The sequence below is a fragment of the Carassius gibelio genome, chromosome B8, assembly GCF_023724105.1.
Source record: "Carassius gibelio isolate Cgi1373 ecotype wild population from Czech Republic chromosome B8, carGib1.2-hapl.c, whole genome shotgun sequence".
NCBI lineage: Eukaryota > Metazoa > Chordata > Actinopteri > Cypriniformes > Cyprinidae > Carassius > Carassius gibelio.
The window spans coordinates 27,638,958-27,711,046 of record NC_068403.1 but is presented as its reverse complement, the minus strand read 5'-3'; the positions used below and the strand labels follow the sequence as shown (position 1 = coordinate 27,711,046).

At 39.9% G+C, this 72,089-nt stretch overlaps 1 long non-coding RNA gene across 2 annotated transcripts; it reads right to left on the bottom strand.

Moving 5' to 3' along the window:
* Nucleotides 1-39,392: 39,392 nt before the first annotated feature.
* LOC127963216 (uncharacterized) lies at nt 39,393-47,250 on the bottom strand. Of its 2 annotated transcripts, XR_008154754.1 has the most exons (6): nt 41,773-47,250; nt 41,170-41,233; nt 40,973-41,076; nt 40,737-40,860; nt 39,963-40,019; nt 39,393-39,827 (listed from the first exon to the last, which is right to left on the bottom strand). It is a non-coding gene; the product is annotated as an uncharacterized LOC127963216 (long non-coding RNA). The 2 variants fall into 2 exon arrangements; XR_008154753.1 differs by having other exon boundaries at nt 40,973-41,233.
* Between the last annotated feature and the right edge of the window lie 24,839 nt (nt 47,251-72,089).

Sequence of the window (72,089 nt, the reverse complement as noted above, 5' to 3'; positions counted from 1 at the left end):
CTAATAGAGAGAAAAGCTTTTGAGCAGATTTGGGCTTGATTTCACTTCATTTCAACAGAAACACTATTTCAGCATTACTGGACTCAGAAAGCTGTAAACTGACAATCTTGATCATTGAAGTCCTAACATTAGTTTTTGTGCATATAACTTCTAACACATTAAAAACTGTCTTACAGCATTGCAAAAAACATTGTACTTCATAAGACATAAGCTTGTTTCAGTTTGGCAAGATTTGCACTGAATACTGAATGAAACAGCTTTATCTAATAGAGAGAAAAGCTTTTGAGCAGATTTGGGCTTGATTTCACTTCATTTCAACAGAAACACTATTTCAGCATTACTGGACTCAGAAAGCTGTAAACTGACAATCTTGATCATTGAAGTCCTAACATTAGTTTTTGTGCATATAACTTCTAACACAATAAAATCTGTCTTACAGCATTGCAGAAAACATTGTACTTCATAAGGCATAAGCTTGTTTCAGTTTGGCAAGATTTGCACTGAATACTGAATGAAACAGCTTTATCTAATAGAGAGAAAAGCTTTTGAGCAGATTTGGGCTTGATTTCACTTCATTTCAACAGAAACACTATTTCAGCATTACTGGACTCAGAAAGCTGTAAACTGACAATCTTGATCATTGAAGTCCTAACATAAGTTTTTGTGCATATAACTTCTAACACATTAAAAACTGTCTTACAGCATTGCAGAAAACATTGTACTTCATAAGACATAAGCTTGTTTCAGTTTGGCAAGATTTGCACTGAATACTGAATGAAACAGCTTTATCTAATAGAGAGAAAAGCTTTTGAGCAGATTTGGGCTTGATGTCACTTCATTTCAACAGAAACACTATTTCAGCATTACTGGACTCAGAAAGCTGTAAACTGACAATCTTGATCATTGAAGTCCTAACATTAGTTTTTGTGCATATAACTTCTAACACATTAAAAACTGTCTTACAGCATTGCAGAAAACATTGTACTTCATAAGACATAAGCTTGTTTCAGTTTGGCAAGATTTGCACTGAATACTGAATGAAACAGCTTTATCTAATAGAGAGAAAAGCTTTTGAGCAGATTTGGGCTTGATTTCACTTCATTTCAACAGAAACACTATTTTCAGCATTACTGGACTCAGAAAGCTGTAAACTGACAATCTTGATCATTGAAGTCCTAACATAAGTTTTTGTGAATATAACTTCTAACACATTAAAAACTGTCTTACAGCATTGCAGAAAACATTGTACTTCATAAGGCATAAGCTTGTTTCAGTTTGGCAAGATTTGCACTGAATATTGAATGAAACAGCTTTCTCTAATAGAGAGAAAAGCTTTTGAGCAGATTTGGGCTTGATTTCACTTCATTTCAACAGAAACACTATTTCAGCATTACTGGACTCAGAAAGCTGTAAACTGACAATCTTGATCATTGAAGTCCTAACATAAGATTTTGTGCATATAACTTCTAACACATTAAAAACTGTCTTACAGCATTGCAGAAAACATTGTACTTCATAAGACATAAGCTTGTTTCAGTTTGGCAAGATTTGCACTGAATATTGAATGAAACAGCTTTCTCTAATAGAGAGAAAAGCTTTTGAGCAGATTTGGGCTTGATTTCACTTCATTTGAACAGAAACACTATTTCAACATTACTGGACTCAGAAAGCTGTAAACTGACAATCTTGATCATTGCAGTCCTAACATTAGTTTTTGTGCATATAACTTCTAACACATTAAAAACTGTCTTATAGCATTGCAGAAAACATTGTACTTCATAAGGCATAAGCTTGTTTCAGTTTGGCAAGATTTGCACTGAATATTGAATGAAACAGCTTTCTCTAATAGAGAGAAAAGCTTTTGAGCAGATTTGGGCTTGATTTCACTTCATTTGAACAGAAACACTATTTCAACATTACTGGACTCAGAAAGCTGTAAACTGCCAATCTTGATCATTGAAGTTCTAACATTAGTTTTTGTGTATATAACTTCTAACACATTAAAAACTGTCTTACAGCATTGCAAAAAACATTTCATTTCATAAGACATAAGCTTGTTTCAGTTTGGCAAGATTTGCACTGAATACTCAATGAAACCGCATTCTCTATTAGAGAGAAAAGCTTTTGAGCAGATTTGGGCTTGATTTCACTTCATTTGAACAGAAACACTATTTCAGCATTACTGGACTCAGAAAGCTGTAAACTGACAATCTTGATCATTGAAGTCCTAACATAAGTTTTTGTGCATATAACTTCTAACACATTAAAAACTGTCTTACAGCATTGCAGAAAACATTGTACTTCATAAGGCATAAGCTTGTTTCAGTTTGGCAAGATTTGCACTGAATACTGAATGAAACAGCTTTATCTAATAGAGAGAAAAGCTTTTGAGCAGATTTGGGCTTGATTTCACTTCATTTCAACAGAAACACTATTTCAGCATTACTGGACTCAGAAAGCTGTAAACTGACAATTTTGATCATTGAAGTCCTAACATTAGTTTTTGTGCATATAACTTCTAACACATCGGGGAAGTTGTGGCCTAATGGTTAGAGAGTCGGACTCCCAATCGAAGGGTTGTGGGTTCTAGTCTCGGGCCGGATGGAATTGTGGGTGGGGGTAGTGCATGTACAGTTCTCTCTCCACATTCAATACCACGACTTAGGTGCCCTTGAGCAAGGCATCGAACCCCTAACTGCTCCCCGGGCGCCGCAGCATAAATGGCTGCCCACTGCTCCGGGTGTGTGCTCACAGTGTGTGTGTGTTCACTGCTCTGTGTGTGTGCATTTCGGATGGGTTAAATGCAGAGCACAAATTCTGAGTATGGGTCACCATACTTGGCTGAATGTCACTTCACTTTCACTTTCACTTTCATTAAAAACTGTCTTACAGCATTGCAAAAAACATTGTACTTCATAAGACATAAGCTTGTTTCAGTTTGGCAAGATTTGCACTGAATACTGAATGAAACAGCTTTATCTAATAGAGAGAAAAGCTTTTGAGCAGATTTGGGCTTGATTTCACTTCATTTCAACAGAAACACTATTTCAGCATTACTGGACTCAGAAAGCTGTAAACTGACAATCTTGATCATTGAAGTCCTAACATAAGTTTTTGTGCATATAACTTCTAACACATTAAAAACTGTCTTACAGCATTGCAGAAAACATTGTACTTCATAAGACATAAGCTTGTTTCAGTTTGGCAAGATTTGCACTGAATACTGAATGAAACAGCTTTATCTAATAGAGAGAAAAGCTTTTGAGCAGATTTGGGCTTGATTTCACTTCATTTGAACAGAAACACTATTTCAGCATTACTGGACTCAGAAAGCTGTAAACTGACAATCTTGATCATTGAAGTCCTAACATTAGTTTTTGTGCATATAACTTCTAACACATTAAAAACTGTCTTACAGCATTGCAGAAAACATTGTACTTCATAAGACATAAGCTTGTTTCAGTTTGGCAAGATTTGCACTGAATATTGAATGAAACAGCTTTCTCTAATAGAGAGAAAAGCTTTTGAGCAGATTTGGGCTTGATTTCACTTCATTTGAACAGAAACACTATTTCAACATTACTGGACTCAGAAAGCTGTAAACTGACAATCTTGATCATTGAAGTCCTAACATAAGTTTTTGTGCATATAACTTCTAACACATTAAAAGCTGTCTTACAGCATTGCAGAAAACATTGTACTTCATAAGACATAAGCTTGTTTCAGTTTGGCAAGATTTGCACTGAATACTGAATGAAACAGCTTTATCTAATAGAGAGAAAAGCTTTTGAGCAGATTTGGGCTTGATTTCACTTCATTTCAACAGAAACACTATTTCAGCATTACTGGACTCAGAAAGCTGTAAACTGACAATCTTGATCATTGAAGTCCTAACATAAGTTTTTGTGCATATAACTTCTAACACATTAAAAACTGTCTTACAGCATTGCAGAAAACACTGTACTTCATAAGACATAAGCTTGTTTCAGTTTGGCAAGATTTGCTCTGAATACTGAATGAAACAGCTTTATCTAATAGTGAGAAAAGCTTTTGAGCAGATTTGGGCTTGATTTCACTTCATTTGAACAGAAACACTATTTCAGCATTACTGGACTCAGAAAGCTGTAAACTGACAATCTTGATCATTGAAGTCCTAACATTAGTTTTTGTGCATATAACTTCTAACACATTAAAAACTGTCTTACAGCATTGCAGAAAACATTGTACTTCATAAGACATAAGCTTGTTTCAGTTTGGCAAGATTTGCACTGAATACTGAATGAAACAGCTTTATCTAATAGAGAGAAAAGCTTTTGAGCAGATTTGGGCTTGATTTCACTTCATTTCAACAGAAACACTATTTTCAGCATTACTGGACTCAGAAAGCTGTAAACTGACAATCTTGATCATTGAAGTCCTAACATAAGTTTTTGTGAATATAACTTCTAACACATTAAAAACTGTCTTACAGCATTGCAGAAAACATTGTACTTCATAAGGCATAAGCTTGTTTCAGTTTGGCAAGATTTGCACTGAATATTGAATGAAACAGCTTTCTCTAATAGAGAGAAAAGCTTTTGAGCAGATTTGGGCTTGATTTCACTTCATTTCAACAGAAACACTATTTCAGCATTACTGGACTCAGAAAGCTGTAAACTGACAATCTTGATCATTGAAGTCCTAACATAAGATTTTGTGCATATAACTTCTAACACATTAAAAACTGTCTTACAGCATTGCAGAAAACATTGTACTTCATAAGACATAAGCTTGTTTCAGTTTGGCAAGATTTGCACTGAATATTGAATGAAACAGCTTTCTCTAATAGAGAGAAAAGCTTTTGAGCAGATTTGGGCTTGATTTCACTTCATTTGAACAGAAACACTATTTCAACATTACTGGACTCAGAAAGCTGTAAACTGACAATCTTGATCATTGCAGTCCTAACATTAGTTTTTGTGCATATAACTTCTAACACATTAAAAACTGTCTTATAGCATTGCAGAAAACATTGTACTTCATAAGGCATAAGCTTGTTTCAGTTTGGCAAGATTTGCACTGAATATTGAATGAAACAGCTTTCTCTAATAGAGAGAAAAGCTTTTGAGCAGATTTGGGCTTGATTTCACTTCATTTGAACAGAAACACTATTTCAACATTACTGGACTCAGAAAGCTGTAAACTGCCAATCTTGATCATTGAAGTTCTAACATTAGTTTTTGTGTATATAACTTCTAACACATTAAAAACTGTCTTACAGCATTGCAAAAAACATTTCATTTCATAAGACATAAGCTTGTTTCAGTTTGGCAAGATTTGCACTGAATACTCAATGAAACCGCATTCTCTATTAGAGAGAAAAGCTTTTGAGCAGATTTGGGCTTGATTTCACTTCATTTGAACAGAAACACTATTTCAGCATTACTGGACTCAGAAAGCTGTAAACTGACAATCTTGATCATTGAAGTCCTAACATAAGTTTTTGTGCATATAACTTCTAACACATTAAAAACTGTCTTACAGCATTGCAGAAAACATTGTACTTCATAAGACATAAGCTTGTTTCAGTTTGGCAAGATTTGCACTGAATACTGAATGAAACAGCTTTATCTAATAGAGAGAAAAGCTTTTGAGCAGATTTGGGCTTGATTTCACTTCATTTCAACAGAAACACTATTTCAGCATTACTGGACTCAGAAAGCTGTAAACTGACAATCTTGATCATTGAAGTCCTAACATTAGTTTTTGTGCATATAACTTCTAACACATTAAAAACTGTCTTACAGCATTGCAGAAAACATTGTACTTCATAAGACATAAGCTTGTTTCAGTTTGGCAAGATTTGCACTGAATATTGAATGAAACAGCTTTCTCTAATAGAGAGAAAAGCTTTTGAGCAGATTTGGGCTTGATTTCACTTCATTTGAACAGAAACACTATTTCAACATTACTGGACTCAGAAAGCTGTAAACTGACAATCTTGATCATTGAAGTCCTAACATAAGTTTTTGTGCATATAACTTCTAACACATTAAAAGCTGTCTTACAGCATTGCAGAAAACATTGTACTTCATAAGACATAAGCTTGTTTCAGTTTGGCAAGATTTGCACTGAATACTGAATGAAACAGCTTTATCTAATAGAGAGAAAAGCTTTTGAGCAGATTTGGGCTTGATTTCACTTCATTTCAACAGAAACACTATTTCAGCATTACTGGACTCAGAAAGCTGTAAACTGACAATCTTGATCATTGAAGTCCTAACATAAGTTTTTGTGCATATAACTTCTAACACATTAAAAACTGTCTTACAGCATTGAAGAAAACACTGTACTTCATAAGACATAAGCTTGTTTCAGTTTGGCAAGATTTGCTCTGAATACTGAATGAAACAGCTTTATCTTATAGTGAGAAAAGCTTTTGAGCAGATTTGGGCTTGATTTCACTTCATTTGAACAGAAACACTATTTCAACATTACTGGACTCAGAAAGCTGTAAACTGACAATCTTGATCATTGCAGTCCTAACATTAGTTTTTGTGCATATAACTTCTAACACATTAAAAACTGTCTTATAGCATTGCAGAAAACATTGTACTTCATAAGGCATAAGCTTGTTTCAGTTTGGCAAGATTTGCACTGAATATTGAATGAAACAGCTTTCTCTAATAGAGAGAAAAGCTTTTGAGCAGATTTGGGCTTGATTTCACTTCATTTCAACAGAAACACTATTTCAGCATTACTGGACTCAGAAAGCTGTAAACTGACAATCTTGATCATTGAAGTCCTAACATAAGTTTTTGTGCATATAACTTCTAACACATTAAAAACTGTCTTACAGCATTGCAGAAAACACTGTACTTCATAAGACATAAGCTTGTTTCAGTTTGGCAAGATTTGCACTGAATACTGAATGAAACAGCTTTATCTAATAGTGAGAAAAGCTTTTGAGCAGATTTGGGCTTGATTTCACTTCATTTGAACAGAAACACTATTTCAACATTACTGGACTCAGAAAGCTGTAAACTGACAATCTTGATCATTGCAGTCCTAACATTAGTTTTTGTGCATATAACTTCTAACACATTAAAAACTGTCTTATAGCATTGCAGAAAACATTGTACTTCATAAGGCATAAGCTTGTTTCAGTTTGGCAAGATTTGCACTGAATATTGAATGAAACAGCTTTCTCTAATAGAGAGAAAAGCTTTTGAGCAGATTTGGGCTTGATTTCACTTCATTTGAACAGAAACACTATTTCAGCATTACTGGACTCAGAAAGCTGTAAACTGACAATCTTGATCATTGAAGTCCTAACATAAGTTTTTGTGCATATAACTTCTAACACATTAAAAACTGTCTTACAGCATTGCAGAAAACATTGTACTTCATAAGGCATAAGCTTGTTTCAGTTTGGCAAGATTTGCACTGAATACTGAATGAAACAGCTTTATCTAATAGAGAGAAAAGCTTTTGAGCAGATTTGGGCTTGATTTCACTTCATTTCAACAGAAACACTATTTCAGCATTACTGGACTCAGAAAGCTGTAAACTGACAATCTTGATCATTGAAGTCCTAACATTAGTTTTTGTGCATATAACTTCTAACACATTAAAAACTGTCTTACAGCATTGCAGAAAACATTGTACTTCATAAGACATAAGCTTGTTTCAGTTTGGCCAGATTTGCACTGAATACTGAATGAAACAGCTTTATCTAATAGTGAGAAAAGCTTTTGAGCAGATTTGGGCTTGATTTCACTTCATTTGAACAGAAACACTATTTCAACATTACTGGACTCAGAAAGCTGTAAACTGACAATCTTGATCATTGCAGTCCTAACATTAGTTTTTGTGCATATAACTTCTAACACATTAAAAACTGTCTTACAGCATTGCAGAAAACATTGTACTTCATAAGGCATAAGCTTGTTTCAGTTTGGCAAGATTTGCACTGAATATTGAATGAAACAGCATTCTCTAATAGAGAGAAAAGCTTTTGAGCAGATTTGGGCTTGATTTCACTTCATTTGAACAGAAACACTATTTCAACATTACTGGACTCAGAAAGCTGTAAACTGACAATCTTGATCATTGCAGTCCTAACATTAGTTTTTGTGTATATAACTTCTAACACATTAAAAACTGTCTTACAGCATTGCAGAAAACATTTTATTTCATAAGACATAAGCATGTTTCAGTTTGGCAAGATTTGCACTGAATACTGAATGAAACAGCTTTCTCTAATAGAGAGAAAAGCTTTTGAGCAGATTTGGGCTTGATTTCACTTCATTTGAACAGAAACACTATTTCAGCATTACTGGACTCAGAAAGCTGTAAACTGACAATCTTGATAATTGAAGTCCTAACATAAGTTTTTGTGCATATAACTTCTAACACATTAAAAACTGTCTTACAGCATTGCAGAAAACATTGTACTTCATAAGACATAAGCTTGTTTCAGTTTGGCAAGATTTGCACTGAATACTGAATGAAACAGCTTTATCTAATAGAGAGAAAAGCTTTTGAGCAGATTTGGGCTTGATTTCACTTCATTTGAACAGAAACACTATTTCAGCATTACTGGACTCAGAAAGCTGTAAACTGACAATCTTGATCATTGAAGTCCTAACATAAGTTTTTGTGCATATAACTTCTAACACATTAAAAGCTGTCTTACAGCATTGCAGAAAACATTGTACTTCATAAGGCATAAGCTTGTTTCAGTTTGGCAAGATTTGCACTGAATATTGAATGAAACAGCTTTCTCTAATAGAGAGAAAAGCTTTTGAGCAGATTTGGGCTTGATTTCACTTCATTTGAACAGAAACACTATTTCAACATTACTGGACTCAGAAAGCTGTAAACTGACAATCTTGATCATTGCACTCCTAACATTAGTTTTTGTGCATATAACTTCTAACACATTAAAAACTGTCTTACAGCATTGCAGAAAACATTGTACTTCATAAGGCATACGCTTGTTTCAGTTTGGCAAGATTTGCACTGAATATTGAATGAAACAGCTTTCTCTAATAGAGAGAAAAGCTTTTGAGCAGATTTGGGCTTGATTTCACTTCATTTGAACAGAAACACTATTTCAGCATTACTGGACTCAGAAAGCTGTAAACTGACAATCTTGATCATTGAAGTCCTAACATTAGTTTTTGTGCATATAACTTCTAACACATTAAAAACTGTCTTACAGCATTGCAGAAAACATTGTACTTCATAAGGCATAAGCTTGTTTCAGTTTGGCAAGATTTGCACTGAATACTGAATGAAACAGCTTTATCTAATAGAGAGAAAAGCTTTTGAGCAGATTTGGGCTTGATTTCACTTCATTTCAACAGAAACACTATTTCAGCATTACTGGACTCAGAAAGCTGTAAACTGACAATCTTGATCATTAAAGTCCTAACATAAGTTTTTGTGCATATAACTTCTAACACATTAAAAGCTGTCTTACAGCATTGCAGAAAACATTGTACTTCATAAGACATAAGCTTGTTTCAGTTTGGCAAGATTTGCACTGAATACTGAATGAAACAGCTTTATCTAATAGAGAGAAAAGCTTTTGAGCAGATTTGGGCTTGATTTCACTTCATTTCAACAGAAACACTATTTCAGCATTACTGGACTCAGAAAGCTGTAAACTGACAATCTTGATCATTGAAGTCCTAACATTAGTTTTTGTGCATATAACTTCTAACACATTAAAAACTGTCTTACAGCATTGCAGAAAACATTGTACTTCATAAGACATAAGCTTGTTTCAGTTTGGCAAGATTTGCACTGAATACTGAATGAAACAGCTTTATCTAATAGAGAGAAAAGCTTTTGAGCAGATTTGGGCTTGATTTCACTTCATTTCAACAGAAACACTATTTCAGCATTACTGGACTCAGAAAGCTGTAAACTGACAATCTTGATCACTGAAGTCCTAACATAAGTTTTTGTGCATATAACTTCTAACACATTAAAAACTGTCTTACAGCATTGCAGAAAACATTGTACTTCATAAGGCATAAGCTTGTTTCAGTTTGGCAAGATTTGCACTGAATATTGAATGAAACAGCTTTCTCTAATAGAGAGAAAAGCTTTTGAGCAGATTTGGGCTTGATTTCACTTCATTTCAACAGAAACACTATTTCAGCATTACTGGACTCAGAAAGCTGTAAACTGACAATCTTGATCATTGAAGTCCTAACATAAGATTTTGTGCATATAACTTCTAACACATTAAAAATTGTCTTACAGCATTGCAGAAAACATTGTACTTCATAAGACATAAGCTTGTTTCAGTTTGGCAAGATTTGCACTGAATATTGAATGAAACAGCTTTCTCTAATAGAGAGAAAAGCTTTTGAGCAGATTTGGGCTTGATTTCACTTTATTTGAACAGAAACACTATTTCAACATTACTGGACTCAGAAAGCTGTAAACTGACAATCTTGATCATTGCAGTCCTAACATTAGTTTTTGTGCATATAACTTCTAACACATTAAAAACTGTCTTATAGCATTGCAGAAAACATTGTACTTCATAAGGCATAAGCTTGTTTCAGTTTGGCAAGATTTGCACTGAATATTGAATGAAACAGCTTTCTCTAATAGAGAGAAAAGCTTTTGAGCAGATTTGGGCTTGATTTCACTTCATTTGAACAGAAACACTATTTCAGCATTACTGGACTCAGAAAGCTGTAAACTGACAATCTTGATCATTGAAGTCCTAACATAAGTTTTTGTGCATATAACTTCTAACACATTAAAAACTGTCTTACAGCATTGCAGAAAACATTGTACTTCATAAGGCATAAGCTTGTTTCAGTTTGGCAAGATTTGCACTGAATACTGAATGAAACAGCTTTATCTAATAGAGAGAAAAGCTTTTGAGCAGATTTGGGCTTGATTTCACTTCATTTCAACAGAAACACTATTTCAGCATTACTGGACTCAGAAAGCTGTAAACTGACAATCTTGATCATTGAAGTCCTAACATAAGTTTTTGTGCATATAACTTCTAACACATTAAAAACTGTCTTACAGCATTGCAGAAAACATTGTACTTCATAAGACATAAGCTTGTTTCAGTTTGGCAAGATTTGCACTGAATACTGAATGAAACAGCTTTATCTAATAGAGAGAAAAGCTTTTGAGCAGATTTGGGCTTGATTTCACTTCATTTCAACAGAAACACTATTTCAACATTACTGGACTCAGAAAGCTGTAAACTGACAATCTTGATCATTGCAGTCCTAACATTAGTTTTTGTGTATATAACTTCTAACACATTAAAAACTGTCTTACAGCATTGCAGAAAACATTTTATTTCATAAGACATAAGCATGTTTCAGTTTGGCAAGATTTGAACTGAATACTGAATGAAACAGCTTTCTCTAATAGAGAGAAAAGCTTTTGAGCAGATTTGGGCTTGATTTCACTTCATTTGAACAGAAACACTATTTCAGCATTACTGGACTCAGAAAGCTGTAAACTGACAATCTTGATCATTGAAGTCCTAACATAAGTTTTTGTGCATATAACTTCTAACACATTAAAAACTGTCTTACAGCATTGCAGAAAACACTGTACTTCATAAGACATAAGCTTGTTTCAGTTTGGCAAGATTTGCACTGAATACTGAATGAAACAGCTTTATCTAATAGTGAGAAAAGCTTTTGAGCAGATTTGGGCTTGATTTCACTTCATTTCAACAGAAACACTATTTCAGCATTACTGGACTCAGAAAGCTGTAAACTGACAATCTTGATCATTGCAGTCCTAACATTAGTTTTTGTGCATATAACTTCTAACACATTAAAAACTGTCTTACAGCATTGCAGAAAACATTGTACTTCATAAGACATAAGCTTGTTTCAGTTTGGCAAGATTTGCACTGAATACTGAATGAAACAGCTTTATCTAATAGAGAGAAAAGCTTTTGAGCAGATTTGGGCTTGATTTCACTTCATTTCAACAGAAACACTATTTCAGCATTACTGGACTCAGAAAGCTGTAAACTGACAATCTTGATCATTGAAGTCCTAACATAAGTTTTTGTGCATATAACTTCTAACACATTAAAAACTGTCTTACAGCATTGCAGAAAACATTGTACTTCATAAGACATAAGCTTGTTTCAGTTTGGCAAGATTTGCACTGAATATTGAATGAAACAGCTTTCTCTAATAGAGAGAAAAGCTTTTGAGCAGATTTGGGCTTGATTTCACTTCATTTCAACAGAAACACTATTTCAGCATTACTGGACTCAGAAAGCTGTAAACTGACAATCTTGATCATTGAAGTCCTAACATAAGATTTTGTGCATATAACTTCTAACACATTAAAAACTGTCTTACAGCATTGCAGAAAACATTGTACTTCATAAGACATAAGCTTGTTTCAGTTTGGCAAGATTTGCACTGAATATTGAATGAAACAGCTTTCTCTAATAGAGAGAAAAGCTTTTGAGCAGATTTGGGCTTGATTTCACTTCATTTGAACAGAAACACTATTTCAACATTACTGGACTCAGAAAGCTGTAAACTGACAATCTTGATCATTGCAGTCCTAACATTAGTTTTTGTGCATATAACTTCTAACACATTAAAAACTGTCTTATAGCATTGCAGAAAACATTGTACTTCATAAGGCATAAGCTTGTTTCAGTTTAGCAAGATTTGCACTGAATATTGAATGAAACAGCTTTCTCTAATAGAGAGAAAAGCTTTTGAGCAGATTTGGGCTTGATTTCACTTCATTTGAACAGAAACACTATTTCAGCATTACTGGACTCAGAAAGCTGTAAACTGACAATCTTGATCATTGAAGTCCTAACATAAGATTTTGTGCATATAACTTCTAACACATTAAAAACTGTCTTACAGCATTGCAGAAAACATTGTACTTCATAAGACATAAGCTTGTTTCAGTTTGGCAAGATTTGCACTGAATATTGAATGAAACAGCTTTCTCTAATAGAGAGAAAAGCTTTTGAGCAGATTTGGGCTTGATTTCACTTCATTTGAACAGAAACACTATTTCAATATTACTGGACTCAGAAAGCTGTAAACTGACAATCTTGATCATTGCAGTCCTAACATTAGTTTTTGTGCATATAACTTCTAACACATTAAAAACTGTCTTATAGCATTGCAGAAAACATTGTACTTCATAAGGCATAAGCTTGTTTCAGTTTAGCAAGATTTGCACTGAATATTGAATGAAACAGCTTTCTCTAATAGAGAGAAAAGCTTTTGAGCAGATTTGGGCTTGATTTCACTTCATTTGAACAGAAACACTATTTCAGCATTACTGGACTCAGAAAGCTGTAAACTGACAATCTTGATAATTGAAGTCCTAACATAAGTTTTTGTGCATATAACTTCTAACACATTAAAAACTGTCTTACAGCATTGCAGAAAACATTGTACTTCATAAGGCATAAGCTTGTTTCAGTTTGGCAAGATTTGCACTGAATACTCAATGAAACCGCATTCTCTATTAGAGAGAAAAGCTTTTGAGCAGATTTGGGCTTGATTTCACTTCATTTGAACAGAAACACTATTTCAGCATTACTGGACTCAGAAAGCTGTAAATTGACAATCTTGATCATTGAAGTCCTAACATAAGTTTTTGTGCATATAACTTCTAACACATTAAAAACTGTCTTACAGCATTGCAGAAAACATTGTACTTCATAAGGGATAAGCTTGTTTCAGTTTGGCAAGATTTGCACTGAATACTGAATGAAACAGCTTTATCTAATAGAGAGAAAAGCTTTTGAGCAGATTTGGGCTTGATTTCACTTCATTTCAACAGAAACACTATTTCAGCATTACTGGACTCAGAAAGCTGTAAACTGACAATCTTGATCATTAAAGTCCTAACATAAGTTTTTGTGCATATAACTTCTAACACATTAAAAGCTGTCTTACAGCATTGCAGAAAACATTGTACTTCATAAGGCATAAGCTTGTTTCAGTTTAGCAAGATTTGCACTGAATATTGAATGAAACAGCTTTCTCTAATAGAGAGAAAAGCTTTTGAGCAGATTTGGGCTTGATTTCACTTCATTTGAACAGAAACACTATTTCAGCATTACTGGACTCAGAAAGCTGTAAACTGACAATCTTGATCATTGAAGTCCTAACATAAGATTTTGTGCATATAACTTCTAACACATTAAAAACTGTCTTACAGCATTGCAGAAAACATTGTACTTCATAAGACATAAGCTTGTTTCAGTTTGGCAAGATTTGCACTGAATATTGAATGAAACAGCTTTCTCTAATAGAGAGAAAAGCTTTTGAGCAGATTTGGGCTTGATTTCACTTCATTTGAACAGAAACACTATTTCAACATTACTGGACTCAGAAAGCTGTAAACTGACAATCTTGATCATTGCAGTCCTAACATTAGTTTTTGTGCATATAACTTCTAACACATTAAAAACTGTCTTATAGCATTGCAGAAAACATTGTACTTCATAAGGCATAAGCTTGTTTCAGTTTAGCAAGATTTGCACTGAATATTGAATGAAACAGCTTTCTCTAATAGAGAGAAAAGCTTTTGAGCAGATTTGGGCTTGATTTCACTTCATTTGAACAGAAACACTATTTCAGCATTACTGGACTCAGAAAGCTGTAAACTGACAATCTTGATAATTGAAGTCCTAACATAAGTTTTTGTGCATATAACTTCTAACACATTAAAAACTGTCTTACAGCATTGCAGAAAACATTGTACTTCATAAGGCATAAGCTTGTTTCAGTTTGGCAAGATTTGCACTGAATACTCAATGAAACCGCATTCTCTATTAGAGAGAAAAGCTTTTGAGCAGATTTGGGCTTGATTTCACTTCATTTGAACAGAAACACTATTTCAGCATTACTGGACTCAGAAAGCTGTAAATTGACAATCTTGATCATTGAAGTCCTAACATAAGTTTTTGTGCATATAACTTCTAACACATTAAAAACTGTCTTACAGCATTGCAGAAAACATTGTACTTCATAAGGGATAAGCTTGTTTCAGTTTGGCAAGATTTGCACTGAATACTGAATGAAACAGCTTTATCTAATAGAGAGAAAAGCTTTTGAGCAGATTTGGGCTTGATTTCACTTCATTTCAACAGAAACACTATTTCAGCATTACTGGACTCAGAAAGCTGTAAACTGACAATCTTGATCATTAAAGTCCTAACATAAGTTTTTGTGCATATAACTTCTAACACATTAAAAGCTGTCTTACAGCATTGCAGAAAACATTGTACTTCATAAGACATAAGCTTGTTTCAGTTTGGCAAGATTTGCACTGAATACTGAATGAAACAGCTTTATCTAATAGAGAGAAAAGCTTTTGAGCAGATTTGGGCTTGATTTCACTTCATTTCAACAGAAACACTATTTCAGCATTACTGGACTCAGAAAGCTGTAAACTGACAATCTTGATCATTGAAGTCCTAACATTAGTTTTTGTGCATATAACTTCTAACACATTAAAAACTGTCTTACAGCATTGCAGAAAACATTGTACTTCATAAGACATAAGCTTGTTTCAGTTTGGCAAGATTTGCACTGAATACTGAATGAAACAGCTTTATCTAATAGAGAGAAAAGCTTTTGAGCAGATTTGGGCTTGATTTCACTTCATTTCAACAGAAACACTATTTCAGCATTACTGGACTCAGAAAGCTGTAAACTGACAATCTTGATCATTGAAGTCCTAACATTAGTTTTTGTGCATGTAACTTCTAACACATTAAAAACTGTCTTACAGCATTGCAGAAAACATTGTACTTCATAAGACATAAGCTTGTTTCAGTTTGGCAAGATTTGCACTGAATACTGAATGAAACAGCTTTATCTAATAGAGAGAAAAGCTTTTGAGCAGATTTGGGCTTGATTTCACTTCATTTCAACAGAAACACTATTTCAGCATTACTGGACTCAGAAAGCTGTAAACTGACAATCTTGATCATTGAAGTCCTAACATAAGTTTTTGTGCATATAACTTCTAACACATTAAAAACTGTCTTACAGCATTGCAGAAAACATTGTACTTCATAAGGCATAAGCTTGTTTCAGTTTGGCAAGATTTGCACTGAATATTGAATGAAACAGCTTTCTCTAATAGAGAGAAAAGCTTTTGAGCAGATTTGGGCTTGATTTCACTTCATTTCAACAGAAACACTATTTCAGCATTACTGGACTCAGAAAGCTGTAAACTGACAATCTTGATCATTGAAGTCCTAACATAAGATTTTGTGCATATAACTTCTAACACATTAAAAACTGTCTTACAGCATTGCAGAAAACATTGTACTTCATAAGACATAGGCTTGTTTCAGTTTGGCAAGATTTGCACTGAATATTGAATGAAACAGCTTTCTCTAATAGAGAGAAAAGCTTTTGAGCAGATTTGGGCTTGATTTCACTTCATTTGAACAGAAACACTATTTCAACATTACTGGACTCAGAAAGCTGTAAACTGACAATCTTGATCATTGCAGTCCTAACATTAGTTCCTTTTCGGGAACTCGAGCTGCGTCGAAAAACGCTTTGGGGAACGTCCCTGACGAGACCGACTCTGAATATCGTGTGCAATCTGTCCAATGGACGAGCGTGACGTCACGGAGCGGGGTGACGTAGCGACCAGGAAGCTATATAAGCACGTGCCGTGCAGCTGGCTTCAGCTTCGCTCTGTCAGCAAGCGCTCTGTGTGTGCATGTTAAACAGTCTGTCCCGTTGGTCCTATTTATTGTTGTCTGTCTCTTAGCCATAAAAAGATCGCTAATACAGCTCAATAATGCCTAAGTCAAAGCAAAAGACCAAATATATGAAGGGCGATTCCAAGCCGCGTTACAGATTGTGTGTTCCTCCCTGCCCTCGCTACATCACGGGTGGGGATACACACAATTTGTGCGTGGCTTGCCTGGGATCGAAGCACGCTGAGTCGGCTCTCGAGGGGGGCCGACTGTCCGCATTGCGAGCGATTGCCAATGCGGGCGCTTCGATCCCGGAGGGCTCTCTTCGAGGAGGGAGCCTTCACCAGCGTTCCTCGCGGTGCTGGCCCCGCTTCTGCCGAGGCAGAGCGGCTGCTGCACTCGTGGGGTTCGCAGGTGGATCTGTCAGAGGGAATGGAGATGGGCCAGTCCTTATCTCCTTCCTCATCTGCCAGATCAGGCGCCCAAACCCTGGGTTCGGAAGCACGCTCGTCGGTTTCTTCCCCCCAGGGCGAGGGATCAGCTCTTCGCCTCTCTTCCTCCGAGGAGGTTGACGTGGAGACTGTTGCTGGGGATTCGCCACCCCTGTCGCCCCAGTATGAGGAGCTTTTGGAGGTGGTTACACGTGCAGTTGATAAATTAAAAATCGAGTGGCCTGCAGAAAAACACACTGAGCCGCAGAAAAGCAAGCTAGATGAACGCTTTCTGCGGCCGAGGCAACCACCTCCACGCCGGAGTCTACCATTTTTTCCCGATCTCCATGATGAGTTATCGAGATCGTGGAAACACCCGTATTCGACCCGCCTCTTTGGCCCCGATTCACTATATTATGGCAACGTGATGGGGCTGGGAGAGCGGGGTTATAGGACGTTGCCACGGGTTGAACAGACGCTCGCGGGCTATCTGTCACCCGGCTCGGCATCGTCCCTAAAGGCTCCGGCATTGCCCACTAAGCCGCTGCGAGTTACATCATCGCTTGTGGGCAAAGGTTATGTGGCAGCAGGTCAGGCTGGGGCTTGCCTTCACACCATGGCAGTCCTTCAGGCTTATCAGGGCGACCTGCTGAGAGATATCGATGAGGGGGAGGGGATTAAGTCTGAAGATATCGATGAACTCAGAAAGACCGCTGATCTCTCCCTCCGCGCCACTAAAGAGACCGCTCGCGCGATTGGGCGGTCTATGGCAGCCTTAGTGGCCGCGGAGAGGCATTTGTGGCTGACCCTGTCAGAGATAAAAGAACGAGACAGGGTCTGCCTTCTGGACGCCCCGCTCCAAGCCTCGGGCCTGTTTGGCGACACAGTCAACACTGTCGTCGACAGGTTCCAGGAGGCACACAAGCAGGCGGCGGCGTTCCAGAATTTCCTCCCTCGTCGCTCTCGTGGTGCATCTGGGCGGGAGATCACCACGCCACATACCGGCTCCTCATACCGGTAAGCGCAAAAACAGAGTGTCGCCGCTCGTGTTCCCCCACGTCGGGACCGAGGACCCCAGCGACGCTCTGAGTCAGGGACTTCCAGAGTTAAAAAGCCCGATTTGAGAACAGTTATCGAGGCCCGGAAGTCCTCGACGAAAAGGTCCTGACATCAGGGTCCAGAGGGTAGCCCCTACTGGGGTAGAGCGCGGTCCACCTCAGTATACGGTGCCCGCCTCACCTCAGTGCCCTCAGGAGGTCGGCCTGCCAACCCTGCCAGAGTTTCAGGGCGCAGCGGCCTCCAGCGAGTACTACTCCCAGCTATTTCCGCCCGTGAGCGCAGCGGAGCTGGGATGCTCGCCGCCCCTTCGGGGGCCTCTTACACCAGAGGTCAGTCTCGAGAGACTGATTCCCTTAGTAGATTATTTAGCAGCGTGGAAGCTACTGCCAAATGTATCTCATTGGGTCCTGCGTACAATAGAAAAAGGCTATTGCATTCAGTTCGGTCATCCACCACCGAAATTCAACGGGGTTACACCGACTGTGGTCGGCCCCCGGCAGGCTCTGGTTATGGAACAAGAAGTGAAAGCCCTATTAAGGAAGGAGGCCATCGAGGTGGTCCCTCCTCTAGACAGGGAATCCGGATTTTACAGCCGGTATTTCATAGTTCCAAAGAAGGATGGGGGGTTGCGTCCGATCTTAGACTTACGTCTCCTGAACCGCTCAGTTATGTCACTGAAGTTCAAAATGCTCACTGTCAAGCAGGTTGTAGCTCAAATCAGATCCGAGGACTGGTTTGTCACCATAGATCTCAAAGACGCATACTTCCACATATCCATCCTTCCACAACACAGGAAGTTTCTGAGGTTCGCTTTCGGGGGCAAAGCTTATCAATATCGAGTACTTCCCTTCGGCCTTGCACTCTCACCCCGCACGTTCACGAAGTGTGTAGATGCGGCTCTGGTATCCCTCCGTATGCAGGGCATCCGCATTCTAAATTATATCGACGATTGGTTGATCCTAGCTCAATCAGAGCAGATGGCGGTTCGACATCGAGATGTCGTTCTCGCACATATGGGGGAGCTGGGTTTGAGACTAAATGCCAAGAAGAGTGTACTTTCTCCAGTTCAGAGAACCACCTATCTAGGCGTAGTGTGGGATTCGACCACGATGCAGGCACGTATGTCTCCTGCGCGGATCGAGTCGATCCTCACATCAGTCGAGAGAGTCAAAGAAGGCCAGTCACTCACTGTCAAACAATTCCAGAGAGTGTTAGGGCTGATGGCAGCTGCGTCCAACGTGATACCTTTTGGCCTGCTGCACATGAGACCCCTACAGTGGTGGCTCAAGTCCAAGGGCTTTTCCCCGAGGGGAAATCCACTTCGATTTATCAAGGTCACGCGGCGATGCCTTCGTGCTTTAGACATGTGGAAGAAACCTTGGTTCTTGAATCAGGGCCCGGTGCTGGGAGCTCTTCGTCGCCGTGTAACGCTAGCGACAGACGCGTCCCTCACCGGTTGGGGTGCGGTCATGAGTGGCCACCCTGCCCGCGGTCTGTGGAGTGGTCGCCACCTGACGTGGCACATCAATTGCCTAGAGATGTTAGCAGTCTATCGAGCATTAAAATATTTCCTCCCAGACCTGAGAGGTCACCATGTGTTGGTGCGCACCGACAACACATCAGTGGTCTCTTATATCAATCACCAGGGGGGTCTGCGCTCACGCCCCTTGTACAAGCTGGCATACCAGATCCTTCTCTGGTCCCAGGGCAAACTCCTCTCGATCAGAGCAGTGTATATTCCTGGGAGATTGAATGTGGGAGCAGACATACTGTCGAGGCAGGGGCCGAGGCCCGGGGAATGGATGCTTCACCCCGAGGTGGTGAAGCAGATATGGAGAGTGTATGGCAAAGCTCAGGTGGACCTCTTCGCGACTCGAGAGACATCGCAATGTCCCCTCTGGTTCTCTCTAGTTCATCCAGCTCCTCTGGGACTGGACGCTATGGTACAGACCTGGCCGAGGCTTCGTCTGTACGCTTTTCCCCCTATCGCTCTGCTCCCGGGAGTTCTGGCGAGAGTACGCCAGGACGGGGTCCGTCTTCTATTAGTAGCCCCGTTCTGGCCGGGCCAAGTATGGTTCTCAGATCTAGTCTTGCTCCTCGACGGCTCTCCGTGGGAGATACCGATCAGGACAGACCTACTCTCACAGGCGCAGGGCACGATAATTCACCCTCGCCCGGAGTCGTTCAAGCTGTGGGTGTGGCCCCTGAGGGGGCACATCTGTTAGCAGCTGGTCTCTCAACTGAGGTTGTTGAGACCCTACTCCAATCCAGAGCTCCCTCTACGAGGAAACTGTACGCCCTGAAGTGGTCATTCTTTACTTCATGGTGCAGAGATCGCCTCCTTGACCCTGTTAACTGCCCAGTTGGTACAGTTCTGGAGTTCTTACAAGCTAGGCTCTCTGCGGGGTTATCCCACTCCACCTTAAAGGTGTACGTGGCGGCCATAGCTGCTTTCCATGTCCCTTTCAATGATCAGTCAGTGGGTAGACACCCCCTAGTTACACGTTTCCTCCGAGGTGCACTGAGGCTGAGACCTCCGGTACGGTCCCGTATTCCCCCATGGGATTTGGTTGTGGTTCTAGAGGCTCTTTGTAAAGCTCCATTCGAGCCAATACAAGATATCTCAGATAGACATCTGACACTTAAAACTGCCCTGTTACTGGCAATCACCTCACTAAAAAGAGTTGGAGATCTCCAGGCCCTCTCGGTGGCCCCTACCTATCTAGACTTTGCCCCTGGTATGGCCAAAGCATTCTTATACCCTCGAGCGGGTTATGTTCCAAAGGCTCCCTCTGTAACGCCACAACCTATCGTACTGCAGGCCTTTTGTCCTCCTCCCTTTCGGGAGCCAGACCAAGAGAAGCTAAATTGTATGTGTCCAGTGCGAGCACTGAACGCATACGTCCACAGAGCTGCCCTGTGGAGAAAGTCCGACCAATTGCTTGTATGCTACGGTCCTACTAATAAGGGTTCTCCTGCCACCAAGCAGACCCTTAGTCGTTGGATAGTCGAGGCTATCAACATCTCCTATGAGTCCTCTGGTATTCCCCCCCCTTTGGGGGCCAAGGCTCACTCTACTCGGAGTATGGCGGCCTCCAAGGCCTTCTCAGCAGGTGTGTCCCTCTTGGACATCTGCAACGCTGCGGGGTGGTCCACGCCCTCTACATTTGTCAGATTCTACGATCTTGATATGCGAGCCACTCCGGGCTCTTCTGTTCTCTCGTCCTAAGCTGTGCTCTTCGGATACACACTAGGCAGGGCTTTGGTAGTCTGGCAGCGTTGGCATATCGTTCCCCAAAGCGTTTTTCGACGCAGCTCGAGTTCCCGAAAAGGAACGTCCCAAGGTTACGCATGTAACCCTAGTTCCTTGAGGGAACGAGACGCTGCGTCGCAGAGCCATACTCCCGGCACCCCTGCCGGCGCTTGCTTCCCTACTCGAAGCTGAAGCCAGCTGCACGGCACGTGCTTATATAGCTTCCTGGTCGCTACGTCACCCCGCTCCGTGACGTCACGCTCGTCCATTGGACAGATTGCACACGATATTCAGAGTCGGTCTCGTCAGGGACGTTCCCCAAAGCGTTTTTCGACGCAGCGTCTCGTTCCCTCAAGGAACTAGGGTTACATGCGTAACCTTGGGACGTTTTTGTGCATATAACTTCTAACACATTAAAAACTGTCTTATAGCATTGCAGAAAACATTGTACTTCATAAGGCATAAGCTTGTTTCAGTTTAGCAAGATTTGCACTGAATATTGAATGAAACAGCTTTCTCTAATAGAGAGAAAAGCTTTTGAGCAGATTTGGGCTTGATTTCACTTCATTTGAACAGAAACACTATTTCAGCATTACTGGACTCAGAAAGCTGTAAACTGACAATCTTGATCATTGAAGTCCTAACATAAGTTTTTGTGCATATAACTTCTAACACATTAAAAACTGTCTTACAGCATTGCAGAAAACATTGTACTTCATAAGGCATAAGCTTGTTTCAGTTTGGCAAGATTTGCACTGAATACTGAATGAAACAGCTTTATCTAATAGAGAGAAAAGCTTTTGAGCAGATTTGGGCTTGATTTCACTTCATTTCAACAGAAACACTATTTCAGCATTACTGGACTCAGAAAGCTGTAAACTGACAATCTTGATCATTGAAGTCCTAACATTAGTTTTTGTGCATATAACTTCTAACACATTAAAAACTGTCTTACAGCATTGCAGAAAACATTGTACTTCATAAGACATAAGCTTGTTTCAGTTTGGCAAGATTTGCACTGAATACTGAATGAAACAGCTTTATCTAATAGAGAGAAAAGCTTTTGAGCAGATTTGGGCTTGATTTCACTTCATTTCAACAGAAACACTATTTCAGCATTACTGGACTCAGAAAGCTGTAAACTGACAATCTTGATCATTGAAGTCCTAACATAAGTTTTTGTGCATATAACTTCTAACACATTAAAAACTGTCTTACAGCATTGCAGAAAACATTGTACTTCATAAGACATAAGCTTGTTTCAGTTTGGCAAGATTTGCACTGAATACTGAATGAAACAGCTTTATCTAATAGAGAGAAAAGCTTTTGAGCAGATTTGGGCTTGATTTCACTTCATTTCAACAGAAACACTATTTCAACATTACTGGACTCAGAAAGCTGTAAACTGACAATCTTGATCATTGCAGTCCTAACATTAGTTTTTGTGTATATAACTTCTAACACATTAAAAACTGTCTTACAGCATTGCAGAAAACATTTTATTTCATAAGACATAAGCATGTTTCAGTTTGGCAAGATTTGAACTGAATACTGAATGAAACAGCTTTCTCTAATAGAGAGAAAAGCTTTTGAGCAGATTTGGGCTTGATTTCACTTCATTTGAACAGAAACACTATTTCAGCATTACTGGACTCAGAAAGCTGTAAACTGACAATCTTGATCATTGAAGTCCTAACATTAGTTTTTGTGCATATAACTTCTAACACATTAAAAACTGTCTTACAGCATTGCAGAAAACATTGTACTTCATAAGACATAAGCTTGTTTCAGTTTGGCAAGATTTGCACTGAATACTGAATGAAACAGCTTTATCTAATAGAGAGAAAAGCTTTTGAGCAGATTTGGGCTTGATTTCACTTCATTTCAACAGAAACACTATTTCAGCATTACTGGACTCAGAAAGCTGTAAACTGACAATCTTGATCATTGAAGTCCTAACATAAGTTTTTGTGCATATAACTTCTAACACATTAAAAACTGTCTTACAGCATTGCAGAAAACATTGTACTTCATAAGACATAAGCTTGTTTCAGTTTGGCAAGATTTGCACTGAATACTGAATGAAACAGCTTTATCTAATAGAGAGAAAAGCTTTTGAGCAGATTTGGGCTTGATTTCACTTCATTTCAACAGAAACACTATTTCAACATTACTGGACTCAGAAAGCTGTAAACTGACAATCTTGATCATTGCAGTCCTAACATTAGTTTTTGTGTATATAACTTCTAACACATTAAAAACTGTCTTACAGCATTGCAGAAAACATTTTATTTCATAAGACATAAGCATGTTTCAGTTTGGCAAGATTTGAACTGAATACTGAATGAAACAGCTTTCTCTAATAGAGAGAAAAGCTTTTGAGCAGATTTGGGCTTGATTTCACTTCATTTGAACAGAAACACTATTTCAGCATTACTGGACTCAGAAAGCTGTAAACTGACAATCTTGATCATTGAAGTCCTAACATTAGTTTTTGTGCATATAACTTCTAACACATTAAAAACTGTCTTACAGCATTGCAGAAAACATTGTACTTCATAAGACATAAGCTTGTTTCAGTTTGGCAAGATTTGCACTGAATACTGAATGAAACAGCTTTATCTAATAGAGAGAAAAGCTTTTGAGCAGATTTGGGCTTGATTTCACTTCATTTCAACAGAAACACTATTTCAGCATTACTGGACTCAGAAAGCTGTAAACTGACAATCTTGATCATTGAAGTCCTAACATAAGTTTTTGTGCATATAACTTCTAACACATTAAAAACTGTCTTACAGCATTGCAGAAAACACTGTACTTCATAAGACATAAGCTTGTTTCAGTTTGGCAAGATTTGCACTGAATACTGAATGAAACAGCTTTATCTAATAGTGAGAAAAGCTTTTGAGCAGATTTGGGCTTGATTTCACTTCATTTGAACAGAAACACTATTTCAACATTACTGGACTCAGAAAGCTGTAAACTGACAATCTTGATCATTGCAGTCCTAACATTAGTTTTTGTGCATATAACTTCTAACACATTAAAAACTGTCTTACAGCATTGCAGAAAACATTGTACTTCATAAGGCATACGCTTGTTTCAGTTTGGCAAGATTTGCACTGAATATTGAATGAAACAGCATTCTCTAATAGAGAGAAAAGCTTTTGAGCAGATTTGGGCTTGATTTCACTTCATTTGAACAGAAACACTATTTCAACATTACTGGACTCAGAAAGCTGTAAACTGACAATCTTGATCATTGCAGTCCTAACATTAGTTTTTGTGTATATAACTTCTAACACATTAAAAACTGTCTTACAGCATTGCAGAAAACATTTTATTTCATAAGACATAAGCATGTTTCAGTTTGGCAAGATTTGCACTGAATACTGAATGAAACAGCTTTCTCTAATAGAGAGAAAAGCTTTTGAGCAGATTTGGGCTTGATTTCACTTCATTTGAACAGAAACACTATTTCAGCATTACTGGACTCAGAAAGCTGTAAACTGACAATCTTGATAATTGAAGTCCTAACATAAGTTTTTGTGCATATAACTTCTAACACATTAAAAACTGTCTTACAGCATTGCAGAAAACATTGTACTTCATAAGGCATAAGCTTGTTTCAGTTTGGCAAGATTTGCACTGAATACTCAATGAAACCGCATTCTCTATTAGAGAGAAAAGCTTTTGAGCAGATTTGGGCTTGATTTCACTTCATTTGAACAGAAACACTATTTCAGCATTACTGGACTCAGAAAGCTGTAAACTGACAATCTTGATCATTGAAGTCCTAACATAAGTTTTTGTGTATATAACTTCTAACACATTAAAAACTGTCTTACAGCATTGCAGAAAACATTTTATTTCATAAGACATAAGCATGTTTCAGTTTGGCAAGATTTGAACTGAATACTGAATGAAACAGCTTTCTCTAATAGAGAGAAAAGCTTTTGAGCAGATTTGGGCTTGATTTCACTTCATTTGAACAGAAACACTATTTCAGCATTACTGGACTCAGAAAGCTGTAAACTGACAATCTTGATCATTGAAGTCCTAACATTAGTTTTTGTGCATATAACTTCTAACACATTAAAAACTGTCTTACAGCATTGCAGAAAACATTGTACTTCATAAGACATAAGCTTGTTTCAGTTTGGCAAGATTTGCACTGAATACTGAATGAAACAGCTTTATCTAATAGAGAGAAAAGCTTTTGAGCAGATTTGGGCTTGATTTCACTTCATTTGAACAGAAACACTATTTCAGCATTACTGGACTCAGAAAGCTGTAAACTGACAATCTTGATCATTGAAGTCCTAACATAAGTTTTTGTGCATATAACTTCTAACACATTAAAAACTGTCTTACAGCATTGCAGAAAACACTGTACTTCATAAGACATAAGCTTGTTTCAGTTTGGCAAGATTTGCACTGAATACTGAATGAAACAGCTTTATCTAATAGTGAGAAAAGCTTTTGAGCAGATTTGGGCTTGATTTCACTTCATTTGAACAGAAACACTATTTCAACATTACTGGACTCAGAAAGCTGTAAACTGACAATCTTGATCATTGCAGTCCTAACATTAGTTTTTGTGCATATAACTTCTAACACATTAAAAACTGTCTTACAGCATTGCAGAAAACATTGTACTTCATAAGGCATACGCTTGTTTCAGTTTGGCAAGATTTGCACTGAATATTGAATGAAACAGCATTCTCTAATAGAGAGAAAAGCTTTTGAGCAGATTTGGGCTTGATTTCACTTCATTTGAACAGAAACACTATTTCAACATTACTGGACTCAGAAAGCTGTAAACTGACAATCTTGATCATTGCAGTCCTAACATTAGTTTTTGTGTATATAACTTCTAACACATTAAAAACTGTCTTACAGCATTGCAGAAAACATTTTATTTCATAAGACATAAGCATGTTTCAGTTTGGCAAGATTTGCACTGAATACTGAATGAAACAGCTTTCTCTAATAGAGAGAAAAGCTTTTGAGCAGATTTGGGCTTGATTTCACTTCATTTGAACAGAAACACTATTTCAGCATTACTGGACTCAGAAAGCTGTAAACTGACAATCTTGATAATTGAAGTCCTAACATAAGTTTTTGTGCATATAACTTCTAACACATTAAAAACTGTCTTACAGCATTGCAGAAAACATTGTACTTCATAAGGCATAAGCTTGTTTCAGTTTGGCAAGATTTGCACTGAATACTCAATGAAACCGCATTCTCTATTAGAGAGAAAAGCTTTTGAGCAGATTTGGGCTTGATTTCACTTCATTTGAACAGAAACACTATTTCAGCATTACTGGACTCAGAAAGCTGTAAACTGACAATCTTGATCATTGAAGTCCTAACATAAGTTTTTGTGCATATAACTTCTAACACATTAAAAACTGTCTTACAGCATTGCAGAAAACATTGTACTTCATAAGACATAAGCTTGTTTCAGTTTGGCAAGATTTGCACTGAATACTGAATGAAACAGCTTTATCTAATAGAGAGAAAAGCTTTTGAGCAGATTTGGGCTTGATTTCACTTCATTTGAACAGAAACACTATTTCAGCATTACTGGACTCAGAAAGCTGTAAACTGACAATCTTGATCATTGAAGTCCTAACATAAGTTTTTGTGCATATAACTTCTAACACATTAAAAGCTGTCTTACAGCATTGCAGAAAACATTGTACTTCATAAGGCATAAGCTTGTTTCAGTTTGGCAAGATTTGCACTGAATATTGAATGAAACAGCTTTCTCTAATAGAGAGAAAAGCTTTTGAGCAGATTTGGGCTTGATTTCACTTCATTTGAACAGAAACACTATTTCAACATTACTGGACTCAGAAAGCTGTAAACTGACAATCTTGATCATTGCAGTCCTAACATTAGTTTTTGTGCATATAACTTCTAACACATTAAAAACTGTCTTACAGCATTGCAGAAAACATTGTACTTCATAAGGCATACGCTTGTTTCAGTTTGGCAAGATTTGCACTGAATATTGAATGAAACAGCTTTCTCTAATAGAGAGAAAAGCTTTTGAGCAGATTTGGGCTTGATTTCACTTCATTTGAACAGAAACACTATTTCAGCATTACTGGACTCAGAAAGCTGTAAACTGACAATCTTGATCATTGAAGTCCTAACATTAGTTTTTGTGCATATAACTTCTAACACATTAAAAACTGTCTTACAGCATTGCAGAAAACATTGTACTTCATAAGGCATAAGCTTGTTTCAGTTTGGCAAGATTTGCACTGAATACTGAATGAAACAGCTTTATCTAATAGAGAGAAAAGCTTTTGAGCAGATTTGGGCTTGATTTCACTTCATTTCAACAGAAACACTATTTCAGCATTACTGGACTCAGAAAGCTGTAAACTGACAATCTTGATCATTAAAGTCCTAACATAAGTTTTTGTGCATATAACTTCTAACACATTAAAAGCTGTCTTACAGCATTGCAGAAAACATTGTACTTCATAAGACATAAGCTTGTTTCAGTTTGGCAAGATTTGCACTGAATACTGAATGAAACAGCTTTATCTAATAGAGAGAAAAGCTTTTGAGCAGATTTGGGCTTGATTTCACTTCATTTCAACAGAAACACTATTTCAGCATTACTGGACTCAGAAAGCTGTAAACTGACAATCTTGATCATTGAAGTCCTAACATTAGTTTTTGTGCATATAACTTTTAACACATTAAAAACTGTCTTACAGCATTGCAGAAAACATTGTACTTCATAAGACACAGGCTTGTTTCAGTTTGGCAAGATTTGCACTGAATACTGAATGAAACAGCTTTATCTAATAGAGAGAAAAGCTTTTGAGCAGATTTGGGCTTGATTTCACTTCATTTCAACAGAAACACTATTTCAGCATTACTGGACTCAGAAAGCTATACACTGACAATCTTGATCATTGAAGTCCTAACATAAGTTTTTGTGCATATAACTTCTAACACATTAAAAACTGTCTTACAGCATTGCAGAAAACATTGTACTTCATAAGACATAAGCTTGTTTCAGTTTGGCAAGATTTGCACTGAATACTGAATGAAACAGCTTTATCTAATAGAGAGAAAAGCTTTTGAGCAGATTTGGGCTTGATTTCACTTCATTTCAACAGAAACACTATTTCAGCATTACTGGACTCAGAAAGCTGTAAACTGACAATCTTGATCATTGAAGTCCTAACATAAGTTTTTGTGCATATAACTTCTAACACATTAAAAACTGTATTTCTGCCTTGCAAAAAGCACTTCAGTTCATAACAGAGGTATCTTTCATTTTGGCAAGATTTGTATTTAACATTGAATGAAGCAACATTCTCTCACTGATGGGTTTTTTTTTAGCATATTTGGGCTTGTTTCCACTTCATTTGAACAGAAACACTATTTCAACATTACTGGACTCAGAAAGCTGTAAACTGACAATCTTGATCATTGAAGTCCTAACATTAGTTTTTGTGCATATAACTTCTAACACATTAAAAACTGTCTTACAGCATTGCAGAAAACATTTTATTTCATAAGACATAAGCATGTTTCAGTTTGGCAAGATTTGCACTGAATACTGAATGAAACAGCTTTCTCTAATAGAGAGAAAAGCTTTTGAGCAGATTTGGGCTTGATTTCACTTCATTTGAACAGAAGCACTATTTCAACATTACTGGACTCAGAAAGCTGTAAACTGACAATCTTGATCATTGCAGTCCTAACATTAGTTTTTGTGCATATAACTTCTAACACATTAAAAACTGTCTTGCAGCATTGCAGAAAACATTGTACTTCATAAGGCATACGCTTGTTTCAGTTTGGCAAGATTTGCACTGAATATTGAATGAAACAGCATTCTCTAATAGAGAGAAAAGCTTTTGAGCAGATTTGGGCTTGATTTCACTTCATTTGAACAGAAACACTATTTCAACATTACTGGACTCAGAAAGCTGTAAACTGACAATCTTGATCATTGCAGTCCTAACATTAGTTTTTGTGTATATAACTTCTAACACATTAAAAACTGTCTTACAGCATTGCAGAAAACATTTTATTTCATAAGACATAAGCATGTTTCAGTTTGGCAAGATTTGCACTGAATACTGAATGAAACAGCTTTCTCTAATAGAGAGAAAAGCTTTTGAGCAGATTTGGGCTTGATTTCACTTCATTTGAACAGAAACACTATTTCAGCATTACTGGACTCAGAAAGCTGTAAACTGACAATCTTGATAATTGAAGTCCTAACATAAGTTTTTGTGCATATAACTTCTAACACATTAAAAACTGTCTTACAGCATTGCAGAAAACATTGTACTTCATAAGGCATAAGCTTGTTTCAGTTTGGCAAGATTTGCACTGAATACTCAATGAAACCGCATTCTCTATTAGAGAGAAAAGCTTTTGAGCAGATTTGGGCTTGATTTCACTTCATTTGAACAGAAACACTATTTCAGCATTACTGGACTCAGAAAGCTGTAAACTGACAATCTTGATCATTGAAGTCCTAACATAAGTTTTTGTGCATATAACTTCTAACACATTAAAAACTGTCTTACAGCATTGCAGAAAACATTGTACTTCATAAGACATAAGCTTGTTTCAGTTTGGCAAGATTTGCACTGAATACTGAATGAAACAGCTTTATCTAATAGAGAGAAAAGCTTTTGAGCAGATTTGGGCTTGATTTCACTTCATTTGAACAGAAACACTATTTCAGCATTACTGGACTCAGAAAGCTGTAAACTGACAATCTTGATCATTGAAGTCCTAACATAAGTTTTTGTGCATATAACTTCTAACACATTAAAAGCTGTCTTACAGCATTGCAGAAAACATTGTACTTCATAAGGCATAAGCTTGTTTCAGTTTGGCAAGATTTGCACTGAATATTGAATGAAACAGCTTTCTCTAATAGAGAGAAAAGCTTTTGAGCAGATTTGGGCTTGATTTCACTTCATTTGAACAGAAACACTATTTCAACATTACTGGACTCAGAAAGCTGTAAACTGACAATCTTGATCATTGCAGTCCTAACATTAGTTTTTGTGCATATAACTTCTAACACATTAAAAACTGTCTTACAGCATTGCAGAAAACATTGTACTTCATAAGGCATACGCTTGTTTCAGTTTGGCAAGATTTGCACTGAATATTGAATGAAACAGCTTTCTCTAATAGAGAGAAAAGCTTTTGAGCAGATTTGGGCTTGATTTCACTTCATTTGAACAGAAACACTATTTCAGCATTACTGGACTCAGAAAGCTGTAAACTGACAATCTTGATCATTGAAGTCCTAACATTAGTTTTTGTGCATATAACTTCTAACACATTAAAAACTGTCTTACAGCATTGCAGAAAACATTGTACTTCATAAGGCATAAGCTTGTTTCAGTTTGGCAAGATTTGCACTGAATACTGAATGAAACAGCTTTATCTAATAGAGAGAAAAGCTTTTGAGCAGATTTGGGCTTGATTTCACTTCATTTCAACAGAAACACTATTTCAGCATTACTGGACTCAGAAAGCTGTAAACTGACAATCTTGATCATTAAAGTCCTAACATAAGTTTTTGTGCATATAACTTCTAACACATTAAAAGCTGTATTACAGCATTGCAGAAAACATTGTACTTCATAAGACATAAGCTTGTTTCAGTTTGGAAAGATTTGCACTGAATACTGAATGAAACAGCTTTATCTAATAGAGAGAAAAGCTTTTGTGCAGATTTGGGCTTGATTTCACTTCATTTCAACAGAAACACTATTTCAGCATTACTGGACTCAGAAAGCTGTAAACTGACAATCTTGATCATTGAAGTCCTAACATTAGTTTTTGTGCATATAACTTTTAACACATTAAAAACTGTCTTACAGCATTGCATAAAACATTGTACTTCATAAGACATAAGCTTGTTTCAGTTTGGCAAGATTTGCACTGAATACTGAATGAAACAGCTTTATCTAATAGAGAGAAAAGCTTTTGAGCAGATTTGGGCTTGATTTCACTTCATTTCAACAGAAACACTATTTCAGCATTACTGGACTCAGAAAGCTATACACTGACAATCTTGATCATTGAAGTCCTAACATAAGTTTTTGTGCATATAACTTCTAACACATTAAAAACTGTCTTACAGCATTGCAGAAAACATTGTACTTCATAAGACATAAGCTTGTTTCAGTTTGGCAAGATTTGCACTGAATACTGAATGAAACAGCTTTATCTAATAGAGAGAAAAGCTTTTGAGCAGATTTGGGCTTGATTTCACTTCATTTCAACAGAAACACTATTTCAGCATTACTGGACTCAGAAAGCTGTAAACTGACAATCTTGATCATTGAAGTCCTAACATAAGTTTTTGTGCATATAACTTCTAACACATTAAAAACTGTATTTCTGCCTTGCAAAAAGCACTTCAGTTCATAACAGAGGTATCTTTCATTTTGGCAAGATTTGTATTTAACATTGAATGAAGCAACATTCTCTCACTGATGGGTTTTTTTTTAGCATATTTGGGCTTGTTTCCACTTCATTTGAACAGAAACACTATTTCAACATTACTGGACTCAGAAAGCTGTAAACTGACAATCTTGATCATTGAAGTCCTAACATTAGTTTTTGTGCATATAACTTCTAACACATTAAAAACTGTCTTACAGCATTGCAGAAAACATTTTATTTCATAAGACATAAGCATGTTTCAGTTTGGCAAGATTTGCACTGAATACTGAATGAAACAGCTTTCTCTAATAGAGAGAAAAGCTTTTGAGCAGATTTGGGCTTGATTTCACTTCATTTGAACAGAAGCACTATTTCAACATTACTGGACTCAGAAAGCTGTAAACTGACAATCTTGATCACTGAAGTCCTAACATAAGTTTTTGTGCATATAACTTCTAACACATTAAAAACTGTCTTACAGCATTGCAGAAAATATTGTATTTCATAAGGCATAAACATCTTTCAGTTTGGCAAGATTTGCACTGAATACTGAATGAAACAGCTTTCTCTAATAGAGAGAAAAGCTTTTGAGCAGATTTGGGCTTGATTTCACTTCATTTGAACAGAAGCACTATTTCAACATTACTGGACTCAGAAAGCTGTAAACTGACAATCTTGATCATTGAAGTCCTAACATTAGTTTTTGTGCATATAACTTCTAACACATTAAAAACTGTCTTACAGCATTGCAGAAAACATTTTATTTCATAAGACATAAGCATCTTTCAGTTTGGCAAGATTTGCACTGCATACTGAATGAAACAGCTTTCTCTAATAGAGAGAAAAGCTTTTGAGTAGATTTGGGCTTGATTTCACTTAATTTGAAAAGAAGCACTATTTCAACATTACTGGACTCAGAAAGCTGTAAACTGACAATCTTGATCATTGAAGTCCTAACATTAGTTTTTGTGCATATAACTTCTAACACATTAAAAACTGTCTTACAGCATTGCAGAAAACATTGTATTTCATAAGGCATAAACATCTTTCAGTTTGGCAAGATTTGCACTGAATACTGAATGAAACAGCTATCTCTAATAGAGAGAAAAGCTTTTGAGCAGATTTGGGCTTGGTTTCACTTCATTTGAACAGAATCACTATTTCAACATTACTGGACTCAGAAAGCTGTAAACTGACAATCTTGATCATTGAAGTCCTAACATTAGTTTTTGTGCATATAACTTCTAACACATTAAAAACGGTCTTACAGCATTGCAGAAAACATTGTATTTCATAAGGCATAAGTATCTATCAGTTTGGCAAGATTTGCACTTAATACTGAATGAAACAGCTTACTCTGATAGAGAGAAAAGCTTTTGAGCAGATTTGGGCTTGATTTCACTTCATTTGAACAGAATCACTATTTCAACATTACTGGACTCAGAAAGCTGTAAACTGACAATCTTGATCATTGAAGTCCTAACATAAGTTTTTGTGCATATAACTTCTAACACATTAAAAACTGTCTTACAGCATTGCAGAAAACATTGTATTTCATAAGGCATAAACATCTTTCAGTTTGGCAAGATTTGCACTGAATACTGAATGAAACAGCTTTCTCTAATAGAGAGAAAAGCTTTTGAGCAGATTTGGGCTTGATTTCACTTCATTTGAACAGAATCACTATTTCAACATTACTGGACTCAGAAAGCTGTAAACTGACAATCTTGATCATTGAAGTCCTAACATTAGTTTTTGTGCATATAACTTCTAACACATTAAAGACTGTCTTACAGCATTGCAGAAAACATTGTATTTCATAAGGCATAAGCATCTATCAGTTTGGCAAGATTTGCACTTAATACTGAATGATACAGCTTACTCTGATAGAGAGAAAAGCTTTTGAGCAGATATGGGCTTGATTTCACTTCATTTGAACAGAATCACTATTTCAACATTACTGGACTCAGAAAGCTGTAAACTGACAATCTTGATCATTGAAGTCCTAACATAATTTTTTGTGCATATAACTTCTAACACATTAAAAACTGTCTTACAGCACTGCAGAAAACATTTTATTTCATAATACATAAGCATGTTTCAGTTTGGCAAGATTTTCACTGAATACTGAATGAAACAGCTTTCTCTAATAGAGAGAAAAACTTTTGAGCAGATTTGGGCTTGATTTCACTTCATTTGAACAGAATCACTATTTCAACATTACTGGACTCAGAAAGCTGTAAACTGATAATCTTGATCATTGAAGTCCTAACATAAGTTTTTGTGCATATAACTTCTAACACATTAAAAACTGTCTTACAGCATTGCAGAAAACATTGTATTTCATAAGGCATAAACATCTTTCAGTTTGGCAAGATTTGCACTGAATACTGAATGAAACAGCTTTCTCTAATAGAGAGAAAAGCTTTTGAGCAGATTTTGGCTTGGTTTCACTTCATTTGAACAGAATCACTATTTCAACATTACTGGACTCAGAAAGCTGTAAACTGACAATCTTGATCATTGAAGTCCTAACATTAGTTTTTGTGCATATAACTTCTAACACATTAAAAACTGTCTTACAGCATTGCAGAAAACATTGTATTTCATAAGGCATAAGCATCTATCAGTTTGGCAAGATTTGCACTTAATACTGAACGAAACAGCTTACTCTGATAGAAAGAAAAGCTTTTGAGCAGATTTGGGCTTGATTTCACTTCATTTGAACAGCAGCACTATTTCAACATTACTGGACTCAGAAAGCTGTAAACTGACAATCTTGATCATTGAAGTCCTAACATAAGTTTTTGTGCATATAACTTCTAACACATTAAAAACTGTCTTACAGCATTGCAGAAAACATTGTATTTCATAAGGCATAAACATCTTTCAGTTTGGAAAGATTTGCACTGAATACTGAATGAAACAGCTTTCTCTAATAGAGAGAAAAGCTTTTGAGCAGATTTGGGCTTGATTTCACTTCATTTGAACAGAATCACTATTTCAACAATACTGGACTCAGAAAGCTGTAAACTGACAATCTTGATCATTGAAGTCCTAACATAAGTTTTTGTGCATATAACTTCTAACACATTAAAAACTTTCTTACATCATTGCAGAAAACATTGTATTTCATAAGGCATAAGCATCTATCAGTTTGGCAAGATTTGCACTTAATACTGAATGAAACAGCTTACTCTGATAGAGAGAAAAGCTTTTGAGCAGATTTGGGCTTGATTTCACTTCATTTGAACAGCATCACTATTTCAACATTACTGGACTCAGAAAGCTGTAAACTGACAATCTTGATCATTGAAGTCCTAACATTAGTTTTTGTGCATATAACTTCTAACACATTAAAAACTGTCTTACAGCATTGCAGAAAACATTGTATTTCATAAGGCATAAGCATCTATCAGTTTGGCAAGATTTGCACTGAATACTGAATGAAACAGCTTTCTCTAATAGAGAGAAAAGCTTTTGAGCAGATTTGGGCTTGATTTCACTTCATTTGAACAGAAGCACTATTTCAACATTACTGGACTCAGAAAGCTGTAAATTGACAATCTTGATCATTGAAGTCCTAACATAAGTTTTTGTGCATATAACTTCTAACACATTAAAAACTGTCTTACAGCATTGCAGAAAACATTGTATTTCATGAGGCATAAACATCTTTCAGTTTGGCAAGATTTGCACTGAATACTGAATGAAACAGCTTTCTCTAATAGAGAGAAAAGCTTTTGAGCAGATTTGGGCTTGATTTCACTTCATTTGAACAGAAGCACTATTTCAACATTACTGGACTCAGAAAGCTGTATACTGGCAATCTTGATCATTGAAGTCCTAACATAAGTTTTTGTGCATATAACTTCTAACACATTAAAAACTGTATTTCTGCCTTGCAAAAAGCACTTCAGTTCATAACAGAGGTATCTTTCATTTTGGCAAGATTTGTATTTAACATTGAATGAAGCAACATTCTCTCACTGATGGTTTTTTTTTAGCATATTTGGGCTTGTTTCCACTTCATTTGAACAGAAACACTATTTCAACATTACTGGACTCAGAAAGCTGTAAACTGACAATCTTGATCATTGAAGTCCTAACATTAGTTTTTGTGCATATAACTTCTAACACATTAAAAACTGTCTTACAGCTTTGCAGAAAACATTTTATTTCATAAGACATAAGCATGTTTCAGTTTGGCAAGATTTGCACTGAATACTGAATGAAACAGCTTTCTCTAAAAGAGAGAAAAGCTTTTGAGCAGATTTGGGCTTGATTTCACTTCATTTGAACAGAAGCACTATTTCAACATTACTGGACTCAGAAAGCTGTAAACTGACAATCTTGATCACTGAAGTCCTAACATAAGTTTTTGTGCATATAACTTCTAACACATTAAAAACTGTCTTACAGCATTGCAGAAAATATTGTATTTCATAAGGCATAAACATCTTTCAGTTTGGCAAGATTTGCACTGAATACTGAATGAAACAGCTTTCTCTAATAGAGAGAAAAGCTTTTGAGCAGATTTGGGCTTGATTTCACTTCATTTGAACAGAAGCACTCTTTCAACATTACTGGACTCAGAAAGCTGTAAACTGACAATCTTGATCATTGAAGTCCTAACATTAGTTTTTGTGCATATAACTTCTAACACATTAAAAACTGTCTTACAGCATTGCAGAAAACATTTTATTTCATAAGACATAAGCATCTTTCAGTTTGGCAAGATTTGCACTGCATACTGAATGAAACAGCTTTCTCTAATAGAGAGAAAAGCTTTTGAGTAGATTTGGGCTTGATTTCACTTAATTTGAAAAGAAGCACTATTTCAACATTACTGGACTCAGAAAGCTGTAAACTGACAATCTTGATCATTGAAGTCCTATAATTAGTTTTTGTGCATATAACTTCTAACACATTAAAAACTGTCTTACAGCATTGCAGAAAACATTTTATTTCATAAGACATAAGCATGTTTCAGTTTGGCAAGATTTGCACTAAATATTGAATGAAACAGCTTTCTCTAATAGAGAGACAAGCTTTTGAGCAGATTTGGGCTAGATTTCACTTCATTTGAACAGAAACACTATTTCAACATTACTGGACTCAGAAAGCTGTAAACTGACAATCTTGATCATTGAAGTCCTAACATAAGTTTTTGTGCATATAACTTCTAACACATTAAAAACTGTATTTCTGCCTTGCAAAAAGCACTTCAATTCATAACAGAGGTAACTTTCATTTTGGCAAGATTTGTATTTAACATTGAATGAAGCAACATTCTCTCACTGATAGAGATGGGGTTTTTTTTAGCATATTTGGGCTTGTTTCCACTTCATTTCAACAGAAAAACTATTTCAGCATTAGCGTTCTCAGAATGCTGTGAATTGACAAACCTTAGCATTGAAGCTCTAACTAAACATTAGTGCTCACAGTAGCTCTATACTGATAATCCTGTGCACTGAAGCTGTAACATAATTTTATGTGCATAGAACATCTAACACATTAAAAACTGTGTTTCTGCATTGCAATAAAAACATTAGTTCATTAGTCAAAGAGATATTTCATGTTGGCAAGTTTTGCCGTTAACATTCTAAAAAGCTCAATTCTCTCACTGAGAGAGAAGCTGTATTGCATATGTTGGCTTGTTTTAGCTTCGTTTCACCAGAACCACTAACTAAACATTAGTGCTCTCATTAGCTCTATACTGACAATCCTGTGCACTGAAGCTGTAACATAAGTTTATGTGCATTGAACATCTAACACATAAAAAACTGTGTTTCTGCAATGCAAAAAACACTATAGTTCATAAGTCAGAAAAATCTTTCATGTTGGCAAGTTTTGCAGTTAACATTGTAAAAAGCTACATTCTCTTACTGAGATATAAGCTGTATTGCATATGTGGGCTTGTTTTAGCTTCGTTTCACCAGAACCACTAACTAAACATTAGTGCTCTCAGAAGCTCTATACTAACAATCCTGAGCACTGAAGATGTAACATAAGTTTATGTGCAAAGAAGTTCTAAAACATTAAAAACTGTCTTTCGCATTGCAAAAAAACAACAACAACACTTTAGTTCATAACTCAGAAAGATCTTTCATGTTGTCAAGTTTTGCACTTAACATTGTAAAAAGCAACTTGTCCCAGTTACTGATGTCCGATTGCTGAATGTCCTTTTGTCTTCTCCTATGCTGTGATCTTCTTTTAGCACTGTTTTCTTCTTTGCTGTAGTCTTGTTTTTTTTACCTTCAGTTGTGGTTTTAAACTTTCTCTTTACCCCTGTGTATCATCTTATTAACTTCTGTATTTAATTACAAACATTATGTTTGCACACCTGTTATAGTATAAACAAAGGAAGCCATACAGTTATCTATGCTCTACATCAATATTATTTAAAGCATTTTAGCTACTTTGATATGAGTATATATTGCACATAGATTATGTATCTCCTTATATAAGCTGCCCAACTCTTGAGATATTTTTAGAGATCTTTCTATCTTTAGCAATACAGAATCTTAACCTGGCTTTTGTCTTTTTATGTATATAAACATTGAGTAAATGGTGAACTTGTGTGGCCTACAGCCTAGTTGGACTATTTTGAAAAATGTCAAAAAATTTGTATACATTTCAGTTGTACCACAGAATGATCAGAGCATGTTAATTCTGTGTGTGTGTTTGTGTACCATAGAGTTGCTGAAGTGAAAAAGTGTGGGTGTCATAGTGACCGGAGATCTAAAGGCCTACATGCCCACAGGCCTAAAGTTCCCTGGTTTTGCTTCCGTTTTACAAAATAAATATTTCTTTAATAAAAATAAAGTATAGGATCTTCTGCAGAATTTCTTTAATGAACGCTACAAAATTAATTTAGCTTGTTCTTTACTAGATGTTTATTTTCCTAATCAAACACACCTTATTTACTCCATCAGCTTGATTTACCCTATAAGCTCAGTATTATTAACAATAAACTGCTTTAATCCAAGAAAGTACTGAGTCCTTTCAAAATTTACTGGAGCAGTGTTTCTACCATAATTAACTGGAACAATTCGGTAGTTTGGCATTTTGAGAGTTCGACTCGGGAGTGTGAATATCAGCATACTTGATAACATCAGTCAGCTTACCTTGGCTACTACGATTTTCCTCACTTGGATATTTACAATAAGATCAAAGATGATATCACTGCACCCCCCCCCCCCCCCCCAGAACTTTATATATATGGTTCCTGTGGTATCCTGTGGTCCCTAGTTCCTGGTTAAAATTCCAGCGGTGGAAAGATGGCTTTACTCAAGGATACCATCAGCAGGAGATAGAGAGACCCTCTCTTCTTATTCCAAGTCTACTCTTGGAATTTTTTCTCCCCAAGCCCTAGTAATTCTAACAATGGAACAATTTCTTTTCTAAGATAATCAGAGTTCACTAAATGACAAAACAATTCAACAATGTAAAAAAGATCAGTTATTTCAAAATTTATTTGTTTTTTCATTTAATAGTTCTTAAGAAAGCTTCTTATTCTTCTTAAGGAAGATTTTATTATTTAAAACCTGTGTAGAATAGAAGTGAAAATTAAAAAGCATATTTTAAAAAAAAATTCAAATATTGAGCACAGCTACAGCACAGGCAATCAACAGAGCAAGATAATCTTAACTGGTACAAATAATTTCAAGTAACAAAAAACAGTGACAATGTTGCACATACAGTATATAACACATCACAAGATGACATTCTTTAGATTCAGAGGTTGCTTAGAGATTGAAGTTACCGACAAGCTTAACTTAAATTTTCACATATTCTCCCATTTTCCCAAATCAACACTTCATTTACGTCACCATCCCAGGTGAATTTTACAGTAAAATTAATAACAAATAAAGCAGGATCATAAAAGAAGCTCTACCAAAAAGGGCACCTAAAGAAAATAAGAGAAAAATATTGTTAAGACACAACACTACATATGACAGCATAAAATGATACATTCTAAGCTATGTTTAAGACGGCATATAAAGCATATTAAAATGTTTCAGCAATAAAATAAAACACATACCATCGGGGCGTAGCACCAAATTCTGGGCCCCGTATACTCTCAATGTCAGTGGGCCCCCTACACATGCCATTGTACGATGCAGGTTAGCAAAATGAAAATTCAATTTTTAATGATTTTTTTTATTATTATTTGAATATAAACAAGTATAAAGTGTTTGAATCTATTTGGCCTACTTGTGCTCAAATACCTTTAAACCATAGGCTACATCAGGTTTGTGTACTAACATTTTGATCCATGATACTGATGCAAGTTTTAAATTAAAAACATTTATTTTTGAACAGGAGAACACAAGACAACTGTACCCTCAGAAACCAATCAAAAAAGCTAAGCCTGCCATAATGAAAAAAAAAGTCAACTATAAGAAAAATAAATAAAAGTCAAATGAGATGTAATCTACATCCCAGTAAATGAGTAAAAGAGTCTTTTTGTTTGCGAAATCAGTGATGAGATCTGTAAAGTCCAACTGTTTGGCCAATTGGCTTTCAATTGACAGAATGGCGAGGCTGTTTAGTCTATCCTGGCCCATTGTTGATCTCAGGTAGTTTTTTACCAGTTTTAACTTGCTTTTCAACAAACAAAAACAATAATTTGCTTTATTGCTCAAATCAATATTACCTGTGTGCATTTGAGAACACAGTGATATTGGTAAGTAGCCTGGCTGACAAACTAAGCTAAAGATTTAACATTAGCATACATACATTAGCAGCAGCTGTCTGTAGTTGACTACGTTAATTTCAATTGGATATAGGTGCATAACAAGCAAACTCAGTTCACCTTTTGGAAAGAAAGCAGTCATCAGCTGCTTCCCCTCTTTCTGCCTCCTTTCTTTTTCCTTCCTGTCTTTCTTTTTTTGAAAGCCCGATTTGGGCTTTTTGCGCAGCATGATCAGGCTCCAAGGCTACAAAAAAAAAAAAAAAAAAAAAATTATGGGATTTCAAGGGGCCTTCTCCCTAGACGGGGCCCTGGGTAGTCAGGTCCACTTTTCCCCCCACTACCACACCCATGCATACCATCCAATGTAACACTGGCACAGGTTTTCATGCGAAGTTGCTTGTTTGATAAGCAACTCCACTTGAGTTGTTACGTACAAAGTCATCATGGGAAAAGTCTCGTCCTAGAAGAAGTAAATTCACATAAATCCATTATAATTTGATTTACTAATTTGTGTTGGTTCTCTCTGGTCAGAGAGTGAATGAGTTTTGCAAACCAGTTAGCTTGTCTCGCACCCGGTTGATAAATTGGACTGCTTTCTTGTTCAAGACCATCTCCAACTGAAGAAATACAATAATAAAGCAACATTTTCAATGATAGAATTACTGAAATACACACACCTTGAAAACTGATCATTAAGCAGAATAAGTGAATGCAGATTATATAAATGTTTTAATATAATTGTGCTGGCTTGAGAATTTTAAATCTTGCCCATTGGTAAGGAAACCCTTACGAAAAATAACCATAGTTTTATTATAGTAAAACTGTAGTAACCCATGTTTTTTTGGCGTGCTGACTACCATTTGTATAACCACAGATTTACTACAAATACCATGGTTAAACTATGGTTAATTTAGCAAAACCATGGTTAATTTGTGGTTACCATGGTTTAACTATAGTAACCATGGTTTTTTGGTTTTATTTGTAGTAAAACCATGGTTAATTTTTATAAGGGAAGGTTGACTGCTACTTTGATATGTTCGCCGTAAAAAGCCAAATTTATGAGGCAAACATATCAAAGTGATTTTTCGTGAGTATCAGCATAGTAAAGAGTGAAAATAAGTGCTTAATTTTACTGTATACAGTAGAAGATTATTACCAAGATTGTTGATTTAAAAAATGGGGCTCTAGTTTTCCTGGTCTCCGCTGTCTTTCAGGACAGTAGAGGTCCTTTCTAGGTGCTGATCCACCATCTGGTCTGGATACGTACTGGATCCGGGTGACTGCAGTGACCCTCTGATCTGGACATAGACTGGATCTGGTGGCCACGGTGACCTCGGAACAAGAGAGAAACAGACAAATATTAGCATAGATGCCATTCTTCTAATGATGTAGCAAGTACATAGGGTGTTATATTAAGGTGTTTCCGGTTCCGGTTTACCTAATTAATGCAGCCTAAAAATCCTTTAACGGATTTGGATATTAAAAGCCTATTAGTATGTTGTGTATGCCAGGTTAAAGAGATGGGTCTTTAATCTAGATTTAAACTGCAAGAGTGTGTCTGCCTCCCAAACAATGTTAGGTAGGTTATTCCAGAGTTTAGGCGCCAAATAGGAAAAGGATCTGCCACCCGCTGTTGATTTTGATATTCTAGGTATTATCAAATTGAGTTTTGAGAACGTAGCGGATGTAGAGGAGTATAATGTAAAAGGAGCTCATTCAAATACTGAGGTGCTAAACCATTCAGGGCTTTAAAAGTAATAAGCAATATTTTAAAATCTATACAATATAGATTTTAACCACCTATAACCACCATTTATTTGGATCATTTTCAAAATATTACTGTTATTGCGTCATGAAATTTAATTTTAAACGTATTTCAGGCGAGAATGTAGTTGTTTAAAACTCAAATCTGTGGTTTATTTATAAAGACAGTGCCTATTTAAAAATGTGTTTCGCCGATCTCAGAGAAGTGAGCTCCAGGGGATCAGCGGGAGCTCAGTGCTCTTGTATCCGCCGAGAGCAGCCTCACCTCGGATAGACCTTCTGATGTGTGCTGCTGGCTTTGATGTATCTTTCACGAGTTCACACTTACATATAATTAGCTGATGTATGGTTTCCTTTTTAAGGGCTCCGAGCTCGGGAATGGCCCGAACCTAGAGTATCCCTCCTTCCCCGTCTATTTATAAAGTGAATTCGAAGTGAGGAGATGGGGTGGAGGAGGGATGCTGATAAACTGTCAATGGATAGAGGTAAGTCGGCAATATTTATACTATGGTATTGATTACTTGATTGTAGTCCACCTGTGTTGATTAGGCTAAGTATCGCGCTTCTCCCGAATCTTGTTAATAAAACAATTTCACAAGTTCACGCTTACATATTATTAGCTGAGGTATGTTATGCGTATTTGGCATGCTGTCCGGGGAAGGTCATGTGTCGGCGTACAGACCCTAACAGCTGATAGCCCCTGCTATTCAGTGGGCGAAGGGCCTAAGGCTGACGAGAGGGCCCATAAAGCCTCCGATTGGAGATTTGAGACCCAGGACGTCTGGGTCCTCTCGGTTTGGCAGATAAAAAGCTTTGGGCTGGCCAACAAGGAGGACTCTGTCAACATCCAAAGGGAGAGCCCGACTCACGGCATCAGATGGATGAGACTCGCTGGGCGGGGAGAGTGAAAAGGAAAACCTGACTGGGAGGGCTCTCACGGCATCCGATTGGGCATCATACTCAGAACATCGAATGGGGAAGCCTCGCCAGGCGGGGTTAAAAGATGTGAGGATAGCTGAGAGGATTTCTTAGGCAGGATTTGGTGAGAGGTCGAGACTCGTGGCGTCGGACGGTTAAGTCTCGCCGACAGTAGAATGGAAAGGTAAAGGTTGTCTGGCCAAGAGGCTCTCGCTGGCATCCGAAGGGAGCACACACATCGAACGGGTAAGCCTCGCTGACCATAGAAATAGAAAAGGTAATGTTGTCTAACCAGGAGGCTCTTGCCGGCGTCCGAAGGGAGCACGCGCATCGGACGGGTAAGCTTCTCTGGGTGTGAGACGGAAGAGGTAAAATTAAGTGGCCAGGAGGCTCTCCCCAGCATCCAACGGGGACTGTTCGCTGAATCGACTGGGTAAGTCTCTCAGGCCATAGAATGGAAAAGGTACGTTTGTGTGGCCGTGAGACTCTCGTCGACATCTTATGGGAGTTCGCTACTCGCGGCATGAGACGGGTGAGCCTCGTTGACCATAGGATGGAAGATGGGTTTGTTTGCGAGTTTGATACTTGGACGGAAAAGGTTGGAGGCTCTCATCGACGTCCGATAGGATCTTAGCTCCTGGCATTGAACGAGTAAGCCTCGCTGGCCAAAGATGGAAAAGGTAAGGTTGTCTAGCCGGGAGGCTCTCACCTACATCCAATGGGAGCCCCAACTCCATGCATTGAATGGGTAAACCTCTCCGGGCGTAAGACGGAACAGTAAAGTAGGGTAGCTGGGTGGCTCTCACCTACATCCGAAGGGAGCGCGAGCTCCTGGCAATGAACGGGTAATTAATCGGGTAAGCTTCACTGATGGTCGGATGGAAAGGCCAAGATTACTTAAGCGGGAAAGCTCTTGCAGCATCTGACAGGAGTTTAATACTCGCAATGTCATACGAGTAAAGGCACGGCCACACTAGACTTTAAACGTGCAAAATTATTTCGGACGCCACTGCGAATATGGGCGGGAGCAAGATAAAACGGTCTCTCCTCAATTATCACAACATGGATTAATATGTGCTTGTACTGTGTCTTTTGCAACGGCATCGAAAGCATCTTACATTGTACTCTCTGTATCTCTCTCTCTCTATTTAAATATATACACGCTAAGCAATAAAAAATTATAAAACGTCCTCATTCAAATGTATCATCTGTTCCTGTTTCCTGTTGACACTACAAACCATGCAGCTTCTTTTTTTATTTTATTTTTTATAATCTTTTAAATATGTATTATATAAAATAGGATGCTGCTCTACAGCTAAAGTTATAGCGCTTCGTGCATTTTTGAATTTCTGTACAGAGAGGTCACGCAGTGACGTATTGATCTTCTACTGGTCCCACATCTTCACGTGATGCGAATTCGCAGGTCAGAGTTCACCAAACTTGAACTTTGGAACGCAGCGAAATGCGAAATTTTTCGCATAAGCTTGCGTTTCCAGTCTGACGCATTCGCATGCATATGAATGGAAGTCAATGGAGAGAAAAGTGCAGTGTGACCACCCCATAAGCTTTGCTGGTAGTTGAACGGAGAAGGCAAAGGTTGGCTCAACCGGGAGCACTCTTGCAGCACCTGACAGGGAGTTCAATACTAAGAACAATTTGGTTGTCTACAAGGCTAGACGCTGTGGGGATTACTTGAATAATTGTTTAGCAAATCCAGCGGAAATCCATGAGCTTCCTCCGATAACGGGTCAGAAAATCTTGGTCCAGTCATTGTATTCGAAAAGTAAGTGCACGAAAAATAAATAGAATTTCCTGTGCCAGTGTACCCCGAATAGGTGCCATGAATCAGGGATATGGTCATTGTCATCATATTGTCAGTACATGAGATCGATGTTACATATCAACAATGTAATCGTGCATGCGTGGAGTAAGAGAACGATTCTTTATTCTTGTCATAGCTTACCATTTGCCTTTTTAAACCATGCAGGTGCACGAAAAAGAGCCTATGAAATCACCAATAATCTAAAATTATACTTTCAGATGTACTGATAAACTCGCATTAAATATAAAATACTATATTTAAAACAGCTAGTTCATGTAGTCGGCACTACTGTCACCTTGCTTGTCCTGTGACAAATTTGCTGCATCTGCGCACGGAAGTTATCAGTCTTTGTTCAGCAAAATCAGTCAACGTTGCAAAACAATAGTAGATTTCATTTAAAGTCAAACGATTTAACCCTAATATAGAAGTAAACGAACTCCTTAAATATAAGGTATTCAAAACAGATAAGTTCATATATTTGGAGTGAGTTCGGTTGAATTGATGCCTTGGTCATACGCGTTCTGGACCACATGCCTCATGATGAGGTCGACGCGCCGCCACGGAAACAAGATGCATTCTAACGTAACTGTGGCATTAAACTCCATTAGTGAGATCTCGTTTAAAATATGGCACGTTTTGTATTACCTGTTAAAGTGCAATGAAATACCTTATATCTGCAAACGATGTATGTCTATTTGTGGATGGAGATTTTTTCGCCGCCTACAGGCTCAAATAATCCTTTGAGAGCACGGGCAAGCGTGAAATGCAGTGCTGAGATGGGATAACAGAGCAGTTTGATAGCCGAATAATAGTAGGCCGCCTTATAATGATAGTAGAAAACGTTGATAGGAGAATGAGCCTAATATCGTCTTGACTATCGTCGATATGTTATCCTATCGCCGCAACCTAGGATGCATGGCATAACTTTGAAGTGGAGGTGATGTCGACTTTGCCAGAAGAGTATGAGACCCATGGAATTATTATTATTTTTTTGAATGAATTGAGCAGACACTGCTGCGGCAGTGAGGGGATACAGAAAAGGCTCCTGCAGGAGCAGACAATGCAGCGACAGTGAGGAGATACAGAAAAGGCTCCTGGAATTTGGAACGCTGTTTTCACGTTGTAGTATGGACTGTGGAAACAGAGGCTTTTGAAAACGATGAAGCATTTTTAATCTTGTAAAACATTGTAGCAAAAGACATGATTATAGCAGTAACGTTAATTGCAGATGTGCTATTCACTTCCAAGTGGTTTCTAAAGATATTTACTTGCCTGCTTTTCATATTACAGTCCTAAAAAGGCAACAGAAATTTTACTCACACTTGCTGTCCTGCCTCAAAACACGAGCGCAGTTGCATTTTAGATAAATTTTGAGTGATCACGCCAGTGAATGGTGAAATAGGTCCCTAAGTAAATTGGTTCTGCCAGAATAATTGCATGAAACTAATGTCTGTATCATGTCAGTGAGGTTTAAGCGTGCACGGTAAGGCAAATGTAATGTCTTTGGACATTTCAGTGTGGATGAAGACTCTGGAAATAATGCCTTGACTTTGTGGTTAAAAGTGGCATCGTCATCCAACAGAACTACGTCATGACGTCATTTAACAAACTTTAGCCACGAACCTGCTTGTAACGTCTTTGCCTGAAAATGTATCGATTTACGACACGCGGTCTGCACCGCTAGTGGAAGCGGCCTCAAAATTGCTCCTCGGCAGGAAAAGCCACATTGAAAGGCTGAGCCGCGTTGGGAAGTGAGATAGGCTTGCTGCGGTGAGAACTGGGGTGCGGGCGGCCCAGGCTGGTTGAATGGCTGCTGCTGCTGCGATCCAGTGCTCGAGGAGAGCCCAGTCTTGAGCGGCACGATCATTGTGTTGAGCGAGGCGAGTGTAAGGCCTTGGTGAATAGCCACGCCAATAACTGCAGAATCGGCTACTTCTGCCAAAGGAATTATAAAAGCCTACTTCCTCCCATTTGCGATCTGAACACAGTTAATGATTAGCTGAGGAAAAACAATGATCAAGATTGTCTGGACCCCTTTCCTGTCAAGGAAAGTAATGGCTAATTTCTTTACGACATTAAGGGTGTACTCACACTAGGCACGGTTGCCATGAACCGGGCCCGAGTACGATTATCCCCCCTCCCCACCCCCCCTCTGGCCTGCACTCACATATAGGGTTTCAGCATTCGTGCCGGAGCACGCTTACGTCATTATGGTGCGACGGTTTCGTGATAAACAGGAAGAGCCGCGCTCTCTGAACACAATGGAGTGCATTGCTCTGTTTTCTTTGTGGATAATTTTGTGTTGTTTGGTCCACAGCCCTCTCACAGCCTGTTGTGTCGCCTTAGTGGCGTGAAAATTTTCACGTAATCGTGCTGCTCGTATGAGGAGCAAGGTGTTTGCAAGGTACCAGCTGAAGTGCAGCAAGGACTTTGCAGTTTTGGTGCTTCATATAACATTATCCAGAGAAACCAATGTTAATGATAAATCCCCTGTTATGTTTGTACTGGCTACTGTATACAGGCCACCAGGGCACCATACAGACTTTATTAAAGAGTTTGGTGATTTTACATCCGAGTTAGTTCTGGCTGCAGATAAAGTCTTAATAGTTGGTGATTTTAATATCCATGTCGATAATGAAAAAGATGTATTGGGATCAGCATTTATAGACATTCTGAACTCTATTGGTGTTAGACAACACGTTTCAGGACCTACTCATTGTCGAAATCATACTCTAGATTTAATACTGTCACATGGAATTGATGTTGATAGTGTTGAAATTATTCAGCCAAGTGATGATATCTCAGATCATTATTTAGTTCTGTGTAAACTTCATATAGCCAAAATTGTAAATTCTACTTCTTGTTACAAGTATCGAAGAACCATCACTTCTACCACAAAAGACAGCTTTTTAAGATATCTTCCTGATGTATCCGAATTCCTTAGCATATCCAAAACCTCAGAACAACTTGATGATGTAACAGAAACTATGGACTCTCTCTTTTCTAGCACTTTAAATACAGTTGCTCCTTTACGCTTAAGAAAGGTTAAGGAAAACAGTTTGACACCATGGTATAATGAGCATACTCGCACCCTAAAGAGAGCAGCCCGAAAAATGGAGCGCAGCTGGAGGAAAACAAAACTAGAGGTATTTCGTATTGCTTGGCGGGAAAGTAGCATATCCTACCGAAAAGCATTAAAAACTGCTAGATCTGATTACTTTTCTTCTCTTTTAGAAGAAAACAAACATAACCCCAGGTATTTATTCAATACAGTGGCTAAATTAACGAAAAATAAAGCCTCAACAAGTGTTGACATTTCCCAACACCACAGCAGTAATGACTTTATGAACTACTTTACTTCTAAAATCGATACTATTAGAGATAAAATTGCAACCATTCAGCCGTCAGCTACAGTTTCGCATCAGACAGTGCACTATAGACCCCCTGAGGAACAGTTCCACTCATTCTCTACTATAGGAGAGGAAGAATTGTATAAACTTGTTAAATCATCTAAACTTACAACATGTATGTTAGACCCTATACCATCTAAGCTCTTAAAAGAGGTGCTTCCAGAAGTCATAGGTCCTCTTCTGACTATTATTAATTCCTCATTGTTATTAGGACATGTCCCCAAAACCTTCAAACTGGCTGTTATTAAGCCTCTCATAAAAAAGCCACAACTTGACCCCAGAGAACTAGTTAATTATAGACCAATCTCGAATCTCCCTTTTCTGTCCAAGATACTAGAAAAGGTGGTATCCTCACAATTATATTCCTTCTTAGAGAAAAATGGTATATGTGAGGATTTCCAGTCAGGATTTAGACCGTATCATAGTACTGAAACTGCTCTCCTTAGAGTTACAAATGATCTGCTCTTATCATCTGATCGTGGGTGTATCTCTCTATTAGTTTTATTGGATCTTAGTGCTGCGTTTGACACAATTGACCACAACATTCTTTTGCATAGACTTGAACACTTTGTTGGCATCAGTGGAAGTGCATTAGCATGGTTTAAATCGTACTTATATGACCGCCATCAGTTCGTAGCAGTGAATGAAGATGTATCATATCGATCACAAGTGCAGTATGGAGTACCTCAAGGCTCAGTTCTAGGGCCGCTACTCTTCACGCTTTATATGTTACCCTTGGGAGATATCATCAGGAAACATGGTGTTAGCTTTCACTGTTATGCTGATGATACGCAGCTCTATATTTCCTCGCAGCCCGGTGAAACACACCAATTTGAAAAACTAATGGAATGCATAGTCGATATAAAAAATTGGATGACGAGTAATTTCTTACTGCTAAATTCAGAAAAAACAGAGGTGTTAATCATAGGGCCTAAAAACTCTACTTGTAATAACCTAGAACACTGTCTAAGACTTGATGGTTGCTCTGTCAATTCTTCGTCATCAGTTAGGAACCTAGGTGTGCTACTTGATCGCAATCTTTCCTTAGAAAGCCACGTTTCTAGCATTTGTAAAACTGCATTTTTCCATCTCAAAAATATATCTAAATTACGGCCTATGCTCTCAATGTCAAATGCAGAAATGTTAATCCATGCATTTATGACTTCAAGGTTAGACTACTGTAATGCTTTATTGGGTGGTTGTTCTGCACGCTTGGTAAACAAACTACAGCTAGTCCAAAATGCAGCAGCAAGAGTTCTTACTAGAACCAGGAAGTATGACCATATTAGCCCGGTCCTGTCCACACTGCACTGGCTCCCTATCAAACATCGTATAGATTTTAAAATATTGCTTATTACTTATAAAGCCCTGAATGGTTTAGCACCTCAGTATTTGAATGAGCTCCTTTTACATTATACTCCTCTACGTCCGCTACGTTCTCAAAACTCAGGCAATTTGATAATACCTAGAATATCAAAATCAACTGCGGGCGGCAGATCCTTTTCCTATTTGGCGCCTAAACTCTGGAATAACCTACCTAACATTGTTCGGGAGGCAGACACACTCTTGCAGTTTAAATCTAGATTAAAGACCCATCTCTTTAACCTGGCATACACATAACATACTAATATGCTTTTCATATACAAATCCGTTAAAGGATTTTTAGGCTGCATTAATTAGGTAAACTGGAACCGGAACACTTCACATAACACCGTACTTTCTACATCATTAGAAGAATGGCATCTACGCTAATATTTGTCTGTTTCTCTCTTGTTCCGAGGTCACCGTGGCCACCAGATCCAGTCTGTGTCCAGATCAGAGGGTCACTGCAGTCACCCGGATCCAGTACGTATCCAGACCAGATGGTGGATCAGCACCTAGAAAGGACCTCTACTGACCTGAAAGACAGCGGAGACCAGGACAACTAGAGCCCCAGATACAGATCCCCTGTAAAGACCTTGTCTCAGAGGAGCACCAGGACAAGACCACAGGAAACAGATGATTCTTCTGCACAATCTGACTTTGCTGCAGCCTGGAATTGAACTACTGGTTTCGTCTGGTCAGAGGAGAACTGGCCCCCCAACTGAGCCTGGTTTCTCCCAAGGTTTTTTTCTCCATTCTGTCACCGATGGAGTTTCGGTTCCTTGCCGCTGTCGCCTCTGGCTTGCTTAGTTGGGGTCACTTCATCTACAGCGATATCGTTGACTTGATTGCAAATTAAAACAGACACTATTTCAACTGAACAGAGATGACATCAATGAATTCAATGATGAACTGCCTTTAACTATCATTTTGCATTATTGAGACACTGTTTTCCAAATGAATGTTGTTCAGTGCTTTGGCGCAATGTATTTTGTTTAAAGCACTATATAAATAAAGGTGATTGATTGATTGATTGATTTAGTTTTTATGCGTTTTGCACCTCTGCCGTAGACCAAAGCGACCCTTTCCATGCCATGTTGGTTTTGGAGCGTCGCAAAACCGTGATGCAAATCGTCCTTTTCCGTGCTCCGGCACGGTTAGCGCTCACACTGCATGCGAACCGCGCCCGAGTCCAACTGAACCGTGCCCTGGCCCGCCTCTTCCAAGTGGGCCAGGGCCGGCTAATCGAGCCGCACCCGGGCACGATTCGGAGCACTCACACTAGTCAAACGAACCGCGCTTTGGTGGTCAAACGCACTCGGGCACGGTTCAAACTGGCAGTGTGAGTACACCCTAAGTGAAGTGATAATGTGTTCATACAACAGAGAAAAGGTCTGTTGCGAAATGCCCCTGCTCATGAGGAAACTAATGGGACATCGACATCCTGAGCCCCTAAAAAGGAGCTGATTTAATTTACTCTTTTTACAAGATACAAGGACCCTGCGTATCACAGCATCAAATGATCCCAATGTATGGAAATGCCACAGGAATAACTAATAATAAGTGGACCTCAACACAAAGAACCAATACAGGATCATCCCATGACTCTGCTTCCTGTTTGTTTGAAAATATTTCTACGAACTGAACTTTTCAACAAACTATCTCAGAAGGACAACCATAAAGAAATTTGAAGGTTTAACTATATTCACAAATAATGTTTTATATCTTTTTATATGTTTGATGTGCTCAAGGTAATCGGTGCAACTTTAACCAATGTTTTATATATGGTGTGACATGCGTCCCGAGCGCTCGTCAGCGTCGCCCTGGCAACACACTGGAATCACCGGCACTAGCTCATCACGGGCTGAGCGGCCGCACCTGCAGCTCGTCAAACGGCGCCTACTTAGGCAGAGGTGGAAGGCAGAGTGGTGAGGAATGTCTCCCAACAAAGACGCTAACCCTTACCTCCTCTGTTTCAGAGAGCAGCGTGTGACCGTCAGCCCCACCAAGGAGAGCACAGCATGGGATCCACCACTCAGGACACAGCGAGCACGAGGGACTTGAAGCGCCACGGAGAGCACCGCCTTCACCCAGAGCACAATTAATTTAATAAATCCACCCTTCGGGGACTTTCTCTGTCCATCGGTTGTCGTGTAGTTCCTCACCCCGCCACACTGGTGGAGAATGCGGGCAAGAGTGTGACGTGGACACCGACAACCGACCCCTGAGGAGACCGTTAAAGCCACCCGTTTTTTGTTCCCCCTTCATTCGTATCTGCTCTGTTTCCACAGGCGGCCGCTCCTCCCCCGGCATGGAAGAACTTCTAAAACACCTCACCGAGGTGAGCATCCGCCAGCAGCAGATAATGGAGCACATGGCCTCACGTCAAGGAGACGCCGAACGTGAGCTCGCCGCCCTCCGCGCCGCCGCCCACCGCACGCCGCTGCCTGACCCCCGTGTCCAAGCCGTCCAGCTGATGCCACGAATGACGGCGCATGACGACGTGGAGATGTACATTCAAATGTTTGAGGCCACCGCAGTCCGGGAGGCGTGGCCAAAGGACGAGTGGGCCCGACTCCTCGCGCCGCTGCTGACCGGGGAAGCGCAGCGGGCGTATTTCACCATGACGGCCGAGAGAAGCCAGAACTATGGAGAGGTGAAAAAGGAGATCCTGAGCCGAGTAGGCCTTTCCCCAATCTGTGCGGCACTGCAGTTCCATGACTGGGAGTATCGAGCTCGACAGCCCGCTCGCGCCCAGGCGGCCGAACTATCCCGGTTGGCCCAACATTGGCTGTTGACCGGGGGTCCCTCCGCACACCGGGTAGCTGAGCGTGTGGTGATCGACCGACTCCTCCGCGCGTTGAGGCAGGCGGCTGGCATGAGGAACCCCACCGATCTCGACGGGCTCGTGGAGGCCATTGAGCTGGCGGAGGCCGCCCAACACCGGGAGATAGGGGAGCGAGCGCCGCCTTTTCCCCGAAGGGTGGTCCAGGAGCGACGCTCGCCGGAGGGCACCCAGCGACCCGTGAGCAGGCCTGCGGTTCCCGGCCCCCAGGACGAGCCAATGCCCACCGAGCCGCCGCGTTCCCCAGGACGGACATGGCTAGCAGGCTGTTCAGTCCACGGTCCAGCGGCGAAGGCACCGCGGGCCAAGGTGCGCATCAATGGCCGGCCAGTCGTCGCCGTCCTCGACTCGGGCAGCGGGGTAAGCCTGATACAACCGACTGTCCTTCCGCCCCGAAAAGGTTCCCGAGCCCGGCTGGCGATAACGTGCGTGCACGGGGATACCAGACATGTGCCGGCCCGGCGAGTGACCATCACCGCGACACCTGGTTCCTCTAACCTATTCTTCGATGTCTTCCAGCAGATAGCGGGAGGGGGGACGCTCGCCAAAGAGCAGCGTGGGGACGAACGCCTCAAGCATTGCTGGTCTCAAGTGCGGGTGGCGGAAGGAGAGGACCTACAACCAGCTCCCCACCCCACACCCCACTTCGTCATCCAAAACGGCCTGCTCTACTATGTCGGCCAGCGGAGGGGGGAGGAAAAGACGCTGTTGGTGGTACCGCGGAGCAAAGTCCCGGCGATCTTGGAACTCGCCCACGCCCACCCGATGGCTGGCCACCTCGGCGCCCAAAACACTGTGCAACGGATCCGGGACCGCTTCCACTGGCCAGGACTGGAGGCAGATGTCAAACGGTACTGCCAAGCGTGCCCGACGTGCCAACGGACCTCGCCACATACTCCTCCCCCTAGCCCGCTGATCCCGCTGCCGATCATTGAGGTGCCCTTCGAGCGCATCGGGATGGACCTGGTGGGGCCGCTGCCGAAGTCCGCCCGGGGGCATGAACATATCCTGGTTATAGTAGATTATGCCACCCGCTACCCAGAGGCCATTCCCCTCCGCAAGGCCACCGCCAAGAACATCGCACAGGAGCTCTTCCTACTGAGTAGTCGGGTTGGCCTACCAGCGGAGATCCTGACCAACCAGGGCACCCCTTTCATGTCCCGGATCATGGCTGACCTCTGCAAACTCCTCAAAGTCCGACAGATCCGGACCAGCGTGTACCATCCACAGACCGATGGGCTCGTGGAACGCTTTAACCAGACCCTTAAACAGATGCTGCGGCGTGTCCTGGCCGAGGACCGACGCGACTGGGACCAGATGATCCCGTATGTGCTGTTCGGGGTCCGGGAGGTGCCCCAGGCATCCACCGGCTTCACGCCCTTCGAGCTCCTCTTCGGCCGCCAACCCCGAGGGCTCCTAGATGTCGCCCGGGAAGCCTGGGAACAACAGCCTGCGGTATGTCGGACCACCCTCGAGCACATCAAGGCCATGAGAGAGCGGATCGACAGGGTCATGCCATTGGTCCGGGAGCATCTGACCAAGGCCCAGCAAGACCAGCAGCGCCTCTTCAATCGGGCTGCCCAACCCCGGGAGTTCCAGCCGGGAGATCACGACATGGTACTGGTCCCCACCTCAGCCTGTAAGTTCCTGGCCCGCTGGCAGGGCCCATATACGGTCACCGAACGGGTGGGACCCGTCACCTACAAAGTGCGCCAACCCGGTCGCCGAAGGGAAGAGCAGCTCTATCATATAAACCTGTTGAAGCGCTGGGTGGGGACCGGGCCCCAGCTCTCGGCCCTCGCCGCCACCTCTCCCGTGGTTGTGGACATGGATCCCCATCTCTCCGCAGCCCAGAAGACGGAACTGCAGCACCTGGTCGGTCAGTTCTCGGATGTGTTCTCCCCTCTGCCAGGGCGGACGACCGTCATCCAGCACGAAGTCCAAACACCACCAGGAGTTATCGTCCGGCAGCGGCCCTATCGTGTCCCGGAGGCTCGGCGACACGCAATTGAGACAGAGGTACAGGAGATGTTGAGGTTGGGGGTAATTGAGCCCTCGCGGAGTCCCTGGTCCAGCCCCATCGTAATGGTCCCGAAGCCCGACGGCACCCTAAGGTTCTGCAACGACTTCCGCCGCCTAAATGAGGTCTCTGAATTCGATGGCTATCCCATGCCCCGCGTCGATGAGCTCCTGGATCGACTAGGAAGGGCCCGGTTCATATCGACTCTCGACCTCACCAAAGGGTATTGGCAAGTCCCCCTGTCTAAGGATGCCAAGCCTAAGACAGCCTTCTCGACCCCCAGTGGCCACTGGCAGTACCGGGTCCTTCCCTTCGGCCTGCACGGGGCCCCCGCCACATTCCAGAGGCTCATGGATGTCCTGCTGAGGCCCCATATGGCCTACGCCGCGGCCTACATCGACGACGTGGTCATCCATTCAGAGACCTGGGGGGAACATTTGGAGCGGCTCCGGAGGGTGCTGCTGGACCTCCGCCGGGCGGGGCTCACTGCCAACCCCCGGAAATGTCACCTGGCTCTCTCCGAAGCCAAGTACCTGGGCTTCTGCGTGGGACGCGGCCTCATCCGCCCCCAGGAAAAGAAGGTGACAGCTATCCTCTCGGCACCGCTGCCCTCTACCAAGACCAAGGTACGAGCCTTTTTGGGGTTGACAGGATACTACCGATGTTTTATCCCTAACTTCTCCTCCTTAGCCTCTGCCCTGACAGATCTGACCAGGAAGGGGCAACCTGAGAAGGTAGCCTGGAGTCCAGAAGCGGAAGAGGCGTTCCAGCAGGTGAAGTCAGCCCTCACCACGGAGCCAGTCCTGCGAGCCCCCGACTTCAACTGCCCCTTCCTGGTGCAAACCGACGCCTCGGACACCGGGTTGGGAGCCGTTCTCTCCCAGGTCCAGGACGGCGAGGAACACCCGGTGATCTTTATTAGCCGGAAGCTGACCCCGACCGAACAACGGTATGCCGCCGTGGAGAAAGAAGCACTGGCCGTCAAGTGGGCAGTCCTGGAGCTCCGCTATTACCTCCTCGGACGCCGGTTCACCCTGCTGACAGACCATGCGCCACTGCAGTGGATGGCCCGCGCAAAGGACACCAACCCCAGGGTAACCCGCTGGTTCCTTGCGCTCCAGGACTTCCACTTCACCATACAACATCGGGCGGGGACGGCCAACGCCAACGCGGACGGCCTCTCCAGGATAGGGGCAGCTTTCGCAGGTCTGTCAGGTCCCACTCCCCACCCTCCCCATATCTCCCCATTGTCCCGCAGGCGCAGGTCGACGCTTAGGGGGGGGGAGTGTGACATGCGTCCCAAGCGCTCGTCAGCGTCGCCCTGGCAACACACTGGAATCACCGGCACTAGCTCATCACGGGCTGAGCGGCCGCACCTGCAGCTCGTCAAACGGCGCCTACTTAGGCAGAGGAGGAAGGCAGAGTGGTGAGGAATGTCTCCCAACAAAGACGCTAACCCTTATCTCCTCTGTTTCAGAGAGCAGCGTGTGACCGTCAGCCCCACCAAGGAGAGCACAGCACGGGATCCACCACTCAGGACACAGCGAGCACGAGGGACTTGAAGCGCCACGGAGAGCACCGCCTTCACCCAGAGCACAATTCATTTAATAAATCCACCCTTCGGGGACTTTCTCTGTCCATCGGTTGTCGTGTAGTTCCTCACCCCGCCACAATGGTTTTTATAACTTCCATATCTGTGTAAGATATGGAAAGTTTAGTATTGAATGAAAGCTCACGTTATTTACCTTAACTTGGAGCAAATGAAATTTCCAGATTCTGTATTGTGTGCATATCGGCTTCTAGCCATCAGCATGCTTTCAAAAGCTCCAAAGCTCATGCCACACAAACGAGGGGACTCAGAAGAAACGTTGTCCACCGTCAAGACAAGAGCTGTTGAATCTCTCAAAATTGCCGGGCAGTCAACCAACCAATCAAGGCAAAGGGTATCCCCAGAAATCATCTGCACAACAGCAAATCCCAGCCGAGATTCCCCTTTCAGCTCAATGCGAGCGAAGGAGACGAAATGACACCATGGCCAGCGGCACAACCACAAGTAAAGGCAAATGCAATATGGATAAATGATAAAGCTTGGCTTATTGAATATCAGATCCCTTTCTACGAAAACACTTTTTGTAAATAATATGATAACTGATCATAATATAGATGTGCTCTGTCTGACAGAAACCTGGCTAAAACCTGATGATTATATTTTAAATGAGTCCACCCCCCAAGATTACTGTTATAAACACGGGCCACGTCTAAAAGGCAAAGGTGGATTTGTTGCTTCAATTTATAACAACGTTTTCAGGATTTCTCAGAGGGCAGGCTTCAAGTATAACTCGTTTGAATTAATGGTGCTGCATATAACATTATCCAAAGAAACAAATGTTAATGATAAATCCCGTTATGTTTGTACTGACTACTGTATACAGGCCACCAGGCCACCATACAGACTTTATTAAAGAGTTTGGTGATTTTACATCCGAGTTAGTTCTGGCTGCAGATTAAGTTTTAATAGTTGGTGATTTTAATATCCATGTCGATAATGAAAAAGATGCATTGGGATCAGCATTTATAGACATTCTGAACTCTATTGGTTTTAGACAACATGTTTCAGGACCTACTTATTGTCGAAATCATACTCTAGATTTAATACTGTCACATGGAATTGATGTTGACAGTGTTTAAATTATTCAGCCAAGTGATGATATCTCAGATCATTATTTAGTTCTGTGCAAACTTCATATAGCCAAAATTGTAAATTCTACTTCTTGTTACAAGTATCCAAATTCCTTAGCATATCCAAAACCTCAGAACAACTTGATGATGTAACATAAACTATGGACTCTCTCTTTTCTAGCACTTTAAATACAGTTGCTCCTTTACGCTTAAGGAAGGTTAAGGAAAACAGTTTGACACCATGGTATAATGAGCATACTCGCACCCTAAAGAGAGCAGCCCGAAAAATGGAGCGCAGCTGGAGGAAAACAAAACTAGAGGTATTTCGTATTGCTTGGCGGGAAAGTAGCATATCCTATAGAAAAGCATTAAAAACTGCTAGATCTGATTACTTTTCTTCTCTTTTAGAAGAAAACAAACATAACCCCAGGTATTTATTCAATACAGTGGCTAAATTAACGAAAAATAAAGCCTCAACAAGTGTTGACATTTCCCAACACCACAACAGTAATGACTTTATGAACTACTTTACTTCTAAAATCGATACTATTAGAGATAAAATTGCAACCATTCAGCCGTCAGCTACCGTATCATATCAGACAGTGCACTATAGACCCCCTGAGGAACAGTTCCACTCATTCTCTACTATAGGAGAGGAAGAATTGTATAAACTTGTTAAATCATCTAAACCAACATGTATGTTAGACCCTATACCATCTAAGCTCCTAAAAGAGGTGCTTCCAGAAGTCATAGGTCCTCTTCTGACTATTATCAATTCCTCATTGTCATTAGGATATGTCCCCAAAACCTTCAAACTGGCTGTTATTAAGCCTCTCATAAAAAAGCCACAACTTGACCCCAGAGAACTTGTTAATTATAGACCAATCTCGAATCTCCCTTTTCTGTCCAAGATACTAGAAAAGGTGGTATCCTCACAATTATATTCCTTCTTAGAGAATAATGGTATATGTGAGGATTTCCAGTCAGGATTTAGACCGTATCATAGTACTGAGACTGCTCTCCTTAGAGTTACAAATGATCTGCTCTTATCATCTGATCGTGGGTGTATCTCTCTATTAGTTTTATTGGATCTTAGTGCTGCGTTTGACACAATTGACCACAACATTCTTTTGCATAGACTTGAACACTTTGTTGGCATCAGTGGAAGTGCATTAGCATGGTTTAAATCGTACTTATATGACCGCCATCAGTTCGTAGCAGTGAATGAAGATGTATCATATCGATCACAAGTGCAGTATGGAGTACCTCAAGGCTCAGTACTAGGGCCGCTACTCTTCACGCTTTATATGTTACCCTTGGGAGATATCATCAGGAAACATGGTGTTAGTTTTCACTGTTATGCTGATGATACGCAGCTCTATATTTCCTCGCAGCCTGGTGAAACACACCAATTTGAAAAACTAATGGAATGCATAGTCGATATAAAAAATTGGATGACGAGTAATTTCTTACTGCTAAATTCAGAAAAAACAGAGGTGTTAATCATAGGGCCTAAAAACTCTGCTTATAATAAACTAGAACACTGTCTAAGACTTGATGGTTGCTCTGTCAATTCTTCGTCATCAGTTAGGAACCTAGGTGTGCTACTTGATCGCAATCTTTCCTTAGAAAGCCACGTTTCTAGCATTTGTAAAACTGCATTTTTCCATCTCAGAAATATATCTAAATTACGGCCTATGCTCTCAATGTCAAATGCAGAAATGTTAATCCATGCATTTATGACTTCAAGGTTAGACTATTGTAATGCTTTATTGGGTGGTTATTCTGCACGCTTGGTAAACAAACTACAGCTAGTCCAAAATGCAGCAGCAAGAGTTCTTACTAGAACCAGGAAGTATGACCATATTAGCCCGGTCCTGTCCACACTGCACTGGCTCCCTATCAAACATCGTATAGATTTTAAAATATTGCTTATTACTTATAAAGCCCTGAATGGTTTAGCACCTCAGTATTTGAATGAGCTCCTTTTACATTATACTCCTCTACGTCCGCTACGTTCTCAAAACTCAGGCAATTTGATAATACCTAGAATATCAAAATCAACTGCGGGCGGCAGATCCTTTTCCTATTTGGCGCCTAAACTCTGGAATAACCTACCTAACATTGTTCGGGAGGCAGACACACTCTTGCAGTTTAAATCTAGATTAAAGACCCATCTCTTTAACCTGGCATACACATAACATACTAATATGCTTTTAATATCCAAATTCGTTAAAGGATTTTTAGGCTGCAATAATTAGGTAAACCGGAACCGGAAACACTTCACATAACACCGTACTTTCTACATCATTAGAAGAATGGCATCTACGCTAATATTTGTCTGTTTCTCTCTTGTTCCGAGGTCACCGTGGCCACGAGATCCAGTCTGTGTCCAGATCAGAGGGTCACTGCAGTCACCCGGATCCAGTACGTATCCAGACCAGATGGTGGATCAGCACCTAGAAAGGACCTCTACTGCCCTGAAAGACAGCCGAGACCAGGACAACTAGAGCCCCAGATACAGATCCCCTGTAAAGACCTTGTCTCAGAGGAGCACCAGGACAAGACCACAGGAAACGGATGATTCTTCTGCACAATCTGACTTTGCTGCAGCCTGGAATTGAACTACTGGTTTTCGTCTGGTCAGAGGAGAACTGACCCCCCAACTGAGCCTGGTTTCTCCCAAGGTTTTTTTCTCCATTCTGTCACCGATGGAGTTTCGGTTCCTTGCCGCTGTCACCCTCTGGCTTGCTTAGTTGGGGTCACTTCATCTACAGCGATATCATTGACTTGATTGCAAATGAAAACAGACACTATTTCAACTGAACAGAGATGACATAACTGAATTCAATGATGAACTGCCATTAACTATCATTTTGCATTATTGAGACACTGTTTTCCAAATGAATGTTGTTCAGTGCTTTGACGCAATGTATTTTGTTTAAAGCACTATATAAATAAAGGTGATTGATTGATATTGATGAAACTTTTAGCCAATAGGAGTTATTCTGGCTTCAACTGAATCTTGTAATGGGAAGCAAGGCTTTTGAGGGCTTCTTCAGAGAGAAAGGTCTCTGTGGTTGGGTTGCAAGCATGAATACCTGACATAAGTGCTTCTCCCAGACCTGAAAACCGATGGGTGAGTTCCTCTACCATCCTGTCCAGGCATGGATAAAAAAGCTGTTGTCTCAATTCATCTGAGGTGGTCAGATTGGAGGTTGACCCACAGGCTGACTCCACCACAAAACCATCATATCTTTTTTGTTTTTGCCTGGGACCAACAGGGAGCTGGATGTCATTTGCCTCACATAAGGCCATGGCCCTCCTGAACACATCTTCACCACCAGAGTCTGTGCGGAGCTCTGTCAAAGTTTGAAGGACTGCCGTCTTGTACTGAACTACTTTGCCCAAGTCCAAACTTTCCCCCTGCAGGTACCGGTGTAGACCTTCAGTTATGCCGAGGAGTTTGGAAAACATCACAAGCATGTAGAGTGTCTTTGTCTTGCAGAGCTTTGACTGGATCCCTAGGGCCATGGATGTGTTCATGTTGCGGAGACATGCTAAAATGGCAGAAAGGTTGTTCAAGACAGCATTGACAGACCTCACCTGGCACGCCCATCTTGTTGTGGAGAGCTGCACAAGTTCAGATGGCCTTAATCCAAGTTGTTTCTGGATTTCTATGAACTTGTTGTGGTTCACAAGTGAGTTGCTGAAAAATGTGTACACATTCTCCAGCAGTTCAAAGAATGCAGTAGCTTCAGGTATAGATTTGCATGTGTTGCACAGAACAAGGTTGAGTTCGTGTGCATAGCAGTGCACATACACTGCTTCAGGGTGTCGCTCTCTAAAGCGGGCTTGGACACCCCCCACTGCTCCACTCATGACAGATGCCCCATCATAGGCTTGTGCAACACACAGTAGGTCACCCAAGTTGTGCGACTGTAACATTGCCTCTATCTCATCTGCAATGGACTTTGCATCAAAGCCCTGTAACTTCCGAAGCCCAAGAAAACACTCTCGCACTATGCCCTTTTGCGTAACAAAACGCACACAGACTGCAAGCTGCTCTGTGTATCTGTCTCTGGCCTCGTCTTCCATCACAGAGTACATCTTTGCAATCTTCATTTCCTTGATGATGCTTTCTGTGATTTCTTGTGAAATGCTGGTTATCATTTCATTTTGGGAAAAATTAGAGAGGTAAGTGGTATGAGAAGGGGGAGTATATTTTTGTAGAAATGGGTCAAATTGTTTAAGGAGCTTCATACATTCAATAAAGTTGCCTTGATTCTGGCTAGATTCCTGCTCATCATGCCCCCGGAATGGGATGCCTTGTTTTCCTAAAAAGGTGGTTGCTGCCACAATACGATGAAGGTACTGACGCCTCTCTGAGATTTCTGCTGCAATAGCAGTTTTCAGCTGCTCAATTACATCCCCATGAGTTTTTGTGCTTTTAAAACTTTGCCAGCATGTCATGGTGGAAATGTGGAGGGCACTTCTTTCATGCTCCCGGAAGGATTCCAAAGCCCTCTTCCAATTTGAAAACCCAGAGCAACTGAGTGCATCTTTATTAGCGCGAATGTTTTGCCTTCCGTATAGGCGACATGAAAAACAAAATGTGCAGTTTCTGGTTACAGAGTACTCCAGCCATTTAAATTGCTCAAACCATGCCTTGTTAAATGCTCTTTGTTGAGCTCCAAACTGGCTGAGGGGGTACTGTGGGAGATGAACCTGCTTTGGGCCACTTTCCAGAGTCCCTAGATCACTAACTGCAGTTAATCCACCTGCTGTCCCTTGCTGTGCTGCCTGTCCTTCCTCTTCCCTAGCTGACTCATCTGTGTGACAAAATAGTCCCTCAAACACAGTAAAATCAGAAAAAATTAGCTAGCGAATAGTGATGGGTGAATGAAGCATTATGAAGCTTTGGGGCTTTTTTTTTCTAAGTGCCAAAAAAGAGTGGAAGCTTGGTTGGCTTCAAACTCTGCAAACATCTAGTGGCGTGTAAAACTTATAACAGCCCTTTTAGCCCAAAACGCCACCATAACTCGCTGATAATAATTTAAGTCTCATGTGTGCAATAAAAGTTCCAAAAACATGTGTCTTATTATTAAATATGTATACTTTTTGTTCAGAATTTCTGCATTAAATATAGATGATATTGTGTAATATGTTACAGTAAAATAATGATGCGCAGTCCAAAAAGCTTATTCATTTAATTAGCAATACTCTGCTGCTTTATTCATTATTACTTTTCACCATAACAATTCATTTAATTATGTAAATGCTAATACATTTATTATATTATTACAGGCACATCTCAATAAATTTTAATATTGTGGAAAAGGTCATTGTGCTGCACCACCAGAACAAGAATGACAGATTAAATTCGCAGAAAACCTTTGCAGGTGTTTTGAGTTGATTAGCTGATTAGAAATCTTGTCAGATCAGAGATCTTTTATAAAAAAAAAATATTTGTTCTAAAATTCTAATACATTTTGAGATAGGTGTACTGGAGTTTTGATTTCCATGATTTATCATTTTGATTTATCATCAAGATTAAAACAATAAAAGGCTTGAAATATTTTACTTTATGTAATGAATGTAGAATATATTAAAGCTTTACTTTTTAAATTAAAGTATGGGGGGAAAATAACTTTTCCACGATATTGATGCATCTGTACTAGAAATTGTAGTCATCAGGAGGAGGAAATATACTTTCTCATGTCTTTCTAATCTTCTTTATCGCTATATTTCTCAATTAGTCTCTTCTTATCCCACTAATGTGCCGAGATTAGCTGTAAAACATGCCCTGAGATAGTTTCGGTTTTACGTGTTTCGGTTTTACGAGTGAACCCCGCCCCCGCTCCCCAAATTATCCGACAAATCATCCACCCATCTCTATTAGCAACTAGGCTAATTTATCTTAATAACACCTAACGTTAACTCTCTAGATAGCCAACAATACAGTCACGGATTCACAAACCTGTAACACTTGTCCGCGGTTCGTCTGACGCTGCTTCTGAATCTCTCTCTGGCCGGTGAGGTTTATTGTTAGTGTTCCGTATAAAAAACTTTGTTATGTCCATAACTTCAGCCATAACTTCAGCCGGTTAGCTGGTGAAAAACAGTAGCCCGCCAGTAACAATAGTAGTAACTATAGTAACAATAGCCCGCCCAGCCCCTGATGACAACGACGAAGAAGATTAATATTCTTCTTCGTTAGTTTTTATTGGCAGTTGGCAAACAAGCTGAGTGATGCGCGATGCATTACCGTCCGCCACCACGCACGGTATGTGCTTTTGTTTCATTTTTTGCAGCTCCAGTCAGAAAGACTGAGAGGAAATTAAACAAAGTTGAAATTATTTTTAAAAACCTAAAAGATTCGGGGCTTTTGACAAAACATTCGGGGCTTAAGCCCAATTAGCCACTTCTTCTCCTCTCTCCTCCTCCTTTTTTCTCTTCCTCTCTCCTCCTGCTGCTGCTCCTCCTCCTTTCTTCTCCTCTCTCCTGCTGCTGCTCCTCCTCCTCTCTCCTCCTCCTGCTGCTTCTCCTCCTTTCTCCTCCTCCTCTCTCCTCCTGCTGCTGCTCCTCATTTCTTCTCCTCCTCCTCTCATCCTGCTGCTGCTCCTCCTTTCTTCTTCTCCTCCTGCTGCTGCTCCTCCTCCTTTCTTCTCCTCTCTCCTCCTGCTGATTTCCTTCCTCCTGCTCCTCCTTCTTCTGCTCTACTTTCTCCTGCTGCTCCTCCTTCTCTCCCTCCTCATCAATATGACTGCAGGGGTCATCATCAAACTGTCCCTCTCCATCACTGACATTAACAGCTAATATAGAGAATGGCAACTGATGCTGTATACATACATACATAGACTCCTTACAGACATTCCTTGCTTATAGACTTTATGTAGCCCCGCCCCTTTTCCGCACTGCGTTGCCATGCAAAGCAGAGCGTTGCCATGGACAAGCAGGATTCTAACCGTAGAGATGGTGTGGTGAACAAATGAGTCCTACTGAAGAGATCGAGTCCGAGCTTAGGACCCAGATCGGATTGGTTCAAAGCACGTTTTATCTGAATCGCTTTAGTGCCTGGTTACAAATCATACAAAATCTATTTATTATAGAAGATGTTTGTACTACATTATAACGAGTCATTAATGTATTTTAACTTATACGTTTCAGAAACTAGTATTTAACTGAAGCTATAGATTGTGAAATTAAATATTTCTCATTGTAAGTGTCTTTTTTAGTTAGCTTAGATAGTAGCATAGCATACAGCTAACTAACGTTATCCGATGATCGTGCTAGTGGAGCTTTACCTGAGCTTCTACTGCCCTACCGTATTCACAGCAATTCGTAATGTAATTATGTCATTATTTTTTATCGTAATAATCAGCACAATATGTTACAATTACACTTCAAATAAAAAGAAACATAAAATAATGTTTATTTGTGTATATTACTATTTTTCTTATTAACAGTTTAGACAGCTCATTAGCTACAAGTTATTTCAAGAACAGATTTAGATCAGGCATACTAATGGGGTCCTAAGCTCGAACTCACCTCTTCAATAGGACTCATTTGTTCACCACACCAGAATGGACTATTTTCTTAGTGGTACCAATACAATACAATCGTTTTTAAATCAATAAACTCCTTTTCAAATCAATATTTTGTGTCATTTATCACTAAGGCCGGTGACAGATTGGATATGTGGCATGTCCGTTTTTATTTCAGCTCCCATGTTAACAGGTTAGAGCTGCGTGACACAGGGCCTGAGCCACGCGGAAAACGCGTGCATGCTAATAATAGAACAGACGTCTATTTTTCATGTGACGCGCAAGCGTGTTGGAAGCGTTTCCAGCCAAAATAGAATAGGAAAAGATGTTTGTCATTTTGACACGAATAAATATTAATAAATTACATTTTGATATTTGAGAGTCTCTAGGTTTTGACATAAATGAAGATATAAATGTAATTTAAACAAATGTATCACCAGAGGCTTATTTTTTTATTTTTTACCAGAGTCTTATCATATTATGTCACCTAGCAGCAGCGCTGCGTCAGACACGTTTCTGGTGTGCAAAGACCAGGCAAAGACATGGAAAATGCTACGCAAACACCACGCAGCTTACACTCAACAGAAACGCCACGCTCACGCACAGTCAGCCAGCCAGCGTGTCGCCGCCGCTCACCGGCCTAATCGTGCACCTGTCCTATCCATGCTACTGGGTCCTTCCTCATCTGCACCTCCTGCCACAGCACCCTTTTCGGTGCGGAAAAGGTCCGTTAATTTGGCACATTTAGCTGCCTCTTGTGCCAACATTTTTTTTCTTTTTCAGTCTTATTTTTTCGGCCCCACCCATTTCTTTCTCTTCTTTCCTTCGTTTCGCCATTTTTACCGTCTGTCTCTGTTGCATTCACACCAAGGGGCAAGGAACTCGACCGGAAGTTGAAGTCGGGTGGGGGCTGCCATCTTTTAGCAGAACTTCACTTGCGATAGCATTCCCATTGACTCCCATTCATTTTGGCGTCACTTTGACAGCGAATAACTTTACATCTGAGGCGTTTAAAGACTCTGTTTGTCCATTATTTATTTCTAAAGATACACGACAATGTATAAAGGGCTCCATTACCTTCTATGTTACATTATGGCCCCGTATAAACAGTTTTTGTAAAAAATAGGCTAACGATTGCGTCATAACCACTCGGCTCTCTGTCGCATTACCGTACAGACAGGAGGAGAAGCTCGCAGGCAATTAACTTAATATGGCGTACTGTCGTTACATTTTAAAATACTATACAAAATAATTAATCAGAATACTTACTCCTACTCACTCACGACAAAGAACTCCCCGCTCAAGCTCGCCGTCTCTGCAAGATTAACGATGGCAGTTTTCACGCACAGCTACTAGAAGATTTACATCTGCCAGACAGGTTGCTGACGTCGTCAAGCTTCGTTTGAGTCTGCGCGTCAGAAACGGAAGTGCTAAAAAACACTAAAACTGGGCTTCATTTGTCTCAATTGAGTTCCAATGGGGTCGCTGTGTCCATTTCTTTTACTGTCTATGATTCACACAAACTCAAACCTAACCAAGTAAACTCCTTTGATCGGCGCCTTTGAGCCAATCGGATGTCAGGAAATACGAGTTTGGGAGGGGCCGCTCGTATCCCCCCTTACGATTGGAAGTATTGGTTTGGCCCAGTCTGAAACACACACACACACACACACACACAGACAGACACACAGCTGCGATCCACTGCAGCTGAGCGGCCGGCCACAGGCCGGTATGGTAGCGTATCATATAAAATAAATAATAATAATAAAAAAATTATAATTAAAAATTTGACCACCGGCCGATTCGGCCTGAAATGGACCGGCCGTTCGGGATTGTTCCCGGTATTCCCGATTGCCAATCCGTCCCTGGTCTTATGTGTATGTGATTTCATTAGACAATGTCGTGAATAGGATTTTATTGCAGAGATTAACATCTGGAGCTGGTTATGCAGTCTTAATGGACCGCGTTTCAGTCATTATAATATTTATTCCGTTTCCATTTTGAAATAAATTTAGTAGCAGAGCTACTGCAAGCGATTTTTAGAGCTGCAAATCCATTTATCCTTTACTGAAATTTCCGCGTCTTCAAGGAGAGAGCACGTCATGGTTGCTTAGCAAAGGCAGACGCCTCAGGGGCGCAACTGCACGAGCGCTTTGGGAAGAAGGAGAAAGCGGTGCGCCTAGCGTTTTCCACGAGTTTTTAGGCGCGATATGTGAACGGCCCCTAAGACTTTTATTTGTGCAGATTCTCCAGTACAATGTTATTTGCAAATGTTTAGTCGTAAAAGCTGATAACATTGCTTTTTAACAGTTAACATTTACAGCTTTACAAACATGTTCTGTGATCAGTTTGTCGTTTACCAGTTCATAATTCAGTCGTGCAGCCTAATTATGACTGAATGAGAGAGGTAAATGTTTAAAGATATTTGAAATGCACTTTTTTTCTAAGTATTCACTGCTCTTTTTCACACAGCAGGTTTTTTGTGTGTGTCCGATTTGAGTTCCATTCAGGTTTCATGCCATTGGCACTTTATTCAAAGGATCGTTTACAATTTCACAGCATAAGCTATAAAGCTATTTCCCAGTTAATAATAAAAAAATACAACGCACTGCAATATTATTCTGTTTTATCCTTATTCTTCGTGAAAATATGTTCTGAAAGATTCCTTAATTAGCTTTGTTCGGGATGTTAAACTACTTTAGGAGCTCTAAGGACTACCATGGTGAAAACATTATTTGAAATCTCCTTGTGAAATTTGCTAGAGTATGGGTCAGTGTTTTGATTGCAGAAGAGTTCGACAAAGGATTACTAACACATAATAAAACAACTCCAGGTATATTTTTGATGAAGATATGACCATGCAAAATGGTTAAAATCTCTTAAAAATCTATGCTGAATGATAGACCCTTTATTAATAATTTACTTGGGGAAAAAATGAAAAAAACTAAAATATAAGTACATAAACCGATTCATCGATTCATCGTAAAAATAATCGACAGATTAATCGATTATCAAAATGATCGTTAGTTGCAGCCCTAGTAAGATGGAACACCCATATGTGGAGTGTCATATGTGAACATTTCTCTTGGTTTTCCCACTCTTTGTGTCCTTCTCACATTTCCTTCCTCCAACACTGTAGTTCCCCTTTCCATTTCATTTTCTGCAACACTGACTGTTTCTTCTTCATTCCTTCGCCTCTCATCTGGCATCACAGACCTTTGATTTTTCCCAGGAAAGTGAAAGTGAGTGAAGTGAAAGTGAGTGAAAAGTGAAGTGAAGTGAAAGTGACATTCAGCCAAGTATGGTGACCCATACTCAGAATTTGTGCTCTGCATTTAACCCATCCGAAATGCACACACACAGAGCAGTGAACACACACACACACACTGTGAGCACACACCCGGAGCAGTGGGCAGCCATTTATGCTGCGGTGCCCGGGGAGCAGTTGGGGGTTCGATGCCTTGCTCAAGGGCACCTAAGTCGTGGTATTGAAGGTGGAGAGAGAGCTGTTCATGCACTACCCCCACCCACAATTCCGTCCGGCCCGAGACTCGAACTCACAACCCTTCGATTGGGAGTCCGACACTCTAACCATTAGGCCACGACTTCCCGTACAGATGAACAGATGGAGACTCAAGAATTTGTTCCAACTCCTGACCCTGGTTCCTTGGTGAGTCACCTCTTTCGTCAGGATAAAATTCTGTTGCCGTTGGATGGAGGTAAGAATGATTTTGGGTTGTTTGAGTTTCAAGTTCACTCTCTGTTGGTGGAACTGTCACAAATCTATAGCAAGGTATTTTCGTACGAAGGTTATACCGGTAAGTATGTTCCTCCTCATCTGAGGCAACTGAGTCTGACTCATTCTCCAGCTGATTTGTCACTTGTTTTCTGTGTTTTCCTTTCCTTGTCTCCTTAGCTTCAGCAATGGGATCTTCCAAAGGTAAATCATTGACAGCGAGCAAGAGGTTGCGATGAAGCACTCGAAGAGTCTTGGAACCGGTCTCGGATTGTATCTTGTATACTGGGTAGAGGTCGATCGGCCGATATATCGGGCCAATATTTGTCATTTTTTAATATAACGGCATCGGCCGATATAAGTGTTTAGTAGCGCCGATTTAAAGTCAGGCACGTCGGCGGGCAGCCCCGTGTTATTGGCGCGGTGGAAAGTGCTGCTGCTGCCACTGCATGTGAAGCACCCCAAGCCAAAACTTTTGGAAGATTCAACAACAGACCTGGGAGATAAAGGTAGTCAGAGAATTTCACTCTGTAAATGGAGTGGAGAAGTTGGCAGCTCTCACAAACACTGCAGCGCGATTGAGGGCTCCGTTACTCCGCCCCGCTCACAGACAGCAGCGTGCTCGGAGAGACAGCTGTCCTGGAGCTGCCCAGAACAGTGAATAACATTTGTTCGGAAGCATGGTTTGATGCAGACAATAACCAGATTTCCATCCAACTCATTTGTATTTAGGGATGTCAACATTTGATAATTTCCATGATCGATCGTTGTTTAAATTAACGATCAAGTGATAACCTTAATTCTGCAAAATCCGTCTGCAGCGGTATTATTATTACTATGTGCAAAAAAACTTTCTCAAACGAATTAAAGGGGTTTTAGTCTGAATAAAATGCTAGTAGCAGGACTGTAAAATGAATAAATGTGATTATGATCATTTCATAAAATGAAGAGAGCGCGCAATACGTTTAAGATTATTTTACTTTGTTGACCGTTTCCCGTCAAGGAGACCGCTGAATGCGTCTATTTAAATGGTTTCGTGGTGCTTGTTTTTCATGTATTTTAAAACGCAGTGTTTTCAAATGACACTATAGTAGTGGTGCAACGGATCATCATTGATCCGTGATCCGTTCGGATCAATATCTTCGGTTCGGCACAAACGTGACCCGCGGATTGAATTATAAAAATAAAAAAAAAGTTCCGCATGTTCAGTCCACACTCAGTGGTAATGCGGAGTGGAGGAGCAAGAACGCCACATGCTTTTTGGCTTCCCTGTCAGATATAATGATGAAGGAAAGAGGTCAGAGTGAAAAGATTGTGCCAGATCTTTATGAACAGGAGAAGAAAAAGTTGTGGATGAACTCGGAGTATTATGTTATAAAGAAGATATTATGCCATGTGCATGAAGTTGATTTCATATATTTTAATTTAATAATTTAATGTTAATAAAAAAATACAAAACGTATGTTTATTTGTCTTGGCCTTTTTTGTTTTTGCTGATCCGAAAAATGATCCGATCCATACGAGGACAAGCGAGCGCGGGTTTGACTAGATGTATTTGGAGGTTATTGCTCACGTCTCGTTCTGCACATATCCAAATGTTTCCATATTCGCAGTGTATCTGAATGTTTAACCGTAATATATATATTTAATTTAAACTAGACGGAACAAATCATCCTCTTCACATGAGCAAAAACGTCCTTGGCATAACAGCAGAGAGGACCGGTATATGGTGTATTTAAACTGACCAGTGTAACCTTTTAAATGTTTGGTTGACTGTACTTTATTTTAATAATGAACAGACTGCGATGTAAGTTCGAAATTAGAATGCACTTTAGATGTTCTGTGTCATTTATACCAAACACAAATGTTGCTAGTGTGTTTGCAGCACTACTGTTATTTATTTTTATTTTTTTTCAGTTTAATTGATTTTTATTTCTAAAATTGTATTTGTTTAAATGTACATTTAAGTTTACATCTATGTCCCAACACACTTTAAAAATTCTACTTGATAAATATAAATGCTCTAAATAAAGAGACATCGAACTTCGCCATGGTGCCGTGGACACGCCTTTTAACGAAAACTCAAGATCTTCACAACTGAACATCGCACAGGCCTTTAGGTTAGACTGACCACAAAAAAGACATTGATGTCAAAAAATTTCTAAGAGTAGTTCGTCACAGCGTAAAATATGACACTTCCTGTTGCCAATAGGTGGTGCTATGACTATAACTAAATATGGGCATGTCAATCTGTTCAGGTTCAGAGTTTCATCAAACATGTGAAGTTTGGGGCAGATTGGACATTGTATGTGTGAGTTATAGCAACTTCCTGTTTCATGGCGAATCATCGAAATTCGCCAGGCCGCCACACACACGCCCTTCAACGAAAACTCAAGATCTTCGCAATTTAATATCGCAAAGGACTTTAGATTAGGCATACCAAATTTGGTGTTGATTTGAAGAAATCTCTAGGAGGAGTTCATTAAAATACAACACATGGAAATGACCAAAATTACACAAAATTTGCTCATAATATAAAAAATAACCGACTTCCTGTTGGGTTTAGAATTTTGGTCCAAGAGTCTTTTTTGTAGGTATTGGTGTGTTACATATGTGTGCCAATTTTCGTGCATGTACGTGAAACATAGCTGGAAGGCTGCTGATTTTCTTAGTATAGGTGGCGCTGTCGAGCCATTTTGCCACACCCTCTTCTGAATCCTATATCAGACGAAAATTTTCACTAGGTTTGACGCGTGTGCAAAGTTTCATGACTTTTTGAGCATGTTAAAGCCCTCAAAAATGCGATTCATTCGGGAGGAGAAGAAGAAGAAGAAGAAGAAGAAGAATTAAAGCTGCAAGCAGCGATGAACGGGCCCTCGCACCCGGGCTCACCACCAGCGAGTTGCTTTAGTAAAAAGGTGAACGGTGAGAAATATGCATTTAATGTCATAAATATAAGTGGGAATATATCAAAGTATATCCCATATATGTGCCAATCTTACCGTTGCCAGCAGGTGGCGCTATCATTATAATGGAATATTGTCCTTCAGATGTGTTCAGGCCAGGACTCTTACCAAACATGTGAAGTTTGGGGAAGATTGAACATTTTATGCTTGAGTTACAACAACTTCTCTTGCTGTGGCAAGACATCAAATTTTGTCATGGCGCCATAGAAACGCCCTTTAACAAAAACTCAAGATCTCCAAAAGTTAACATTGCACAGGCCTTTAGATTAGACTGACCACAAAATATATGTTAATCTCAAAAAAATTATAGGAGTAGTTTGTCGCAGAGTAAAACATGTCACTTCCTGTTGCCAATAGGTGGCCCTATGACTATAACTGAATGTGGGCATGTAGATCTGTTAAGG